The sequence below is a fragment of the Alosa pseudoharengus genome, unplaced genomic scaffold (assembly GCF_046254945.1).
Source record: "Alosa pseudoharengus isolate Yale_2024_CS ecotype anadromous, Long Island Sound unplaced genomic scaffold, YU_APseudo_1.1 YU_APseudo_1.1_scf_12, whole genome shotgun sequence".
NCBI classification, from domain to species: Eukaryota; Metazoa; Chordata; class Actinopteri; order Clupeiformes; family Clupeidae; genus Alosa; species Alosa pseudoharengus.
Genome location: NW_027468587.1, coordinates 18,787,636 through 18,848,336, shown reverse-complemented (window position 1 = coordinate 18,848,336; position 60,701 = coordinate 18,787,636). Strand labels below are relative to the sequence as shown.

Sequence of the window (60,701 nt, the reverse complement as noted above, 5' to 3'; positions counted from 1 at the left end):
TCATTGTTGTGTAAAATGATAACTGAATGTGTTATTTATTTTAAAATAATTCTTTATTTGAGAATTGAGAACTCTTTTCCAACTGAGAAAATTAGAAATATTTTTCTTAACATTCATGTTTGTACACATCTAAACATGCAGCCATGTATGAGTTTTTTTCTATTTATGTGTGTTATTTATTTTCATATGCCCTATGGGCAGCCACTATTTTGTTGACAATAAAATAGTGAACACATTAATATGCTTCTCTCTTGTAAGACCATACACAAACTGTTGTAAATTAAAAGCAGCCAAGAATTTTTCAAGGGAAAACACAAAAACAAGTATAGTTGGTGGAGAAACACTAGAAGTATTGGGACACCTGGCCATTACAACTGCCGGATGTTTTATGACTCTAGGACTAGGACTGTTCTAAAGCTAGGACAGGATGACTATGACTGCTTCCTCTTCTGGAAAGGCTTGCCACAAGATTTTCGTGTGTGTGTGGGATTTTTTTTGCCCAGTCATCCTGAAGATGTGGCTGCTAAGGAGCTGAGCTAGCATGCAGTAAGTAACCTGAAAAGCTGTGGGTTCAATACCTGGCTGACATTGGCCTTGATTGATTTTATTTGACCACTTATATAAGATATGAAACAGTAGTCTGTGTCATACATTAAAATACATAAATAGTCAGGGATGACACAATAAAGCCCAAAGACTTATTTCCTTAACCTTGAGTTGCTCTTTGGACAACATTAATTTAAGAGCATTTGTGAGGTCAGGGTCAGTGATGCTGGTGGCGAAAGCCTAGCTTGCAATGTCAGTTAGTTCATCCCTCAACATGGGGTTGAGTGAGGTCTCCATGCAGGTCAGTCAAGTTTGTCCACACCAAACTCACCCATGATGTTTTATTGACCCTTCTTTGACAGTCAGTGATGGGCAGTAGCTTCACTACTTGTAAACTACATCTCTTAGTAGCTTGGTAGCGTAGCTATTTTCTGAAGCAGATAGCTTTTTAATAGCTTGGCTGTTTTTTTGACCATGTAGTGCAGTAGTAGCTTTTACAGAAGCTACGTTTTCCAGAGCATTTGTGGAGCTTTAAGGACAAACTAATTGTCCATGCCATGAAGATGAAGCAACGAAATTGTGCTTGCAAAGATGTTGGTGGTAAAATAAAACAGGCTGTCAAAATTGTTAAGTTTGCACATAGTAAAGATAAACTGACTGGGTAATTGTACCCACATGTGTAAATCAAAGTAACTGTTATGACAGATACAGTATGTTGGTTAGGTTATTGCAATAGCACTGACTTGGCATGGAGCTGGTTTTATTGGTTTATGTTAATTTTTTTGTAAATGACAAAGTAGCTTCTGATGTAGTAAACTACTAATGTATGTAGCTTAGCTTGCTACATTTTGTCTTGAGGAAGTTTTTGTGTAGTTAAGCTTAATTTAATGTAGAGGTAGCTTAGCTCACTACATTTTCCAAGTAGCTTGCCCATCACTGTTGACAGTACCACGATTGAATTCACTGAGCTCTTCAGAACGACCCATATACGGGCCTTAAGCACATAGGTCATTTCGCGCAAATTCTTCTAAAAGCGCAGATGTAGCTCAGGTCATACTGAAAAGATTTATACTGAAAAGGTCGGCGGGTACGATACACTGAACTTGCAAGCGGGATATTCTTCCTACAGGCAGTAGGGGCGGGCGAGAGAGTCTTCATTCGCCCTGTAATGAGTCATTTAACCATATACCGACTTACGAAGATGAGTAATTAACACAAAAAACGTTGCCTGATGTCCCTTTAAAGGAATAAGGGGTCCAGATGCACCGGGTCATACATATTAACATTCCTATGTGTTTCCCATGATCAATTAAGCTGAAAAAGATATCAAGTTTGTATTCATGTGGTTCAAAAGTTATAGCCGGAACCCTTTTCGGGCAGCGGCCATATTGGATTTGGCCGCCATCTTGGCCCCAAGGGTCATTGACTCCGGCGCTCTAGCTAAATCATTTCAGTATGATCTAAGCTACATCTGTGCCAAATTTGGCGCTTTTAGATGAATTTGCGAGAAAATGTGCGGCCCCCAACTACCATTGGTTCACAAATGTTTTTGAATGCAGACTGCATGACTAGGTGCTTTATACACCTGTGGCAGTGAGTCTGAATGAAACACATGAATTCAGTGAATAAGTGTCCCAATAATTTTGTCCATATAGTGCATGTGTTTGTGTGTACGTATGTGAATGGTCAGCACATAATATTAATAATAATAATAATAATAAGAAGAAGAAGAATAATGATAATAAGTTATATATAGCGCCTCAAACTCAAGGTCGCTTTGCAAAAGTCAAAACAAACGGGTGAAAAAAAGAAAAGGCACATGATAATGCATAATACTGACAGGTGATCTGTTTACAATGTTCCATGGCATAGGAAACAATTTGGCAGCACAGATGAACTTTGTGTAGCAAGATATCAACAGTCCTAGATCTCTTCATGTTCAGCTAATTATTTGTAAACACAGCAGTTCTAAACATTGAGCTGTTGTGGAAAGTAGTGATAATTAAAGTGTCTACGTCAGATTGGGTTATTTCCCTGAATTTTTTACTAACTAAACTGAATCTGTTATTGAGATCACAGATTAGTATTGCTACAGAGCAAATCCCCTATGCCAAACATAGTTCTTCAACAGAAATACATGATTCATATAACTTAAGACCTGAATTACTGAATATATGCTTGTTCTATTACACCTGAAATGGTCATTCTGGACCATTAATTCCTGCATAGAATTAGCTGTAAAACGTTCACCTCTCTCAGTGACAGAAGGGTAACAAAGGACACACATAAATGTGTGACAGCATTATGTAAGGAGCCAACCAATGTTAAACTACAGTTTCATTAAACAAGACCCCAGAAGATCCACATGCTGTAAACCGTGCTACCAGCTTTGGTAGGTGAGTGTACGTGGCAAGGACGTGTCCCACAAGCGAGCAACCACCGAATTAGAAACCTGATGCTGTTGTTTACTGGACTCGCAGCTGTCTCAGAGGGGAGACCTTCTCTCAAAAAGGTAGCGGCATCTGTGCTTCTACCCCCCTGCCTCTGCTCCTCCATTGCTTTCCTTTTCCAGATGGTCTGATAATGTAGCCCGCCGATTGATTCCAACTTTAGATGGACAGGAACTTCCAAGTAGGTCTGAGTCACCTCCTTCATACATTCACCACAGTTCTACCAGAGAGACTCAGTAGGCAAGATAGAGCTAACAACACATTTACCAACCATGCAACCCAGAATACAGAACATAATATGGTTAATGTTTTGATAATAGAAACAGTATTTTGCACAGGCCCCCGTCTTCGATCTCTCTAGTGGCGAGGAGATCTCAATTCCTGCCATCGGTAGAAGGCAGGGGTGTGGAGCCTACCCCCAAAATATCGAGACAGGGATCAGCTGGTGGCGATGGCTGGAAGGAGGAGATATCAAAGTCGCCGTACTCTATAGGCAACAGAGAGGGGTGTTCGACGGAACAATGTAAAAGCACCCATTACTTTCCTGTTGGTTAGTTGAAATAGTGTGATAGGATGACTTAGAACACAAGAGTTCCTAGAAAGACTTGAGTGTAGGCCCATGAATTAATGAATGAATAAATGAATGAATGATGTTGGTTAGACTACACTATGAGTCTTGCTGGTTGAACGTTCGCGAGCTACCATTGGCAATGCATGTCTTGTAATCACAAATGAACAAAACAATTGACAGTCAAAGTGGGCTTGGCTCCCAAGTTTTGAGAGGACCCCCACCCCACTTACAGGGACACAGAGTTACAGCAAAAAGGGTTCAGGTTGTGGTTGAAAAAATGGATCTCAACAATCAATGGTTGTGGTCCAATTAAGTATGATGGTGCTGTTATGGCAGGCTTAGAATTAGCCTATTGAGTGATGAGTTTTAGTCTGCTACTCCTAACATGGTCAGGGCCTACTTTAACCCAGAGGGGACATACCAATCAAAACAATACCAGTATAACAATGCATAACCAATCATAAAAGACTATTTGATATACTGTAGCATTTTTGTTTCTCATCATCATAGGGGAGGGACAACAGTGATTAATGGCAATACTGTCGCCTGCAGAAGTGGATGTCACACTGTAGTGAGATTTATTTATTTATGAATCTTCTGAAAAGGGGACAAATCATGTCATCTTGAATCTTTCAATCCATCCCAATACGGTTCAAGTGTATGTGTCTGGATGGGAGGAGTTGTGGTGCAAACCACTGCATGACTAGGTGTGTGTGATTGCAGGCCAAGACTCTCACTTAATCTTTGAACAAACTGCGGGTTTGCTCTTGAATGAAAGAAATTAGTGAGCACATTTCATGAGACTCTGCTCAAACAGACTGGTGTGGCTTGGCCTTCGCTGACACAGACATCTATAGTTAAGAGAGCGCCATATTTGCTGAGCCATTCCAAATCAAAATGTCAGACTCTCCCATGCCCTGCACGCAAAGACACTGATCAGATCATGATTTCACTTGTGTGGTAGATCATATTCCCGTTTTATTTGATCTTTACCATATCCCAAAATACAATCTGAAATGACACTCAGATTACTAATTTCACAAACGATTTCTGTTATTATCTACAATAATTATGTAACATGCATACTTAATTTATTATGAATGAGTGCTCCTTTAACACATTTATTTTTATTTATTTATTCAAATTTAGTTAATCTGGATAAATCGAACATGTTCCTTCTTTTTGGCCTTTGCAGAGTAATGGCCTGATATCATTTTTCATTGGCATGGACAAGCACTTTTTTCTGATTGGCTGACACAAGCCACAGATTTACCAATCAGAAGTGTCCTGTTTGCACTTGCTGGGAGCGTGATCTGTCCTGAATGACCAAGAGCACATACTCCTAAATGACCAGAAGAGCCAATGAATTTCCTAGGCCAAAGACTTCTACTTTTACTTCTTATATGAACAGCATATTACACAGTATTACATCATGTCATACAAGTGGTTCACTCTATGGTATAGAAATGCATGGTGCAACATGAGAGTAATTTTAAAGAGGTCAAAGATTCACATTACCAAGCTGTCACCAACACTGGCGTGTTGCATTTAACCCAATTCCATATGTAATCAGTGGTAAAACCATCCTTTGCTACCTACCATGACATATCTTGACATTACTGTACATGATCTTGGCAGTTCTGTCAGACTTTGGTGAAGAGTGGAATGGTTTGCCTGGCTGGATGTAACCCGACTCTGTGAATGCCTGGCCATGCTTACTCACTCTGCTTGGGGTTGAGGAGGGCATGAAAAATATGCATCAAAGCAGACAGCTGGTATGTGATATACTCATCTCCTATACATACTGGCACACCACTGCAATACAATCCCATCACCCAGCACATAACATTGTGTGTGTGTGGAGGGTGTGTGTGTATGTGTGTGTGTGGGGGGGGTTACACTTATGCTGACTCACTTCTTATGTCTCATACCTGTGATTCATTGTGGGTCTTAGATACCCACCCATGATACCCACATTGAGTATGTGTTATTTGAGCAGTCTATTTTCCTGATCTTTAGTAGGTCATGGGCAGCCATCCACAGCTTGCATCAATGTCCAGTTCCTTCTTTTGGATGTCTGAAAGTTCCAGATCGATTTACTGAAGTGATGAAACAGGAAGTCTCTCTGAAGGCAAGCATCATAATCACGTGAGGTACAAGAAGCATTACACTGACATGTATTAATAGAGAATAAGCACAAGAGGCTGGGTTTGTTCGCCATGTTCTGGGAATCACAAAACCAGAACATGTGGTTACAAACAAGATGTGCAAAACCACATACATCAGAGGCTTTCAAAGTTTACAAGAATGTTTCTATTGCCTATCTGTTGAGAACATTTAATTTATGGAAGGAATGCCCTTTTCAAAATCAAATTTGATTTGATATCATTAAATCCCAACCCCCAACCAACCCAATTGGGAATGGCTTTCCACAGGAAATTTCCCACCTTGATGTGTTTGACCCATCTCATAAGGCACCACCAGATGCCTTAACCCATTTCTGTTTCTCAAAGTCTGTCTAGACAGCCCTACGGCTTTTTGACCTATGCTTAATCCAAATATGGAGCAGCCTTGTACTGGGTCAGATGCAGAGCAGCTCAGCTGTAGTGCGGCATAACCTTCAGCTGGACCAAAATGGAGCATAAACTGGAGCAGTTAGGTCCAAATCAACCATAATATCAGTTGGTCTATCAGTGTGCTGTAGCTCACAGTCACATGGGCAAAATTAAGTGAAATTGATCACACATTGATACTGGTATTATTAATGGTTGATGAATGATTAATAATTATTATTGTATACATCATAATGTTCTTCTTTAGTGAATTAAAGAAGTGTTTGTGGGAAATATATTGCTTCTGTCTGGCCTTATTCTACCTGTCTGAGCTTGCCTCACCCCTTTCGGTGTCTCCATTTATTTCATTGTGGCTGTCATTGTGCTGTCCTTTCTGCAGATGGTGAATAGTCTGATCTCTGTTGTTGTACATGTTGCCAGGGGGGAAGTCCTGCCCTTTGAGTGTTAAGGTCCAGGATGTCAGGAGAGAGAAATAGCAGGCAGCCCTTGGACATCAGAATCCATTTGTGTGAACTTTGCGATCTGCTTCCTTGCTGCAGGGCTGCTTCAGTCAAAGGCTCTGTGGTTATTGGGGGGCTACGCTCCTGGGGCCTCATTTATAAAAGGGTTGCGTAGAAACCATCCTTCATTTGATCTTAGATAATTTCTGAAATGATCGTACGTGTGATTCAGAGAAAACGAACGTACGCACCAAAAAACGTGCGTACGCCACCCTTCCAGATGTGCCCATTATAAATCACAAATTAACGTAAACTTGTGCGCAGACGGATGGTTTTAGGTCTCCGCCTTGTAACACCCCCTCATCAATATCATTAGCATATGTTTTAATGAAATCAATGGCCTAAAAACTGTAGCTTATGTAAAATTATATATTGAAAACATTGTATAGGCCTAGCCTATGCCATCTGATGTTACCTATATGCGTCAGTTCGAATAGCTTAACTAATTATGTTTTTTCCAGCAAAGCTTTCTGAAAAGAGATCGTATGCATCCATGTCCATTGTCCTCTGCTCGCTTTCATTCCTTTTGCTTGCAGTAATGAATAATCAACATTTCGTATGTTTAGGCCTACTTTGTAGAAAAAAAATGGGTAGGCCTAGAAAGACCTCTAGGCCTATATAATCCTGTACGTTATGGTACAGTAGGCTACTGTACGTTTCCAACATGACCCAGGGTAATATGCTGATATCTTTGCTATATGCATATCTTTGCTATCATTTTCTTTCAATAATGTCCAATGGCTTAAACATTGTCCTTTATTGTTTGCTTTAGGCTTACCTTTATATTTTATCCTACATTATTCAACTCACGTATTGTCATCTGATCTTGGGCACTGCCAGTCAAAAAAAGCAAACAGGTGCGCGCTCTGCACTACGCAACACTAAATTTCTTGCTTTCAGAGGATAACTTCCGTCCCTGGTTGTGTAGGCTATATATGATATAAAATATCTATAGCCTACATTGTATAGCTTACAGTCAAATATTACCTTTCTGTTACGAAGCTGGGAATAGGCCTATGAGCGCAAATAAGGATGTAGTGGAGGCTAAACGAGAATAAACGCAGTTTATCCACCTGAAATTTCAGAAATAGAGTTTAGGCCTACCCACCTCTTATTAGAGTTTATTCACCTCTCAAAAAAGTTTATTCACTTTTAACATTGGACTTTTGAAAATGCATCGCACTTAGACCTCAGATTACTTGCAGTACCCCGGCATTACCACAATCGTGGTCGTACGTCAAGTTTGAACCTGACGTGGAGATAAGCACTTTTCCACGTCAAAGACGGTTTTTATAAATCTGAGCGTTGGCATGGATTTGAGCGTACGCACGATCTAAGATCAAATCTGTGCGTAAGAACGCTTTATAAATGAGGCCCCAGGTAACACGGAGGAAGGAAGGCAAGACAGATTACATCTCTCTCTCTCACACACACACACACACACACACACACACACACACACACACATTCTCTCTCTCTCTCTCTCTCTCTCTCTCTCTGTCTGTCTGTCTAAGAGAGGGCCCTGCACCCTCTCTGACCAGGAGTGCAGAAGTTCAGATAAAGCATGAAGGTGTGCCCTTTATAACAGAAAAAAATAATCAAAAAAAGTTTTAAAGCTCATTTGCAGACAGGGGAAATTTTTTTGAGGATTGTTATAAAAACCAGAATGCATGTGACATAGCACCCGTATGTTTAAGAATGTGGTTCAGCCTGAGTCAATTAAGGGCTTAAGATGAATGGAGGAGATTGCTTTACCAACCTTTTACCCTTATAGGACAGGTTTCATATTTTAGCTTCAATTAGTTCAGTTCAAAGGTAAAGCTGTCAGAATATGGAAGAGAGACCTTACATCACCTTGTAAATGTGTCTTTTTTAGATATCCCTGCAGGAATGAAAAGACACAGAATTGCACTGAAGGGGTTCAGAAAATGTAAAAGCCTTCCCCTATAAGCAGCTGTGATTATTGCCCACAGGCATTGCCATACTCACTGCTCGAAGTCCTACATTACAGTTGCTGCCAAGATGCATTGATGATGAATTAGTCCTGTGGACAGAATGTTCTGTCGCTAAGTGCAGCAGGCTACACCACAACAGCCCCACCCAAGAGCATGGAGAATTGAGGTGACTTAAGGTGTTCTTTAGTGGTTTGTTGTTTTTCCTGTGAACACAGGCACTTTCCGTCACTCGAATGATCAAGTGTGGTAGGCTAATTAAATGGGATGAAAGTTGGAGGCCGGGGATTTATTTGCCTTCTACCATAATTAAAGTGGCCTTTACTTATGTTTGTGTGTGTGTGTGTCTTTTCCCTCAAGTGGATCCATTGGGCTTTGAGGGGTCACTGAAGTTAATTTTTTTCTCTCGCCCACAACCAAATAGTACCCATGGTGCCGGCTGCTCTGCATCTTGTGATCAAAGACAATGGAATACATTTATGCTGTGACCTTGCATTTGAAAGCATCCTCTTTCTGAAAAAGTGTGTCAATGTCTACTTACAATGGTTTAGTCCAGTGTTTTTCAACCACTGTGCCGGGGCACACTAGTGTGCCGTGAGAGATCATCAGGTGTGCCGCAGAAAATTACCCAAATGTCACTCACTGGTCCAGAAAAGCAACTGTTGCATCAAAGAATTTATAACCACATGCTCTCATTGATTGTATGATTGCACTATTTGTGGTATGCAGGCATTGTACAACGGGGCCCCCATATCCAGTATTCACAGAATCATCACATATCAAGTTCATAACAACAATTAAATTAGATATAGTCACCTACAAATGAAACAGACGGTGCTTGTTTTATTGTGCAGGTCTTGCATAAAAGCCATAATACGGCCATATCTGTGTATTGTTTGAAATTTTAGGCTATGGTATGTTTATTTTTTCTTCACACAGGATGTTAGTGTGCCGTGGGACATTTTAAGTGTCAAAAGTGTGCCGTGGCACAAAAAAGGTTGAAAAACACTGGTTTAGTCCATGAGCCTTCAGGCTGCAGTGCATTTGTCTTGTGTTTGAAGGGCAGAAGGGATTTATTTGCATCATCAAACCGGCATACCTGTATTTGTTTAGATCATACCGGAGGCCACATCATGTGCCAATAATTCAGCAAACAGACATCATCACTCTATAATTCAGCACACAGACGTCATCACTCTTAGTTGCTTTGAGAATATTGTTACCCCTATATTGTTAAATCCTTACAGTATAGCATATCTTTCCATAAAGTCACCTATCATAGTAGCCTATCATTTCCATGTTGTCCATCAGCAGATGTGGAGCATTTGTAGCTACATGAGGCTAAAATTAACAAAAATTGCATTAATGCTTGCATTAATGTTGTAATGATGAAGAAATAATAATAATAATAGTAATAACAACAAAAACAACAACAATAATAATAATAATAATAATAATAATAAAATTCTCCCGTTTTTGGAAAGCTAAATGTTGACAGGTATGGCTTAGGCTACTTTTAAGGTCTGCAAGTGATTCACAGTGCCTGATGATGGGGAAGTGAATTCCAGATCTGAGGGGAAGAGTGACAATTTTCCCATATGCTGTTGAGATTCACATTTGGTATTTTGAGTAGACCTGCTGAAGAGGATAGCAGCGGGCAGAAGGTCAGTAAGTTAAGTGGGAGCATGAGAATATGAAGACTGGGCATAGTCTTGCAATGTTCTGTAGGTGGGAAAATACATTGGAAGACAAATTGTTGGTGTGTGCATTGAAGGAGAGCGTACTGTCTAATATTACATCAAGGCTCTTGAGCGGAACAACGTATTTTCTATGGAGATGGTGAAAGTGTTTATCTTTGCTAGAGCGGATTTAGAGCCAACAACTAGTTCCGTCCTAGCCTAGAAATCTAGACGCGGCCCTAGCAGGGCTAGTCTAGCAACTCTTCGTTGGCTTGTGAGCTCCAGAAATCGAAACTCAATCAGGCCAATGAAATTGTGTATAGAGTCGTTAGGTGGGCTTAACATAATGATTGATGGCAGGGTTGCAACGGTTTGGCTTGAATTCCCTGCTACTTGAAAACAAATAAGATGGTGATGTTTGCTGTTGGCGAACACTGTGACACGAGTTAAGCTTTTATTAAGTTGGCAAACGTTTGAACTAGCCAACTAGCTCCGCTGGTGGGAAACGCATGGGACTCATAGCGCTGCCGCTGTCCTATTGCGTGCAGAGGGAATTTGAAAGACAACTGATAATCCCGCCCCTCGGACTGAGCACTGCGAACGGTGAGTGCCCAGACCCTACATTTTAATGTGGGTCTGGCTCGTCAGGCTAGTTCCGTCCTATATTAATTCATTCTATTACAAGTTGCTGTCATGGAGACAGGCTCAGTGTCAGCACCAGGACTTACATACAGTGGGCCTGGCATTTTTTGAGGGGGCCCATTTTCAACACAATTTTGAAAGAAAAAAAAAAACAGGTCCGCAATTGTCTGTGATTTAATGTTAAAAGTGTGCACTACACAGCAAAAGGTTTAGATTTTCCATTAAAGGAGCACACCTTTAACATTTCGGGAAATTATCTTATTAGCTAAGTTAGGTAAGATGATACAGTACATACCCTTCTCATCTATGTGCATGTAGTAACACAGTCGGACGCACCCACCGTTAGCCTAACTTAATTCATCAAGGTGGTCAGAACCAACTAGCCTCCCAAAAATGGCAAAAGAACTCCAACATTTTCATTTGCATGTTGTGACTTGTACATTTTGACAATGTAAAATAAGACAGTGATTTTCTAACTTTTACTTGGAAGTATGTTCTCATTCAGGTGAAGCACTGCCACTTGGGCAGACTGATTTACATACAACACCTGAAACCAGGTGTACATTATCAGTATGACATTAAGAGACATTGCACGCAAAGTAGTAAGAACAATTGAAAGTTCAGAAACAAACACATTTGATGGTTTAGACTACAATGCATTACAATAGTAGGTGTCAGTCCACAGACTTTGACAGCCAGCAATGTAAAGAAGGATTTGATCACCTCCTCTTCCAGAAGAACAGGATTTACAGATGAAAACTGATCCCGGCTGACCCTACATTTTAATGTGGGTTTAATGTAGATCTATCTATCTATCTACAGTATCTAGTTTTTGATTAATCAACTAATTGGTTCATTACTCAGTCTGAATGTCAAAAGAATGCCACTCTTTGACTAAGTTTCCCAAATACAAAGTGCATTATACTTACTGTAAACTGTCATGCTTGTCTGAACTCTCACCCTGAGTATCACCCTAGACTCTAGAGTGCTCTGATCTAGCTCATCAATGAGTACAAAATTGAGATCATGTTGAATAATGTCAGAATTAATGTAATGTGGTGTGTGTTATGTTGTATGTGTGTTATGTTGTATGTGCTTGGTATGTTGTGCATGGTATGTTGCATGTGCATGCTATATGGGAGTTGTATGAGGTGTGTGTGTGCGTGTGTGAGTGTGTATAGGTGAACTTTACATGCACTGATGTGTTTCACATGTCAAGGTGCAAACAAAAAAATAAAGTTCTTTGAAATTGAAATTCACCCAGGCATAGTGCACTAAATTTCACTTTCCATTTGACCTACACTCTTAGATCTGATTTCAGAGCTGTGGGATTGTGGTAATCTTCCACTGCTTAAAGGACCACACTTCCCTGAATAACGACCCAACGCTATTCCTAGCAGACTTATTGGAGTGAGCCCTGCTCCTGAAGCTGCTGAGTGAGGCTTCTAGAAGGCCAGAGCAATGAATGACGGATGCATCCCATTTTCCCCTGTTTCTTCATCTCCAGATCAGCTGACCTACATGTTTCAATGTGTAATGTTAAAATTATTTTTAACTTTAGTGCACAAAAACAACTCAGGTACCTGCCTAACAAGAATTCGAACAATAACCCATGCGTTCTATTTTCTTTCTCATTGGAAATCATTGAAACTGTCAATGTGCAGGCTTTTTTTTCGGGGTTTTGAAGCACATTAAAGGCAGACATTGAAAACCATACATTTGAATAGATTATCCTACCAAAACACCACTCCTACATAAGTGTGCAGTGCACATTTCATCAGGAATCAGATAGTTGAGAAGCATCTTCTTTGTACACTGTAATAGCAGTAAGAACCTTGCCATCAACACTTCACAAAAACATCACACATCCCAACCTCTGCACCTTTAATTTGCCTGACATTATCAGAAACTGTCTGCTCTGCTAGCAGACGGGAATTGTTTTCCTAAAACTGCCTTGAGCTGTTTTCTCCGTCTTACCCTGCTTTTACTTCTGAAGACTTCCTACTTCTGCATTTTCCCTTTCCCAGTAGGCTATGAGGTTCAGAGAAGTACACACTGAGGATTTATTTTAAGACACAGCGAGCACAGACAAAGTGACGTCAATCTTCCAGGAACATTCCTATGGCACGATTAACACTGCTGTATAGTTGGCAGAGTTTCACCTTGCTCTTCCGGATCTTCAGTGAGGCCTTTGTCAGTGTGGCCTTTGTCAGAGTGGGCTGGGGCAGAGTGGGCAGTGACAGACTGCGAGAATGAACTCATGGTCCCGGCATTGGCTGAGGAGAAATATCAAAGGTGGACAGCTGGGCACCGGCAGCGTGCTTGGGGACATCCGAGAGAGGGCTACCAACTTCCTGACACCACTAATTCCAAGAACATGGCTAAACAACTGGAGGAACCTTAACTGAAAAGTGAATTTATGTTGTTTTTTAATTTCTCATTATGATGATTACCTTCAATGAATTGGCACACGTTAGCTCCATTTCTGACAGGCAATGATAACATTTAGATAGATAGATAGATAGATAGATAGATAGACACTTTATTGATCCCCAGGGGAAATTCAAGGTCTCAGTAGCATACAGACAACACACACACATTCACTAACAGCAGAAAAAGTAATTAAAAGTATATAATATAAGAACACAACTAAGCAGTAAGGATAGTAGTAGAATATACTAAATATACTAAATATACTAAAATACAAATTATACTAACTAACACTTAATCTAAATCAATTCTAAAAGCAGTATCCACATTGTGGTGATTAATCAATCAAGAGGCGCTTGCAATGACTGAGGCAGGGACTGAGCCTGTGATTCTCTGTGCATAGTACTGTAAGGTAAGGTAAGGTGCTCTGTGTGAGTGAGTGAGTGTCACGATTGAGTGTGAGTGAGTGTCACGATAGTGCAATGGTGATAGTGGTCATGATAGTGCAAATGAGTAAGTCCAACAGTGCAACAGTGCAAGAATAAGTCTATATATCTATATATCTATATATCTAACTATTTTAAGAAAAGGTATAAGTGTGGCCACACTTTTCAATGCATTTAACCAGAGGGACTTTTCTCTCCAAGATGATGATGACCTTCAATAAATCAGCAATGAATACAAAAATCACCTCAATTTCTACCAATGAATGAAGAATTCCCATTGCATTTTGTCAGACATGGTTTTCCTTGACAGGCACTCTGAAACAGGCCTACTGTATACTTTCTGGTCTGCACAGCACAGCATGGTAGACCTAAGACCTACCACACAGAGCTAAATGCAACCTTAGCAACAGCTATGTAAGCACAAGCCATAGCAACAGTGGAATAGAACTCCCCATACCTACCTCTCACCCACTCAGTCACACACAAACATCCCCCACCCTCAAAACCCACACAAGAAGCATCAACACACACATACACAACATACTTCAGCACCGCCTCATGGACTATTGTGCAGTGACACAACCCAAGCACTTGAGTTTAATTTAGTCCAATCACAATTCATGGCACATTTCCCATATTTGTTTTCAGTATGAAACTGGATATTCAGCACATGGCTCTCTTCTGCAGTTACAGAAACGGACTGAACCTTGCTTGACTGAACATCAAGCAAACATTATCTTACTACACTGTTGCACGTCTTTTTTCTGCAAGTTCCATATTTTACATATTCACCAAGTGTGCCGTACAAAAAATAACTGCAAGTGTCAAAACTGCAGTTTTCTGAGTATAAAAACTGCAGTTTCTGAGGAATTATTTGCTGGAAATGCAATATTTTGGGCATGAAAAAACTGCATTGCACTGCATATAGTACTGTACTTTACTGCAGAAATGCAATATTTTGGACATGAAAATATTATTGTACTGCACTGTACTTCAAAAAACTACAGTATAACTGTAGTATAACAGTATAACTGTAAGTTATTTTTTGTAAGGGATGGATCTGGCCATGAGTAGGATACCTGGTTATGACAAAATTACATACAAATGACTACATACTACATAGATAGATAGATAGATAGATAGATAGATAGATACTTTATTGATCCCCAAGGGGAAATTCAAATTCACTATTACAATAAGATACTATTACTATTACATGTCAATGATATTCCCAAATAAATTCAGCCTAAACAGACAAAATCTATTAAATAAGCTCAGATCTGTAACATTTCATATGCTTCTCATGTGATAAGAACATTCGTGATAAGACACTCCATTGTGTAAGCCCAATAGCAAGTAAGATAACGGTACTTCCCAATCTGGGGACACAATTAACAAAATTACACCTCTTATTTAGAGTGTTCAATTGCCGAGCATTACCCTGTGGTGTAAAGGCACTGTTTTACTGTAAAAGAGGTCGACAACCATGTGGTTTTCCCCTATTGGTAACACGCCCCCTACCTTTGGTTTGAAAAATTACACTTCCAAAGGAAGCATGCCCAATAGCTTTTCTCCCGGATAATGCCATCGTTCAGGAAGGTTTATCACAGCAGGGCCTTTGCATGGCCTCTAACATTTACTCCTTAAAAAAATATATATATGGAATTATAATTTAATTAAAGTACAAATTATGTTTAGAGGGAGGGAGGGCTGCATGTCTTATTGTGATGGTACAAAGTATTCCAGTGCTTATTAAATCTTGTCCTATTGCGATGGTACAGAGTATTACAGTGCATATTAAATCATAATATAATCATAAATAATAATTGCCATTATCATGCCATACAAAAGGACAGACATCATATATACATGGTAAAAAGGGATCTATATTCTTATTTCATATACATATATCTTCCTAAAATTATAACATTCTCTGAGCCATTACACAAAAAAAACATTCAGAGTAATTGGTAAAAAGGTCAAAGACATTTAAAATCTTAAAACTCTGAACTATTTGTGTATAAAAAATAGCTTACAACACCATAAAACTATTAACTTTATAAAACACAGAATATACTGGGAAAAAAACAGGTCACATCAATTACCATCAGTAACATTTGAAAAGCAAGTCTACCAAGATGTTCACGAAGAGCACTAATGCACACGGAGAGTGCAGTAATTTAGTCCAAAATACAAAAAAAGCTCTTAAGGAGCTGAAAAAAAGTTTCCGATAAAAGCTGGCGTGCTACAGAGTGATGGCTAAGAGAGGTGTGCTGTCCTGCTCCAACTGGATGTTCAACGCATACAAAGAAATAAGAACTCATGTGCTTCTTCATGTGCTTGTTGCACCTGTTGTATTTCAACAGACACTCCATTGTGTAAGCCCAATAGCAAGTAAGATCACGGTACTTCCCAATCTGGGGACACAATTAACAAAATCACACCTGACATTTAGTGCATGAAAATGCTTAATTGCCGAGCACTACCCTGTGGTGTAAAGGCACTGTTTGTTTTCCCCTATTGGTAACACGCCCCCTACCTTTGGTTTGAAAAATTACACTTGCAAAGGAAGCATGTCCAAATAATGCCATCATTCAAAGGTTTAACACATCAAAGCCTTTGAATGGCTTCTAACATCATTAACTCCTTAAAAAAATATGGAATTCATTCATTTTCTAAGGTACAAAATATGTTGAGAGGGAGGGAGGGCTGCATTTGTATGGTGATGGTACAAAATACCAATGATTATTTCAGTGATATTAAATCTTTTAATATCCTTATTATTGCCATTGTTATCATTCCATACCAAGGACAGGCATCATATATACACCGGTGGGACATCTAAATTCTTATTTCACATACATATATTTTCCTAAAATTCTAACATTTTCTGAGCCATTACATAAACAAAACATTCAGAGAAATTGGTAAAAAAGTCAAACACATTAAAACTCTAAAAAGTCTCAACTATTTGTGTATACAAAAAATTGCTTACAAAACCATAAAACTATTCAATTTATAAAACACAGAATATTGAGGAAAAAACAGGTCACATCAATTACCATCAGTAACATTTGAAACATCTAACAAGATGTTCACGAAGAGCACTAATGCACACTGGCAGTGCGGTAATTTAGTCGAAAAAATACAAAAACAGCTCTTAAGAAGGAGCAGAAAAAAAAGAGTTTCCGATAAAAGCTGGAGTGCTGCAGAGTGATGGCTAAGAAGAGTGTGCAGTCTCAGCCTTTCCTCCAACTCATCTTCATGTGCTTGTTACACCTGTTGTCCGACTGGAATGACACTTCCACCAAATACAGTAAAATTCTGCACGATGACCATTACATAGCCAGGCAGTCTATGAGGAGGACATAGTGATCTGTCCATTCTCATGTGATCTCCATCTCTTGTCCTCCATCAGTCATGTCAATCAGTAAATGGCCTCGTCCATGTTGTCATCGCTGTCTCCTCCAAACTCTTCTCCATTGCTGAAGTAGGACATGATGTAGTCTGTCTCCTGTTGGTGTGAGACAAAGAAATGTGTAGACATCCACAGGCAGTTTAGTCAAGAGGGATAAAACATAAGGCAAGAGGTGAGAGGAGTGTATAGGAGAAAATGACTTGCCTCTTCGAATTCTTCCTCGTCGTACTCCTCTTCACCCTCCTGTTCCTCTTCCTCTTGTTTCTTCTTCTCTCCCTCTTCCTCGTCTGAGCTGTGCACCTCCTCTTTCTTTTCCAGAGTCTGTGTGGATCACCCCCCCCCCAAAAAAGCAAAAGCAAGCAAAGTTAAGAGCGTAAAATCCAAAGAGCTTAACTCAGATCATCTGAGTTTCTGATGCGCAAGCCAGCTGTTACATCACTCCAGTGAAATCAAAACTTCTGTACGCAGAAATGAGTACAGCAAACAAAAACAGAAGCAACCCGAATTTTTAAAAATATGAAATGAACATAAGCAGCATAGGTCATATTCTGGCATTCTTGTCACAATCTATAATTGGCATGGAACCTTGTGACGAAAACCCTTCTGAAATAAGAGAAGCTTGTGTAATATATGGAATGGAAAACAGGCGAACATATGACACAGTCCTACCTCTAATTTCCGGATAATCTCCTCTTTGTTTATTCGAGGTTGGACTGTTTGTTTGGATGGGACATTATTTTCTGGAATGAAGCAGATTCATGAGTTAAGGAATGATGGGGGAGGACATCCATTTCAGGCACTACCCACATGACTACACAGAAAAAGTCTTCCTTTAATGAACTGCCAAATCAATCACAGGGGGAATAAAGTACCAGAAGAACATCAGATGTAAATGCTTCACTTCTCATATGGGTTTCTCTCCAGCATTTTGATAAAACACCCTCAGATTTATCACAAATACACAAATATATAGAAATGAAGGAAGACAGGCATAAGAGACAGAAGAAAGCATGTCATAACATAAAAAGAAGTGATAAGTGAGCAATAAAGTGTGAGCAAGAGAGAGACAGAAAGAGAAAGAGAGAGAATGAGAGAGAGAGAAAGAGAGAGATGAGAGACAGAACAGAAAGGCTAGAGAGTCAGATAACCAGCAAAGTGCTTTCTTATTGATTTCCCAAGGGAGGAGGATGAGTCAGAGAGACTGTGCATCAGCTATAGCTCAGAATGCTACCTAACCCTGCTACTGAGCACTGTTCAGCCACCACAGGGGGGGTTGCAATCTCTACGAGACACTCCATCTGTCACCTGAAGTACTAGAGATTGATGTTTGTTTCACATTCCTAATCAAGGGATTCTTGCATGACATCAAACGTGTAAAATGCTACTGTGCTCTGGTGAGAGCTTTAGCAAAACATAAAAAGGTTAAACGATTTACTCTCTTTCTGGAGTCTTTTTGTTCGGGTGCGTAGCTCTTTCGGCAGTCGCCTCCAGTCTGTAAGAGAGAGAGAGGAAACAAAAATAAGACAAACAAAAACATCTCCCAGGAAACAGCTGCCTCTTAATACACCTCCTCAGCCTGCCGCTGCTGCATCGCTGCGGCTGATTTCATAGCACAAAGCCGGGGGAAGTTCAGTCTTGAGCTGCTCCAGAACCCCGCTCTTTCTCAGCCCACAGTCATCTGGCATAAGCAGACACGACAGGCAGGGTAATTGTGAGCATTTGACACGGTTTAAGACACATGACATTTTTAATTAGTTTCCCCGAAACTTTTTTTTGGAGGTGCTTATTACCATATCAATAACCACTTCACAGTGATTTGTTATTTAATTAATGCAGTCATTTCATGCTTGCCGCGCAATCTCGACAGTCTTTTGAAATTGATTCCGCTCAGGCTTCCTGTGTGGAATGTGTAATTATGCACTTCGTTTTTATTTACTGCACCGATTGTTTCCCAAATGACTCTGGGGAGATATGGGTGAATAAGTGTCCCACCTGGATCCCATTCGGAGGGGTTATCGTTCGCCTCACTGCACTGGTACTTGTCAGAGTAGCGCTCCACGTCTACGGGTCAGAGAAGAAATATACATCAGCAGGCATCAGCGCCCAAAAGAAGATTTTAAACCATCGATCAAGTGCCTCTCCTAATAAGTTGGGTCATTACACTACTACATGCACTTTAGCCAACATATTCACATTTGAAATATGTAAATATAAGACCTCAAAAAGGCCTCAATAATCTGCATTGATTTTGAGTCAGCAGGGTCTTATCTCCTTCTTCACAGATTTACTTTTGTTTAGCTTAGGCTCCACTGTTGCAGTGTTTTTAAGAAAACAATGTTTAGGTGGCAATGTTAGTGTTGGTAGTGATATTTTTAGTGATTTTAGACAAAACATCGCTGTTGCAGGTTCTTTGACACATTGAGGTTAAAGGAGAATTCTGGCGAGTTTTCACATAGATCTCTGTTTCTCGAGGTCACTGAGTACTGTCGGTAAGTCCAGAGTGTAGCACTGTACCTGCCCTGTAGTTCTAGCTGTTGGCTGCAGCAACTCGAGCTAGGTAGAACCGATCGTCAGAATTCTTCTTTAATAATGTTTCAGAGGCACATAGGCCTACTGTATATGTCAATCTATCCTTACTATAAAGCAGAGTCGTGGGTTGTTGTTGCATTTGCCTATGGCTATTACAGCCTCAACGTCTCACATAACGGTGTTATCTACAGTTAATAAAATGTAAGACAACAATGTTGTAATCCAAAGTAGTCAGAATACATTACTCAGTTTAATTTATGTAACAGAATATGTACAACATACATTTTAGGGCATGTATTCTGCCATCTGTATTGGAAGATGTAGAAGTAACCGTTCCAACACAGACACAGCTACGATTTCTTCATTTCTATAAAAAGTAGATTTTTTCGGCTTGACTTGTGAACAACTTTCCTCTCTGTCCTCAGAACAATTATTTTGCAACATTATATTCAGCTTAGGCCAAAGTATTTAACATTTCTACATCAAAGTGAGGAAGAGTTTAGAGTGCAGACAGCTAATTAACCAGAGAAAAAGCATAACAAAAGTCTTCAAAAACTTGCTTGGCACGCTTTAGGCACCAAAAGAATTGGGCTGGGCTTCCCAATACCTCTCATTTTACAAAGACTTGTAAGAAGGTATGTCTTACTAAAATTGTTTACTTTTCTACATGAGTTTCCCAAAACATCCCTTAAGAGTTCCTCAAAGAGAAATATCTTCCCATGTACTCTATATCTTAACAGCCTGGATCCAATAATGATCCAAAATAATGAAAAGATTTTTTTTTTTAATGAAACACAAAATAATTGTAAACCATTTTGGTTTTTGGACTGCATACATCATCCAAATGCCGCATTGGGTTTCCGAAACAGAGTGCCTAAATTGACTGATTTGATGATCAGTTGATTTAAGTCAAGTCAAATCTTCCTCTGTAGGATCAGTATAGTATAGAAAACATTGTGACTATAGTTTGAGTCAATAAAAGAATTTGCTTATATCAGTGTGGCTATTTTTCCTTATTCAAACATTTTGAGGGTGAAATTAATATCCCCTGACCAGCTATGTCATAATTAAAGGTCCTAGCCCATAGTACTATGCCTGGCATACACTTGAGATCAGACATATAGTTAATTAACAGGAATTCAAAGACTGCTTTGAAAAAAATCTTTTTGCCAATATATTTTATAAAGGGAAGAAAAATGTGAAACCAGTATGGAATGGGTTAGAAGGCAGTGGAGGCCGTGCTTACATTTAATATAGTGGTATAAATCTGTCGAGGGGATATGGCATAGGCTACTCGTCTGTGCACATTTACACACTGTCACATATGGGAGGCACATGACACCCCGCACATGCCACATTGATAAGGCAATTCTTGTCACACAGAGGCAGCACTATTCGGGCTATGCCAACAGTTTTGAAGAAAAGGACTTACAGTAAACTGAATGAAGAAACGAGCAGATATGTGCCAAGGTGTGAGACTAGGGAAGTTATGGTCTGTGGCACAGGTGTGCATGTCAAATTGTTCTTACAGCAAACTCACCTTTCTTTGGTGCGGCTGGTTTGATGTAGAAGGGCAAGGTCTTCATGGCCCCCCTAAACTCCTGTTTCAGGGCTAGCATGTACTCTGCCTCCTCACTCACCACTAAGGGAACAGGCTTGTGCTCCATGGGCTGCAAGAGGTGTGGAGAGTAGACAAACCATAATTTCTGTTCAGTGAAACATGCTAAAGTATAATTTGTGTACAGTGACATTTCAAAGATTTCAGCGAAAAATGCAGCACTGGTTCTGTGAGGACAGGTGAAATGTAGATTGTACACTTCCATATCTCATCTTTCAGAGGGACAGTGACGATTTAGAGGTTAGGTCACCAAAACCATAACCTGACTCTCGCCAGATGAATTTCGTTCCGCCTAGCTCCACTCATCCATCTGGGATCAATACATTGAAGTGTCGCTGATAATAGTCTCACAGTCGCTTCTACGCTATGTCACAATTATGAAACTCCCGCCCTGCATCCTGATTGGCTCTACCATAAAGAAGAGGTCCCAGATGGATGTGAGTGAAGCTAGGCAGAGCTAAGCAGAACGAAATTCATCTGGCGAGAGCCAGGTTACCAAAACCAAGCTATTTTGTGTCATGTTAATGTATATAAAGATACCACAAGAATTGTACTATGCAATGACCACAGATTAGAGACATAAACCCACAGGAAACAGTGGAGTCGGCTGGAGGGTGGACGGGGGTAGATTCTCTCCTTTTCCGATTCCGACCACTTCCATGTTGAAACTCAGTTGACCCCGCCCTCTGCCACGCCCTCGTCCCGTCATGGTGACGCCTGGCAGCAACAAAACAATAGTCAGACACCCACAGTTCTGTCTCCGTCCGGACTCCCTGGGAAACGTGATGCTTAACGATAAAAGTTAACGCATCAGTTTCTTTCTGACTAATGATTCTATCAATTCAGTATACCAGGCAATGTGATAATGTGCCCAAACATATTATTGGCATTGCTTGCACGATTAACGTTAACTTTAGCTAGAGAGCTCTCGATACTACCACAGAAACTGAAGTAATGATATCGAGTGAATAATAGCAGTCGATGACATGCACGGGACAGTCGAAGCATTTTCTATGCAGGTTGTAAGGCTGCAAGCAAGCAATTTATGGCCAGAACGAGACAAGTAGCGCTACATTGACTGAGCAGCAGCGGAAACGTCTGCTATAAACATGAAGTACCTTGCACTGCATTACTTGCTGCTTGACCATATTTCGTCCAACCGTTATTTAAAGACACTTGACTGTAAGTTGCAAATTAAGCTTATGCATTTTGATAACTAGATAGGTTAATATAGGTTAAAATGTTACGCTACGTTAAGCCAGAGAACGTCTGGTTAAGCTAACTTATCTCTGCTATGCTAGCTAACGATATCTAGCATAACAATAGCTTACTTGTAGTTCCTGGATCGCTAACGAGGTATGAATAAACGTGTCGAATGTGTCACCACGCCATGATTAAATGATATATTGTCACACTTTATTTTAGAATCTTGCCAGAGGTTTTGATAAACAGTCCCGAAATCCATCCCTTATTAACATGTAGGTACGTGGGATATCCATAGACAGTTTCACTAGCTGCCTTCGTTCGTTCGGAGGGAAAAGTTTCTGTTCCTTTAAAAAAATAATTCCCCCTTGCTACAAAGGTGCTGACACATTAGTTCCAATAGCAGTAGTTGGTGGAGTTGGGTTGCTCCTTGCTTCAGCTGCAGCTGCAACTGCAACAGATCACAAGATTTCACATAGGAATAGGCTATAATTTAGTGTACTAGCCAGAACACCAACCATTTTCTGACTACTAGTCTAGTTTTCTAGGCCTTCTAGGGTTGCAATTGTGAATTTTTGGCTGTGTAAAATAAACATGCAATATTGAAAGCCTAAATGTAGCCTTTTCTTTTAACCCTTATTAAACAACATACTGTAGAAAGCCCCCTAAATTACCTGTTTTCAACTTGGAATTTGATTAGTCATATTTCCATGAAAGCTGTACACCTGTAAGGTTGTCTCAGTTATACAAAAAAACAAGTTATGCTGCTACACACTCACCCCCCCTCTCTGTTTCTCTCTGTCACACACTCTCTCTCTCTCTCTCTCTCACACACACACACACACACACACACATGATTCATGCTGCAGTTACTCAATTTGAGCAAGTAATTCCAATGAAATTGTTTATGTTAAGTTTACATGAATATTCAGGTAATTTCAACATTGTTTCAATTGGAATTTCAACATCATTGTGTTACACAGGTACTGAGAGTAGGCATTCAGATGTACTTAGTGGAACCACTGATACTGTGTGCATGCTCAATACCTAACACACTCATGGTGGGAACAAAGCATAGTTGATACATGATTCTGTTGGATAAATTCATTGCTGTGGCAAAATATGTCAGTTCACCGTAATAACAATGTGTTTGAAAGACAAACATGAGTTTGTTTAATTTCATGATTTGTGGTTTAGTTACTGACACACCCTCTTTTCCATTTCCCCCCAGTATACACGCTTACCTTACGTGATCCAATTACTATCCACTATTTGAGCACAATAAGGTTTCGTTTCATACTAACGTAAAATGGTTTGATAAATTGGACAGCTGACTTTTCCTTTTTTACAGTGCATGTGTGCTCTTCCTTTGATCAAGTGCCCTCTATGCATCCCCTATATGGCAGTGTTCCAGTGTGTCCTTTCCTGTACAGTATCAGTTGAATGCATGCAGCGTTGTAGTGTACTACATGCGAGAAAGCAGTGAAATGAAGGGTGTCTCTGCTTGCATCAATTTAAGGAGGTTTCTTGATGGATGCCCCTCTGGTGGAAAAAAAAGTGATAGGTGTCCTTACTGTCAGATAAACTTGGGGTTCCTTAGGTGTCTGATGAAAACAATAAACCATGAAGTTTGATGTTAGAAAACACCATGAAGTGCCCTTGCAATAGGAAGGGGAAAAAACCCCAGTGAAAATGAGATGTAGTGCCCTACAGTTTTCCTTGCCATGGAATGTTTCCTTGTAAGGAAGTTTCTCCCAAAGTCTGTTCCATGACGCCACCAAATATTTGTCTACATATTTTTGCAAGAGGCATATACGTTAGGCTAATATCTAGTTGGTATTTTGACGTAATCTCATCTGCATCTCATCGTCCTTTTTTTTTCAATGGGTGCATTAGGCCCGGGCATTTGGGGCTACAGCTATGAAATATGAATAGTCTTCTATCTCAATTTTTTTTTATGATTTTAACAATAACAGTCGGGTGACCTAGGTGCAGATCCTTGCCCCTCATAAGAAAGTGAAACCAAATTCCAGTTTGCCTCTACTGTATCTTGTCTAAAAGCCAGAAATAAGTTGGACCAGTACTGTAAGTCATGCAAGCAGACACACACACACACACACACACACACACACACACACACACACATAGACTGACAGACACAGACTGACAGATAGATGGATGGAACAAATGACAATACCCTCGCTTTTCATGGATGAGTGTACTGATAATAGAGTTATTAGAGTTATCTTAACTGAGATTGAGAGTGGGTATGGAAAGGCTCCATTGACTTGCAGGGGCGTAACCAGCAGTGAAAGTAAACTTAAATTGGTGCATTAAACTTTTACCAAACATATCTTTCTTGTAAAGAAAGGTTTTAAATGCAGGTTTTAAATTAAACTGTTTACTCTAAAATACTCGTCCCTATCTGTTTTACCCTGTGACCATCAGTGCAGCCATTGGTTGTGTTGAAAGCACTGTTCTGTCTGTCATCACATAAAGCCCGCCCCATGTGGATCCTGGGTTTTTTGCTGATTTGGAATGGGCTCTTTTCCAGACAGACCTGTTCGTCTGGGTTCACCCAGGCTAGACAAATAACATTTTTGTAGAAGAATGGACATGTTTGATGATTAAATATGGTATTTTTACACAGAAGAGAGGGGAAACACAGATTTAGCTTAACTTTAGGATTTCTGATGATAGGTTGTTTCTTTATGCAAAATGGATTTGGAGATGTAAATTCAATTAAACTGCTTTATTTCAGAGGTTTAGGGTGAGGGTAGTATTGCATGTTAAGTCAACTGTGGCCTATAGCTTAGGCCTGTTGTGATTCATTGTTTAAGACACTTTTATAGGCCAGCTTAGGCTACATGTTACAGGGCCAAATAATATCAAAGCCTGAAAAGAGCTACCATCCTATGTCTACAGCTTCCAAAATACCCTACATATAAGCCTATGCTGATAAATTATGGCAACCATCATAGAATAACATCCTAATTTCAAATACTGTTATTTAGAATAATTCATCATCCTCATATCAAACCATATCTTAAATCACTTTGCACATATTTTATGAAACGCTTGACTAATTTAGATCGGTTTAAAAGTTCACAGAATAGTGTGCATAGTGATTTGAGATGTGTTGACCTACCTCATTTAAGTTAGACAAGGTATTATCATAAAGGTCCTCATTAGGCTCAGACGAACACCTGCACAGAGTTGCTTATTCTAATGTTACTCTAAAAGAGCAGTATCCATCTCACTCTGCCCTCAAAGACACCATGCTATGATTTGGATCCCTCCACGGGAAATCAGACGCATAGCATGTCACCGTGGGAACGCTTCTGCAGGAATCTAGTGAATCAGTTGCCATAGAAACTGTGCTCCATAATAGCAACAGTCACCAAATTAGTATTTATGGACTGCCCCCCACCTGCCCACACTCTTTAGCGTCTGATATGAGCTTACCTACAATCTTTAATGTAGCCATAGGCTACTTTTTATTCGTTTTGAAGAATTTCCCAAAGATTGTGATGTTTCACTACTTCATTGCCATATTTACTCAGTTTCTTTTTATTTTTTTTATCAGGCCTAGGCTATTATTATTTTATGAGTGTTCTAAAGATGGTCAACACTATAGACAAAAGGAAAATGGATGTGCATTGTACTTTTTTTGAGTAAGTAAGCCTTACATGTGATGGTCTTGACCTTTACAATCCCATCATTGCACTCAAGAATGGCTAAGAATAGGCAGAGCCTACTCATAATGGCCCTTCAACGTTTTATCATCTTTAAGACAAACATAGTCAACTTCAGTCAGCTTGCATTTCAAATTCTATTTTACAATAATCCTTGCTGAAGATTTTGACAGAACTAAATTGCATGATGAAGGTACCCTAGCCCTCACCCTTACAAAGTAACATCTTGTTGCTAACCCTCAAAATTATGAGTTGTGAGGAGACCTTCTTGTAGCCACTCCAGCTTTTAAGTTGGACACAATGCCAAGTGGACTTAACTTAAGTAGGCTACCAACTATGCAAATATAGGCCTATTATTGGTGACAATGAACCTTGGAATCAGTATGTTTACACTGGTATGAACCACATTTTATGAATTTGTTATCACATATGAGCAGCGTTAGGCCTACTAACTGGATTGGTAGTCTAATATTCTTCCGATTATATGGGCTTCCTCAGTGGAAGACGAACCAGGCATGTCTCTTAAAACCTGTTTGGCAGTTGCTTTTCCGTCACTGAGCTCGAACGCATGCGATATCAATGCGCCACCGGACAGTGTCCATCTCCATGATTATTCTTGGAGCAGAGAAGGGAGCGCATCACCTCTCACTCCCACGATGCTGATGCCCACTCCCCACCCCCGCCAAGACGCCCGTCTCCTAAACTCGTAGTCGCGATAGACTTGGGGGGAGGGGATTCAAGATTAATAGAGCAGCTCCAGCTAGGAATACCTGCGTGGTATTTAAACGAAATAAATCTGTACAGACATAGATTAAAAACTGTTGGCCAATGGAATATAGAAAAGCGCACAACAGGCACGGTAAGAACATTTTAATCGCTTGCAACTGGAACACTGAACAGAGAAGCCTACATTGCTTCAACTGAATTGCACCAGTTGTGCATTTTTTTGGACTATCCTTCTTACATAGCTTAATGTAATATTGACCATGTCGGACGAAAGCCTGCTGTAACAATGGGAATTGGCTCTTAGTGAAGCAAGTTGTAGCCTATCTCTGTTTATTCGGTTTACGAATAGGCTACAAGTAGGCTATTTATTGTAGGTGAACTTTGCTTTCGCTCTGCTATTTATGGTCACAACTAATATGTTGTTAGCATATCCATTCACTTTGCCTTTCTGCCTCGATCAACATGTAAGTCAGTGCAAAATAATGGTGAAATATGTGTACTTTGAAATGGATGTTTATACAGTCTTGCGAAGGCAGATTCTGAAACAATTGCAGTCTGAATGCGACTCGTTTCTGCTGTTAATTCAGAGTAGCACTGTTATGGTATGCCGACATTCTTTAGAGTTTTTTTTTTAAATACTGCAGTCTATTCCCCTCGTTTTCAGAGACTATATTTAGACACCACTCAAAATGTTTAATTCTGTGGTCAAATCCGTCACAGGAGCTGAGAAAGTGAAAGGGGCACAAAAAAAACCTCGCTCGTTCATTGCGGAATTGAGGTCTAGGGAATCATTGCAGTCTCGAGGATGCGTGGATAGCAAAGGAATGTTTCGTGGACGTGGATTGTTTTCTTAAAAAGAGAATGAGATAGCTGAGATGTTGTTAACCACACAGGAAAAGTAACCGTGTATAACCTAATATAACAACGGATGCGGCACATTTTACATCATGAATAAACTAATGTGAAAAAATAAGCAGTAGGCTTATGGTCATATCGATACATCTGGCCATTGACTTATGGTTTATTGTTAGAAAAAAACTAGAAAATCTCACGTCAGGGATTTACTGACACATTTTAGTCACTTCTGCTATGGCATGCAACCTTTCAGTTGTATCTTTCAGCCAAACACTCTAGGTGCGTATAGAAACAATATCAGCACCACGGACAGCAACCGGCGAAACTACACTCGGCACTAACCGTGGACATCACAGCACCACATTCTGTGTATGATTCCGCTGCGGTCATTCAGCACATCTGTAGCCTTGTATAAAAGGATGATTTACGTCTTACACAAACAGTCTACTAAATATCTACAGGTCCATGGCAATGCCAGTGCCCTACCGTCCATAATGTCGTTTGGCAATATCAGTCAGGATTTATACAACCATGTTGTGACTTGGTTGTAAGTAGAAGATATATAGTAACTGTTATATGTCAATAATAAAACGTCACATAAGAGAAATAAACACACAGAGAGGTAAATAAGTAAACACACTTTAATACCAGTAGACCATACAATACCATTCTTTTATATTATTGCATTGAGGGAGACAGGAAAACATTTAGTATTTTGATAGCAGCAGATCATGATATTTTTGCGACAAGCTTAATGATGTGTGAGAGTGCATGGGTACCTCCAAATTAGAATTGTATGACATATCCACATGACAATAGATTGCTTTGAACAGTGACAAGTGTTTGACAGAGACAAGAAAGCAAATACTTATGAAGTCTCAGCCCTCTCTGCAGGCCAACCGCTGAAAAGGCTAATGTAATTATGGAAACAGCCACCATGCCACCCCCCCCCCCCCCTCTCTCTGCGACAAGGGGAGCCAAAACCCCAGTTGGTATAATATAATGTGTCACCATCCATTCAACCACAGCCGTAAGAAGGGATTGCAAGTCAGTGATAAAATGGTGGTTGTTATAAGACTTTGACGTGGGTCACTTTTGTCCAGAGTGAAGCAACACATGCAGCTCACCACTGACACTTCCAGCACCCCATCGAGGCTCCATCCACCAATGTCACAATTGGTGGACTCCGGAGTGGCAGCTAGCCTGGAGGCCGCAGCTCCAGCAGCTCCTCCAGCCTCTCCGGGGCAACTGCTAATTTCTAACATGTGCATCTGTCCGCTCACCTTAACCTCCCACCCCCTCCGGCAGCATTGACAAATTACATCGGTTTCGGGAGTCACACGTGTCCCCTGTTGTGTAACAGCTGAAAGCACTGGAGATAGACAGGCAAAGCAGGCAAGGCAGAGATGGCAGAGACTGAGATATTTACAGGTGATGGTGATGATGATGTGGCTGGGGCTGTGTGCAAATGCCAAATCATTGGCTTCAGGGTTCGCAGTAATGACCGGGATTGAGGCCCATTGATTTGACTTCTTCAGCCTGATGGAATATTGGATGAAAGGGGTTGCGGGAGGAGAAATGAGACAATCTATAGTTGCCATAAAATCAATCACATTCTTGAGCAAAACACCCTCTTCAGAGGCTGCATGCTTACAATGCTATCAGAGACAATGTGAAATTGTAAACATAGTGGAGGGTTTTCCTCATTTCCTACCATATAGGCTACACAAATCCCTCAGGAAAGATCTGACCACTCTGGCTATACTCCCCTGATTGCTGTCAAATGGCCTGCTGTCCTCGCCTGATGTGCCGAGCAGGAAAGGTCAAGCAGGGTGAACAGACACCACACCACAGAAGACTGCCATCATCAGAGAAATCCTCAGTGAAATCCACAGACACAGCCATTAGTTCAGCATCACAGAGCCACTGAGGTTAAACAGGACTGTGTCACTAGACATTACACATTATATATATATATATAGTATAATAGTAGAATATTGTTTATGCATAATTTCTCTGCATGCATTTTACTGTAATTGACAAAAATGCAACCATACATTGTAATGGAATTGACAAAAATGCAACCCTGTGGATCATGCCATGTTCTCATCTAAGCGCTTTGCTTTCACAGTTATCTTCTGCTTTTTCCGGTGATGACTCATGCTCTTGAGCAGATGTCTCCATTCACAGACTTAGAGGAAGTTATGGTGCAGAGCGAGCGAGAGGGGGGGGGGGGGGGGCGATGCATACTGACTGCCACCTTCTGATGGGGTGTGCAGTCAACCACCCACCGCCATACTAAACTTCCATCAAGCTTTATTTCTTTAGCATTTGCAGACATCAGTATGCACAAAATGTGAAGAGCTCTATTCCAAAACGCTGTATCCTCCATTTTAATGCATTTTCATACAGTAAATATTTTTTTAAATGTTGTTTTCCAAGTAATTGTGGAGCTGTAATTGGTTTACTGTTATTTGATGTATCTCTTTACTCAATCAAAACAACACAACTGCACTTTTATTGATATTACCTGAAATACACAATTAAATAACATGACTTATTAATATTGTCACAAATAGATTTACAGCGTTTTGAAAAAGAGCTCTTCATGTGTACCCAGCACACACTGGGGTTGGGATTGAGCATGCCAAAATGCAGAATCACAGTGAATTGTTAATGAGGCAGCCCTGTGAAGAGACAGCCCCCAAATCTTGTTCCGCGTTACTCAGTGGGTGGAAAGTGCCAGGCATACAATCTATTGTGCAGGGGGATAGATCATACAAAAGCCACATGGCTAACAAAAATACTACTACTATCTATGACACCTCTCAGCAGAAGATGCTAAATTTAGAATTAAAGTATCAGCAATCTGTTATGTATGCCTTATCCCCATGAACATTTGTGGGAAAGACATTTTTTCAAGAGATGTAGATAGATCATGGCAACATTTTGAAAAGCCTAACATGGACATCATGGCATATTACAGTACATGCCATCAGCCCTGTTTGGGTTTGGGAACAAACAAACCTTCCACACACTGACTCATGCTTTGCTTCATTGCGAGGTCGTGTTTGTGTGGGGAAAGCTGCAGATGTCTTGTCACTGACGGGCAGGTTTCAAACCACAGGGCTCTGTGTGATAGGATTTTGGAGACGAGATGTGGGTGATTGGCGGATGCCTTCAGTGGACGTGCACCAGTCTACATTTGCCCTGTTGAGAACTTAGATAAATAATACATGTCATGTATAAATGATATCACAGAGTTCTTGGCAGTCTGAGTCAGTCGACATGCAAAAGAAGCATTAAATATTAAAACTGTGCTCAGCTACCTGGAATAAACACCATGTTCATTCTCCTTTTATATGCTTAAGGAGGCTGTGACTGACTGCTCCTTTTATGTGTGGCTATCAGTGTTTATTCCAGCAGACTCCATGCCCAAATATTAACATCTCAGCAGGGATTTCTTGTTAAATATGATTGTTCTTCACATTGCAATTAATAGCATGAGTACAAAAACAAGCTACAGTATGTCTGAAATTAATGTTGTTGAATACTAAAATATCCTCTGGGACTTTAATAATATGCATTACATAATGTTGCTTTGTTCTCATTCGTACTGCGGTCCCATTGCCACAAGGTGAAATATATTGCACATAATATTACAATGGTGAGCATCACATAAACTTTCTGTGTGGAAGTGCATGATTTTGCTAGAAGCTTTAATGGCCTCCCATCAGTCTTAGTTTACCGAAGAGGAAGCAATAACAAGAGGGTCATCCTGACAGGTCTGAAAGCATAATTAGAGAAGAATTATCACAGCTGTCCTGTTGATCCCACACACAGTAGCTAACAAGTGAGGTTGCCCTGCCTTAGCAGACTGCAAAGGCCTTCACACTGACAAACAACATAATCAGCATTCTGCTGAGGACAGTGCCAGACTGTTTGGTGGTCAGAGCAGATTTGAGACGCCCAAAGTCAACAGCATACTTATGCAGGTGAAACAAGTCCACTGTGTGAAGTATTGCCATGTATGCCTATTAGACAAGAGGCAAGGACTTCTGGACAGGTCTATTCCAAAACGCGGGTGAGGGAGGTGCTGTCTGTGTTCTTGGAGTGCACATACAGTATGTCATGATTTCACAATTTAAATTGATGAGCCCTTTTGATCTGACTCATTATATACAGTATTTGAGGCCATTTGGAAAATGTTATGTTCTCATCACTGCTCTATCCCTCCATCCATCCATTATTCACACTGATATATTGGAGACAAGAGTCCTTTGTTGGACTCCAAAGCCAACCGAAACAACCCAGAAGTTTTGCTAGACACAATAGTGATGCCTGCCAAGTACATAAATGTTCATTGAATAGCTTAAAGGCTATTTCATGCGCACTGTTAGAATAAGAGACGGCAGGAATAGCCATTTGCAGCTGTTAGAGTTGTGCATGCATCAATATTTGCAAAGAAGGTTTATTATGACATTGGTCTTTTCTACACTTTCTGCACTGGACTGCAAATCATATGCCCCATTTCACAGGTCACCATAAACCAGTCTCACTATGTATAAACAGTCTTCCGTTATAGATCAGTGGTAGATATATGCAGTACATCATAACACATCTGATATGATACATTATGCACAACAGTATGCATTATTATTTATTTTGTTGTGATCATTGTTTTTATCTGTGCCATTGTTATTAAATAAGCCCCTACTGCGTGTTACCTTCCTGTCCTTCCATACAATGGTGTCAACATATCACTATCACTACATGCGCGGGTCTCCCCCACCCAAACACTGTCAACTCCCACCCTGTTCTTTACGACACAAGAGTCTTATTGTTATTCAGGAAGGCGTCTCAGGGACTTCTGATCCTCTCCTCGGTTCGGCAGAGGCAACACATAACAAGACCGCAAGAGGCGCAAAGTGGATTGATAACATAGACTTCCTTTATGATTATTCCTTGTAGCACACAAAACAATGTCCATATAAACATGAGGTTGTATGGCTGTATTGTCAGCAGTGTCATTTTATCTCCCCTGTTCAGGTCATCTGGTATCTCGCTCAGAATGCCAAATGAGTGTTGAAGACCCTTCCAGGTTATAAGGAGTCGCAAAGGACAACGAGAGAGACAGAAGAGGCATCATGGGGGACGGAGGACCTCTGCATATAGAGGGTAATGCCTTGCTCAAGGCCGTGTTCCAAGGCAAGATGCGGCTGACTCGTTTATTGCTGGAGGGCGGAGCCTATATCAACGAGGGTAATGAGCGAGGAGAGACGCCGATCGCCGCCGCCTGCTTGGCCAGCTACGAAGATGATCAGACTCGGCAAAAGATGATCCGCTACCTCCTGGAAAAGGGGGCTGACCCGAACATCCCCGACAAATCGGGCCGAACTGCTCTTATGCACGCGTGCGCAGGACAGGCGGGGAAGGAGGTGGTTGCCTTGCTCTTGGAAAACGGGGCTGATCCGAGCCTGAAGGACTACTCGGGTTCGTCTGCTTTGGTGCACGCCATCAACAAGGGTGACCGGGACACCCTGCAGATCCTGCTGGACGTCTGCAAGGCCAAGGGCAAAGAGGTCATTATCATCACCACTGATACGTCCCCCTCAGGCACCAAGAAAACGAAACAGTACCTCAACTCGCCACCCTCGCCGGGGGTCGTGGACAAGCTCTCGCCCGTCTCCTGCATGTCCCCGTCAGAGGTGGAGATCCGCACGGTGAACTCGCCCTCAGCGGCAGAGGAGGAGGACGGCATCTTCAGCTTCGCACTGACTGCCGCTCTACCGCTACCTTCCAACCGACTGCCGGGCGAGAAGAGACCCCCTCCGCGCAAACTCCTGAAGAGGCTCAACTCAGAGCCCTGGGGGCTAGTGGCGCCCTCGGTGCTCAGCGGCGCCCCGCAGGAGAAAGTCGAGGGTGAAGAAGAGAAGGTGATCGCAGCGATGAACGGCATGTCCATCTCGGGTCCAGGACGACCCCTGCTGTCTCGAAGACACAGCATTGAGACGCACGATCCGTGCTTGACGAAGCTCATCGATCGCTCATGCTCGGAGGACTGCGCCAGCCTCTGCGGCTCGTCCTGGGCGGATAAGGTCCAGCAGCACCAGATACTGTACCGGAGGAACACTGCCCCTGAGTCGCAGGAGGCCGCACCTCCGCTCCCAGTAGCCCTCCGTGGGCTGGCCCATCCCAAACTCATGCGCATGGAACACTACGAATCGGACACACATTTGTGTCCGGAGTCCATCCCGGGTTCGCCAGACTCCGGGCGGATGTCCGTGGAACGGCGCAAGTATAACGCCTCGCCGCTCTCCCTGTTGGTCAGCTCGTCCAGGGAGTCTCTGGAAAGCATTCCCAACTCCGTGTCCCCGATCACCATGAGGCGTCGGCAGCCAGGGCTCCTGGAGCGCAGAGGGTCCGGCACGCTCCTCTTGGACCACATCTCCCAGACCCGGCCTGGCTTCCTGCCCCCTCTCAACGTGAACCCCCAGCGCCCCATTCCCGACATCCGCACAAATGGCAAAGCCACTTCCCCCGTCCACTCAGGGAGCAAGATCCTGCTGCCCGTGGCGCCGGCCTCGCCCAAACGAGGCCATGAATTTAAGGTGAAGAAAAAGCTGATGAGAAGGCACTCCATGCAGACTGAGCAAATGAAACAGCTCTCAACTTTCCAAGAAATTCTGGCAGAGAAGGTGATTGAGTTTAGTGGGGACTAACACATGTACCATGGGCACTTTGTTCGGGAAGTACAGTGAAGATAAGATCCTGTTGCCTATTATTTAGTACTTTAAAACAAACGCGCTGTGTAAGCATTTTAAAGAGTTGAATGTTTACAAAAGATGTTTTGTGCAATCCAAAGTAGAAACTGTCTTTGAAGCTTAGTCAAGGAAAAGCATGTTTACTGAGAGTCTCCAGCTCTCTTCAACCCCAGATTTCCTCTCCCCTCACTGGTACCAGAGAGGGAGACTAGGGATGCGTTTATTCTGTTCACTTGATGTTACAATATTAATAACTAAATGTGGTCAATATGAGCGAATCAATCTTAAAAAATAATTGTCAGTTGTAGTACTAGTCAGTTTATAATCTGCTAACCATACAAACCAGAGCAGTTAGATCCATAAATTGAATCTATGGAAAATGGTTTGTGTGGATTTATAGTGTCAAATAGAAAATTGAAGTGCAACTTTAAAAGTAAAACTATGAAAAATAAAATTCCAAAGAAAGCCTGTCATCTCTGTTTACAAGAAAGGACAAAATCTCGGAGAGTACATCTGCCCAATAAATGTACAATGATGCAGTACCTTTCAACAAAAGAGCATAGCACAGAAATACTGTAAATATTGTACAGAATAACACATTGTTTTGTGTTTTAAAAATTAACATGTTTGTGCAATATGCTGTACTGCGGAGTCAATGATTTCTTAACTAGTTGATGTGCAGTGGTCATTTCAAACTTGCAGTGAAAAATGCAATCTGAGGTTTTGATATAGCCAAACAAATTTCCTACTTGTAATAGTAGGCAAGAAATAGAAATGATAGAAGTCTCAAAACCCCAGGTTTTATTAACACTGAATGTGAACTATTCAGTAATAATCAAGAGAGTGACTGATAATAAATTGTACACTGTGTGTATGTCTGCACAGATGGGTGGATGGATGACTGTATTTATGTATGAATGTCTGTCTGTGCATGCATGTATGTGTGTGCATATGTGCACAGTATGTGTGGATTACGTGAGCTAAGAAATCTGCCTTAGTGTCCTCATCAAAGAAAAGCTATTATACCTGAGCTATACTTTCATTTAAGTCAGTCAGTTCATGATAAGTCAAAAGAAATCTTAAGCAATGGGGTTACCTTTATTTGGATCGTCATTTTAGAGAATTTACAAATCATCTGAATATTGTTTATCAAATTACATTTTGGGCCATAATTAATTTCAATTATACAAAGTGCAAAGTCTTAAAGCTAATCTACTAACTAAGCAAAATCAGTTTGATAATTTAACATGATGGACTTTAAATGCAAACATTGATGAGTTAGCTCAATACTCCCACATGCCACACGATAGCCATAATTCATAAACAAGAATGTTGTTTTGTGGGAAATGAAGTGGAACCAAGTTTGATTGAAGACCATCTTTCACTTAGTATTCATTTGATGACTTTTTTTGAATCTTGGAACAATCATGATGAAATGTGACCAGAAGGCTTTAAATATTTTTCCTACACAGAAACATTTGGAGCCAATTTACAAAAAAATGTCTTTCTGAGCTTACAGTGTGGTTGATCATATTGCTGTTGTTAAAACATGTCTACCTATGAGTAATTAAAGAATATTAATATTTTCAACATAATCTCTGTCTGCTGTATTTAGTGAGCTATTAATTACTCAATGCCCTAAAATGGGTTGTGTTTTTCTGTACTTAGAACTAGAAAACTGACTCTAAAGTAAACAATCAAGTGCAACTTAACTGTCATTTGTAAGTATAAACATTGAAGAATGAAATTAAAATGTCTTTACACATACTTTTTTTCTCATAAAGTTCACAGAGACCTGTAGTTCCTGTAGTCCATTCTTTATTCTAATACAAACTTTAGTTTGTACTACTAGGCTTGACATTCATACAGAATTTGGTGTGAAATCAGTGTCAGATAAAACTCTTTTGTCTTAAGATGACCTTGTAGCCAGCAAAAGCTAGACAGGGGTTCATGATTAGTGAAGATTTTATGTATTTGTATTTATCCTTATTTTAACCAGGATAGTCACATTGAGACAGAAGTCTTTTTTCCAAGTGAGCCATGAAAAGATCTTGCATTATTCAATGATCACCCATGCAGGTAAACAAGAATGTAGAAAAGGATGACTATGATGTGGCAGTATTCCTTTTACGTTGTCAGTATGTCATGTGAAAGGGTGATTTATGTGGGATTTGACCAAACACAATCTACTCCTGCACATGACACTGATAGGAGACTGCCCCCTGGTGGATTGCAAAGAAAAGATGTAGGGGAAAAAACGTGTCTTCAAAAAACTTTTCTTCTAAATGAATCATAAACCATAGCTTTAAATCACAAACTTTTTAGAACAGAGTGAATGTGTCATATAAAAATGTATAAAAATATATAAAAAATTTTACCCTTCAGAATTTAACATTTGCTGGTATGCTATGTGCATGTACGTATTGCTGATATGATTTTCTTGTAAGTCTGTGGAGATAACAGACAACAGATTTTCTGTTATGTTGCTGATGTAAGGAGACACACATAAGTGATAGTAATGCATGGACGATAGAGAGGTAAGGTTGAAAAATACCTACAGTGTCCAATTGAGTATCAACGGTAATCATCAACAGTAAAGAATCTAATTGTGCTTGTACACAATGGAATAATATTTTTGTACATCTGTATTAATAACAACTCTCATTTGCATACATCAGCTATTTTTGTAATCTTAAATATTTCCCTCTTATGAGAAGAAGGCCTAACTGCTGGTTCATTTTGTATGTCCTATATGTGTCCTAGGCTAATAGAAAATATGTAAGGTGAACTTTTCAGTATCAACTCTATCTAATGATTATAAAATCACCTAGTTCATCCTGCTTGAAAGACGGTAAAGGTTGTAATCTCTGTTGGTACAAAATACCTGTCTAGAAACATACTGTAAACAGAGTCAACTGTTCAGCTCCACTGCAACAGAGCAGCATGGTGACCAGATTTTAATAGGCCCACTTCAGGCAAGTGTCCATGGTAGTGATTACTTCTAACTACAGCTGATAAACTCAAGCTCCCATTCACCTTACCCTGTAACAATTAAACAGATTATGTACACAATTATGCAATAATAGATTTTGCACTGTAGTTTGGAAAACACTGTGCAATTATAAGTCGTTATTATTATTTTTTTATTATTAAAAACATTTCAGTTCTGATTAGGACTTGTGTGTTCATGATGACTTTCCCATTTCTAGTTAAGGGCAACTTTGGCTCTGAATTACAAAGATAATCTTCAGATCTCCAGAATGCAGTTAGGATATTGAACATAGTGAAAAAAACACCTTTATGCTGGATATTTGTTTGATTTAGTTTTAATAGACTTGTTACTTGGCTATTTATTGTGATTTGTATTTTTGATGTACTGACATAGATCATTAGAAAGTCTAACCCATTTGTTTTCAGAGTTACGCTATGTAAATATTGGACCAGTTTAACCACGCCACAAAAAAACCTAATAAAGACCTGGTCTATTAAAATGTGGTGCAAAGGTTTGCTTTATTTAGATCTATGCTTTTGAGCCTATTAGGTTATATCCTATTATCTCTCCCACTCATCTGAAATGAACTCTTTTTCAGGCATCTTTCATATCTAATGACACAATGACTACCATTTTTCTTGAGACCACTAGAAATTTTCTGGGGAAACAGCCACCGGTAATCAAGGCAAAATTTTGCGGGGTTCATGTCAAAAGGCATGACTGTCCTCAATGCTGAAACATCAGTTGCTCAATTCCACCTATCTCCAAACTTCTTTGAGATAGGTGTATCTGTGTATAATGATAGAAAACCCCCCGCTTCTACCTCCACCTAGAGCCTGTTATTTGTTTTGCAAAAATATACAGCTCCCGGTTCTTCTGGTCCAATCAGTGCAGGGATGTGTGAGATCTGACTGGTAATCACAGTTCGTGCACACACCACAGATCCCCCCATCCCCCCTCGCGCATGTTATAATATCGCACAAACTCGGTGGGTGCTTGGTGGTAGTGGGGGAGGGGCGTGAGAGTTGAAAACATTCAACATTTTGGCCCCTCAATCTGCCAGACTTGCCGACGTCAGCTTTAATTACTTTCACTATTGACTGACAAGGGGTTATCATCGAAAACATGAAAAAAGCAACACTTACCCCAATAATGTTGGAATAAACTGAATAAAAATCTTAAGGCTTATCCCACAGTTAAGTTATTTGGGACTGCTTGCTAAGAGCTGCTTACATCTTGTGACAGTGTGTCTTCAGCTGTGCTTTACATGTGCCTTTCTCTATAGACCAGGTTTTTCTTGGTCAGTGGCATAATGATTTTTAGAGGGTGTAAGATAGTGATCATGCGCCAGACCACACCTTCTGCCACACCCCTGGGCGCAAGGCTTAATAAAAGTGAGGTGCATGGCGCAAAATTCGTCACTGCTAAGTGTAAGATAGGAATAAGCTTTGCGCCTCGTTTCTGATCGTCAAAATAGAGCCCAAAGCCTTCATGAATGGCATTTGAAGTCAATAAAAGCTGCTTTGAGACCTATTCTCAGTTGCTGTTATTTCCTGTCCAGTTCCCCAATGCCTCAAACACAGAAATTGTCCTTGTGCCTGTTTGGGGCTTTCATGTTTTGGTTCAAACCTTATCCTTCAACCTAATGGATGGAGTGGATTTGTGCTGTCCACAACTTTTATAAGCAACCACACTTATATCGGAAATGTCCTTATCAAAAAAGCCATGGTTTAGGCCTCACTCCCCCAGCAGCTGCAGTCCATTGATAACAGGGAGCCAGAAAGTAAGGCCTGACTGGGTCAATTTGTGTTCCTAACCATCTTTGCACATTAGATAACAGCCTATTTCTCTCAAAGTCTCTCAACTTTAATGAAAAAAGCAAAAAAAAATGCAAAGGAAAGAAACGTCTCAGAGAGACCACATTTTAAATTTCTGTATTAGATTTTGAGGAAGATGGAATTTCATCAGAACTATGACATTCCATTGCAAATTACTGTTTATTGTCGTATTTCCTAATGCTGACATTTTCAAGTCATGTACCTCAGATGTTTTCAGGTAAAACTACACTATTGAAACATACACAGGTAGTCTGTGTCATCAGTCTTATAAATAGAAATGATATTATCCATAATATTATCCTGAGAAGAGACATGGAAATTACTATTTGTATGACATGTAATGATCATGCAACAGGTGTTATACTGCAGTATTTGTACCAAAATATTTCAGCGATATAAAGTTTTGCAAAAATATATACTAATTTTACATACATCCACTCGTCTGGTAGAGCAACTGGTGAAGGTGAGTGTGCTAACAACAGCAGCAAGATAATTGAATAGAAGGGCAAACAGGCTACAGATGAAAATGCATGCCTATATGTTCTGTAGATTGCTTTGAATAAAAGAGTCTGCTATATCAATAAATGTAAATAGAATTGAATTTGAAGCTCAAAACAAGAATCAGCAACTCCAAGAGAAGGTGGTAGATTCTATGAAGATATAAAATGAGCTTTTCATGCTTTAAAAAGGAGAAAAATACATCTTGGGATTTACCAGTGCTGTGTTGCCTTATTTATATTGATGTCAATTGCTAATACAATTCTGATATAATAATACATCTTATATTGTCATGCTTTTCTTCAATGCCATCTACTTGCATTAATTTCAGGGAGCACGCTAGTTAGCATAGTTAGCTACAGCTTCAGTTTAGATACACTTAACCCTTAAAGGAGTACCGTCACACTGGTGTGACGGGAATGTTGGGAAATTAACATTCTAAAGAATATCTGGGTTCATTGAATTCAACATAGAATTTTAGAACCTTCAATTGTTGCGGAACTTAGAACGTTCAAAAACCTACACCTTTAAGGGCGCAGTCAGCAATTGCATAGGAAGTTGTGTTTGTTTATGTTTTTGTTTATTTAAATCTATTAGCAGATGATTTTGTCTAAAATAACATACATTATATTTTAAACAAGGACCAAAGGAAACACACCAGAGAGGTAGCTCACCCCTCCCTTCAGTATTCCCAGAGAAACTCCACTCTGAGGAGATGGTTGCTGAATCTTGTGACAAAAAAATGTATATGGGCTTGAAATCTCGTACGATCGATGACTGCGCCTTTAAGGGTAGACTATCAGTATGAAAACTCACATTCATGCACAGCATACATACATACTAATTCATTGATAGATTTAGTTGAAAGGTTAATATTTGCATGATAAACACATTCTTTCCTGTTACATGCTGTCTGACTCAGTCTTGAGTAGCTGTGTATTCTGGGGGAGGATCTTCAGGTTTGCCATTCCTCCAGTCGTCAGCTCTGCTGAGGTGAGCAGGAAGCCCCACACTGGCTGGACAGATAGGTGTCTAGAAAAGCAACACACGACACAGGTAGCTGAGGGATCCACAACCAATTTTGTGAGTTAAAACATTTTTTCTTTCTCTTTTTTTCATTTAACTTAATATTTAACAGGATTCCGTACCTCAGAGGTGTTTACTGGAGGTGTTGGCAGGTGGGAAGTGGGAATAGAGGGTGGCACTTGGCTTGAAATATATATCACCTGCTACAGAATCAAACACACACAAAAATAGCCATGTTTAATGTGTAGGCTCGGTTTATATCTGACTGAGCAGGGCAATTAAATGTCTGCAGTTATACTCACTCCAGTGTTAGAAGAACAGGTAGCTTCGCAAGCAAATGCTGATACAGATAAGGAGACTATAAACTCCAGAACAGACAACACTAGCAACACACCAGTCATCCCCCATACCCTGCTCTGATGTGGGGAAAACAATACAGTCAGAACTGAAACAACACATAATGATCCTTAAACTGTTCAGTGTTATCATCATAATGTATAAACAGTCAAGTTTCAAGTAAACAGTATAGTGTACATAGTATGCATTGTATTATTGTATACTGACCAAGAACATTTTTTTGTTCCTTAGACAACTATAATCATCATAATGATTACTGCAGCTGTAATTCGGGTACATTGGGACAATGAAATCAAAGCTGTGTAGAATTATGGCCAGTCCTGCAGTTATTGTGCTGGCAATATTCATCCCCAGTGATGCGTTGACCTGCACAAAACAACAAAACTGGATCAGGCCACTCTAAACCATCATAGGCTTTGCATTTCAGATTTGAGCCATAGATAGAAACCTAGATACCGCATTGGGCTCCCGCCTTTTTGGTGGGGGCAACAATCGGGCAGTAATGGAGGCCAATGGACAAACTGGTGTCTCTGATCGGAAATCAAACAGGTGATTTCCGGCAAGTGTTGCCCATAGACAGTAAGGTGTTGCCCCCATCAATATGGCGGCCGCGTTGACGTATGCCACCCAATAGAACTGAACAGACAATACGGTATCTATAATATCTATGATTTCAGCCACCAAATTTGTAACCTTCTTTGTGATTTATTTGCATTAAATTAGCCTAAATTAAATTACTCAAGTCACAAATCTACACCTAATAGCTTGTGGCAGATTCGAATGTCTCATAAGTCAAATATTTAAATATACACTATGCAAGTTTAGGTATTTTTGGCGACTGTAGAGCACCTTCTAGAGTTGCGATATATTTATATTTTATGGTAATATTTCCGATTCTCGCGATATTTGTCGGCTGCCGTTCTTGAAGTTGCATGGCTGGTTTTCTCGGTAGCAACTCGTTACGTTTATGCTGTATAGCTATGCTAGGTGAACAATTTGCCTATTACAAGTTTGTTTACCATCAAAGTCAAATTAAAACAAATGCTCTTGCACAACACATTAATTTAAGTTTTACAAAACATTTAACATGTATTGACAAGTTATCGGGGGCTTCTCATGATAACATACATACAATTACAGCATTTTAGAATGTGTCATAATATTACCATAGCTGAATGCAGTCAGTTCAGAGGGATTCATAATTAAATACTTACCAAACACTGATTAAGCTCTTTAGAAGCTCTCACAGTGAGTGAACCAGCTGTGATGTACTGAAAGAAAGGATGTTCTGTTTACTGCAGTGCATATCCTTTTAGAGGCGGCTATGACAAAATGCTAAAAAAAGTGTTTTACATCAGATGTTTCAGAGTCTATTAAGAAATAGCATAATAAGTAGAAATATTACAGATGTCAATCACTAAAACAAGTTAAATTGCATTAAAGAACACACTTTTAAATTAAGAAAATAACACAATGACTGAATCTCACAATAATGGCTCCCCAGAACATGATACCAAAGTAAGTGGATAATGTCCCAACAAATGCAGATACAATGCCGAGCAAGAATATGACCATGCCTGTCATTATTTGAACTGTCTGTGTGGGAGAAAAAAAACAAAAAACATTATATTACATTTTGCTGAGGCTTTTTAACCAAAGTAACTTACAAAAAGGGAAACAATCAAGTATGACAAGGACAAGTTAATGCAGGAATAAGTAATACACTCAGAGTTCCCACTCTAAAACAAATGTAAAATTCCATGACTTTTTCCTGACAAAAATCTGAATTTCCATGACCTTCTATATAATAAATTGTACAATATACAGACCAAAGATTTTAGAACAGTCGCATAGCGTTCAAGAATCTTTTACTTTTTTAGAGTGGGAGATAAATGGGCATTGAATAAACAAAGTTGGACTAACCACAACTACTCAAGCAAGCTTTAAGCTAATAATCAGATATACACCAATTCTGAGTTGAAATGTATTTGCATTAATGTATTTTGGCAAGTAAGTTTTGAACTGCTACAAAATTCCATGATATTCCATGACTTTGCCCCCGAAATGATAAAATTCCCTGACTTTCCATGTCTGGAATAGACTTTCCAAAATTCCATGATATTCCAGAAATTCCATGACCCGTGGGAACCCTGTTCTAAAGAGTCAAGTGTCAGGCCCTGTTTAGACGACAACGAAAACGATGCAACCGGTGATGTTTTTCTGCGTTTGACCCTGTCATTTAGTAACCTGACTCTCGCCAGATGAATTTCGTTCCGCCTAGCTCCACTCATCCATCTGGGATCGATCCATTGGAGTGGTGCTTCAGAAGGCTGGGCCTTATCAAAAAATCCTTGCATATGATTGGATAAGCCACTTGTCCGTCATCTATTGACGTGCTACTTCAACCACTCACATCGAAGCCAACCTGTGACGTTGAGAGCAGTCTCACAGTCGCTTCTACGCTACGTCACATCTATGAAACTCCCGCCCTGCGTCCTGATTGGCTCTACCATACAATCTGTTGCTGAAATCACTCTCAACGGAACCGATCCCAGATGGATGTGAGTGGAACTAGGCGGAGCTAGACGGAATGAAATTCATCTGGCGAGAGTCAGGTTAGTCATTTAGACGCAAACGGAGGTTTTATCAACCCGTTTTATGTGACGAGGCGGAGATTTTTAGTCAGTTCAAAAGAGAAAGAGGAAGTGATTCGTTGCTGTTGTTGATATTTTCGGGATTCTGATTGGCTAACATGGGCTTTAGCTTCTCGTTACACTGCCATATACAGGTTTGGCATGCTCTTAAAGGCATATAGGCCTACCCGGGTTAGTGCAAAGGAAAACTTTTCTGAAAACTGACAGGTGTGCTTGATGTTATTTTTGAAAACGGAGAGGGTGAAATGTCCGTTTATGAAATAGCCGGCCATGTGTAAACGTAGCCTAGGCCACGTCTACATGAAACCAACAGGTGTCTTTTTTCTTACCCCTTTCACACCTTTAACTATACCGGTAAAAAAAAATCGTGTCCACACACAGAGGTGAAATAAAGTTCATTATTAAGGTATGTGACTGCTATGTAGAATTTGAAATGCTTTTACATTTTGCATTAGGTCTGGTATGGAGGACCTTACACTGGAGAGAACATTAACATGCGTTAGTCATAGGTTGCAGTAAGCTAACTAAGTTAAACTAACGGTGTTCTTCTAACTTAGCCACAAAAGGCTGATACCGCGTGCACATAAATCATGACAGGGAAAAACATTTTAATATGACAAACAAATGGTTTGGTTTGTTCTGACAAGCAGAGTGTCAGGTCGATTGCGGTGGCTGAGTTGAGGGGTGGGGCTATGCCGTCATTAAAATTGCCTGCTTTGCAGTCGGTTTCAAAAAATCCCACTTCGGAACCCGGTTTCAAAAAAATATCGGTTACAGCCTCCTAAAACGCCAGGGTTGAGTAGCCTATGTATTCAGGAGTTTTTTGAAGGTAGGAACTGGTAGCGCGTTCCACGGGAACGACAGATGAGAAAAGTTTGGATTACCCTTAGTGTAAGGGTGCATGGCAGAGCCAGATATCATTCATCGGAGAAGCGCAACGGTCGGGAGGAGATAACATATGCCTGTATAAGGGCATTCAAGTATGTGGGTGCAGAACCGAAGACTACTGTATGCAAGTATTAGCATTAGCATTAGTGATATGAATTTGATGCAGGTGGCTAGCCAGTGTAGCTCGATGAGCAGCACGGTAACGTGTATGGCAAGCCCTTTTAACATTTAAATGTTAGGCAAAACTGAAACTGAACAAAATATCTGCAATCACATAATTGAAAACGACATTCAACTCATCACACATCTTAAATGACAATTGTAGATATCTGTAATTCAGTTTAGGCAGAATAAAAGTTAAATAAGCCTAGTCAAACTTAATTTAAGATATCTGAAAAGGAACATGTAGATATCTTGAATTGAGGTGAATTAAAGATATCTTCAACTGGAGTTATGACTATCAACTGGAGTTATGACTATAGTCAGAATCAAATTGAAGATATCTCTAACTGGAATTACAGATATCTACAATTCAGTCGCAGATATCCGCAATTCACATAGTGTAATGATAAACACCATACAAATGAATGGCAAAAGTGACGTAATTTGTCCTATAGGAAGAATGTCTTTTTGGATATCTGAAATGTTCGTTTTTGACTAGGAATAACTGAAGTACAGATATCTGTAACACATATCCAGTCTAGCTGTTAAATGTTAAAATGACTTGCCATACAGGCACACCGTCACATTCTGGATCATCTGAAGGGGTTTCACTGTGCAGGCTGGGAGACCTGTCAGGAGGGCATTACAGTAGTCAAGTCGCTAGATGACTATTGCCTGTACTAGGAGTTGGGTAGCATGTCATGTCAGGTAAAGCCTGAAAGTGCAAAACAGCAAAACATGTTAAGGTCTTGTTACTTCTTGAACACTGAGATCACAGACTTACTCCTAGGACAGCTGGCTCTCTCTTTAGGAACCCTCTGAGCAGAGAGGAAGCTGGTTGAATAACTCCAGTGTGGTGTGAAAGGTCATTTTCAATACCTTGTTGTGGGTACAGATGGGTGAGCACTACCATACCATTGGTAGGAGAGTTGGCCATTGTTGATGATGGATGCTGCATGAGCCTAAATCAACCAACTGTGAGCACATTTCATTTTTAAATTTTTCAGAGTATGTTTTGAAGCTTAACCATATGCCACACTATGCATTGCACAGCTGTACAGTATTTCTGGGTTTTTCTTCAGAAAGAAAAAAAACATACTGTGGATATTTAAATAGAGCTTTGTCCTAAATGCTGAAAGAATTTAAACCCTTTCCTATTTACCTATCAACCACAACCAGAGACTGTTCACCCCACTCCCCTCCTGGAGGCGTTACAGGTCTCTCCGCACCTGAACCAGCAGTTTCAGAGGAAACTTCTTTCCTACGTCTGTCACTCTACTCTGTATCCCGGTGACAACCAACCAACTAAGCCCCCTGCCCAATGCCTCCTTGCCTGTGCCTGTTGAGGTGTCCACGACCATGGCAACCTTGGGAGACGGACATCCCCATCCCCATCTACTGCTCTTCATACTATTCATTATGCATATACACTTACTACTCTTATAATGTTATTGTTTCTGCACTACAATGGTACTGTTACCACACTGCACATAGCTTTACATACTGTACATATCTGTCTATATGGTTCATACTGAATATCCATATTTATTCTGTTTTTCTTATAATATATTATTTTAATACATTACATATACCTATATTATTCTTACTACTATTATGCTGCTACTACATTGCACATATCTGTAGATGTTGTTCATACATTGTTCATATTACATAGACATATTTATTCTGCTCTTATAAGGTAACTGCTAATACACTGCACATATTTATATTTAATTTATATTAGGCCTACTCTAAACCAACTTCTGTAAACCAACTGCACTATATTTCTTGTTCTGTCTGTGCATCACCTGTCTAAACTTTGTATATTACATTTGCACTTTTCTGCTTTTTTGCACTTCTGGTTAGACGCAAACTGCATTTCGTTGTCTTTATACAGTACTTGTACTCTGCACAATGACAATAAAGTTGAATCTAACTCTTTCCTATTCTTCTGCCTTCCTAGAAGTGATCTTATAAACACCACCAACTAAAGGTTTTTGTAGCAATGTGTAACACAAATCTGCTCTGATAATACCAGTGACACAGCCTGATAAATGATCATCATTGACAGAGAGAGAGAGAACAGGCCAGTTTTCTATGCTCAACCAGTCTAAATACCCCTCCTCTCACACTACGCCAGTTTCATTCTTACAACTATGTTGTAACATACAGTATAATGCACACTCATTGCTTTAATGACCCTATTAAGTGGTTATTAATTATTGACTTCTAAATCAATGTTATCCAGCTACTGTACTGTAATTATTGAGTCCTAAATTATTAATGTTATCTATTAATGTCATCCAGCATTTATAGGCCTAACCCTTTCAAGTTAAGACAACAAATCCTCACAAACTTACATTTGAGGATCTCACGTTGAATGGACATAGAATGGATAGCTTTCAGAACAACAGTGTTAGGCCTGCTTTCTTCAGTGGTATGCTCCTCACAAGTTCACTCAACCAAATAATCTTCTTGCACCACTGTTGGTTGTTGTGGGGCTTATCAGGTTCCCCTGCGGACTGGTTGTGTGATGTTGCAAAATATTGATTAAACATTGCCCTCTACTGGTGAAGAGATATACTTTGCAACTTGCATGTTTCTCGGGTGCAGATCATGGGCTGTATTTTGCACACTGGCGCATGGCGTAAAACTCGTTTTCCACCTGTGCAAACTTTAATTCGGTATTTTGCACGTTTATTTTTTAAACAATGCGCCCAGGGGTGTGGCAATTAACAACCTTGGGAGGGGCCTGGCGCATTGTCTAAAAATCGCTATTTTACACCTGGTCAGAAGTCTATGGCGAGTTGTTTATATGTTATTTTTAGAGGGCATTGTCAACAGTCATATTGGCAGGTGCACGCACCATCCTTCTATCATTCATGAACGCACACCAGCGCACGTCCATGCAAAACATTACAAATTGCACGATTACAATTGGAAACATAATTAGAATAAAGATATTACGAAATACTGTACAGTACATCTCATGATGAGTAGTTATTCACCATCATTTGCAAATTGGTAATGACGGTTAAAAGTGATTAGGGGAGAGGCGAGAGACATGTATGGAGCACAGCTGAAGACGCACTGTCACAAGATTTAAGCAACTCCTCTGCAGGATAAATGTTGTTTTGTTCAGTCATTTGAGCAATATTTGGGTAAGTGTTGCTTTTTTCAGCCTATGTTTTCGACCCATTGTCAGTCAATAGTGAAAGTTACTGCATATAACTGTCTTGTCATTGACTGACATCTTGGTGAAGTTAGTTTCACTTTGCCAATGAGTTTAAATAATAGACGAGTGCAAATGCGTGAAGGCTATGCTAGGTTTTAGTAAAGCATGGTTTAGTGGAATGACTATTCCATACGGTCTCGCAAGCAGCCTCCTTCAAATACGCTGTTGAATGCCAAAATACTGATGCATTTATTTGACATATCGCGCTTTGCGCCGTTAAAAGGAATGACAGATGTCATTCTCATTGGTTTAAATGATGTTACGCCCCAAACACTTCCATATGACTGATTAAAAAACCTAGGAACACGTTGTTGCGCCATGCGCTCGACGTTTGATAACGAAAACCCTCCCAATGTGGACTGGACATCCTACTAAATTTGAATAAGCTTTTGACGAGTGCCGATGGGCTTTAGAATGTCATCATAGGGCCCCATCTATTTGTCCATCCTCCCCCCCTTCCTTTTTTCCTCTGTCCCCTAACCGCTCCTTCTAATTAATTTTGCGAAGTAACAATAGGATGGATGAACGAAGGAGAGGCAGATATGAGAAATGAGATGTCATGCTCACTCACACATCACTATTAAAAGACATCCATTAGGCCTGATGATGTGGCGCATCACCTCTTCAGCTAGAATTCGCCTAATTCTGGCAGCGGCCTTTTTTGTAAACCAAAGCGAGACTACAGGGCACACTGAATATATCATTAATGTATTTTCGCCACCTACTGGCGATTGCATAGAACACAATACTCCTATGGTTTGTGAACCCTTTAACCTTGTTTTTGGTTTACAATGGCCGCTGCATGAATAAGCCAAATAAACAGGTTACACGCAAATTCCAGAAAATATGAACTTATACCAAAGCCTAAAAATATCACATGAACATGAACTATCCCCACTTAATGAGTCTGATAATGTGGTAATGTTTGATAGTTCATGAATAGATAGACATGAATGAATACTTATATAACACATGAACAAAACAGGCATCAACTTTTTTCAGGCATCAAAGTTTGCATGGTAGTTTTTTTATTATCATTTATATGATAATTCCAGCATATAAAGGAATTTTCTTGGTCTATCTACTCATTTATTGTCGCTAATAAATCTCTACGAACTTGCTTGAAAGCAAAATGTGACAGACGTCGGAGGGAACTTTTCACCTTGGCAGCTTGGACCAATGATCGCACAATTCCGACTGGAAACACTTCCACATAGGATGCTCTTATTTCTCCTTGCGTATCGACCCTTCCACCTCTCTTCTCATTCTAACCTCCTCTGGTTGCAATTAGACAAATGAGATATGGTGCGTTCATGCGCATGGGAAAAACATTTTTCCCAGTAAAAACATCATCATTCACGTGATGAGCGCTCAGATGAGTTTAGGGGGGCGTGCCGTTGCATCATTTTGCGTAACTTTTTTTTGGACAACTCATAAGAGGAGCACATTGGACACTTGGTGCATTCATGGCTAATGACAAGGACCGCTCCGTGGCTACTTTGTTTTTCCCACAGCAAGTGTTCATGCGCTTTGCCGTCGGAATGACAAACACGGATGCCACAACAAAGGTTTAAACATACACTCACTAATCCTAAATAAACAACTTTATTTGCTTAAAATATAGTGTAAGACCCTTGTGAAAGAAAGATGTGCAGCTTTCAAGTGACAAAAACGGCAAATTCCCAAGTTCACATTAAAACTGTTGGACATGAAAGGCCACATGGACTACAAACGAACTACAAAGTGACGACAAAAGTGATGACAAGCCCCTAACTGGGCAACTCTGTTAGCTAAATCTAGCCCCAGTTTCCGACCTCTGACTCACACATTACCTGACTTGAATGATGCGGAATGATGATGTTTTCACTGGGAAAAAGGTTTTTCCGATTTCCATGAATGCTAGGAAATAACAGGGTTGCCCAGTTGTGAGCTAGTCGTCACTTTTGTTGTCACGTAGTTCATTTGTAGTCCATGTGGAATTTCTGAATGAAAGATCGGCACCTTCAGCTTAATCTCAAAGACAGCTTTTGGTGGATCCAGCTAAAACAGCTATTCCCCAACAGATTAACATTCAGCTTGACTCATCTTCACGGACCACCAACTAGATCGGCACATAACTTGGGCATCGTAATTGATGACCGACCTTCTCTGAGCATGAAGCATCAATTGCAAAATCATGTCGGTTTATCCTTTACAACATTAGGAAGATCAGACCTTATCTGACACAAGATTTCACACAACTTCTTGAACAGGCCATGGCTATCTCCAAGCTGTTGTAATTCACTGTTAACTGGCTATCTGCTTGTGTAGTAAGATCGTTACGACTGATGCTGCAGCACGCCTGGTCTTCAATCAGCCAAAGAGGACACATGTAACTCCTCTCCTAGTTACTCCCCACTAGCTCCCTATAGTGGCCAGAATTTAAATCTATCAGATTTAAATCTATCACTTTGGCCTATAGGACACTGACTGGATCTGCTCCCTGCTATCTTAATTTAATTATCAAGATGTACAGTACATCCCCAACTGCCCACTGCGATCTTCTGATGAGTGTCTGTTGTGTCGACCAGCCATAAATGAGTTGCCAAGTGCTCTCCGTTTCTGTGATAGTTTTGGGTCTTTCAAGAGGGGTCTAAAGGCATATCTGTTCAACATGCACTTAATTTATTAAGCATTTTTGATGTGTTGTGTTTGTATTATAGTATTTGTTTATTTTCATTAGGCTATTGATTGAATTGACATTGTTTTGCTATTCTCCTTAATGTAGTCTTACCAACTTTTTAAATGGTTTAGGCCTACTATTAAATTTAACTATTGTATTGTTGTTATTTGTATGTCGCTTTGGACAAAAATGTCTGCCAAATCCCTAAATCAATGTGGTCAGGATACATATTAGAGCCTGAACTATATCGGATTTAAAAGACGGATTCCGACTTCGATATTTTAGGATTTCATAAACCGATAAACGATAAATCAGCCAATATTCATTTTTCCGCTAATAAAAAACATATGGTACACTCTAAAAAGTGATGTGTTAAAATGATACATTTATGTGTGTGGTCAGGGACAACACATTTTGTGTCAATTTCAACACAGCAACTATGTGGCTGGGTGAAAGACAAATTTCAGCTATCTAACAAATTTTTTTTTTAAATGTATTTTAAACTGTCTTTCACCGAGCCAGCCACACAATTCAGCTATCTCCACATAATTGCAATGGAAACGGACAACGAGATGAACACCAGAACTTCAGGAAATGAAGAGAATGTCCTTAAGAAGTGTGGATGCGGATGGCCCTTACGGAAATTCTATGACAAAATAACCATGGTTTTACTATGACAAAATAACCAGCATGGTTTTTTGGGTAACCATGACCATGTTTTTTTGTTTTCATGGGTAACCATGATAACCATGTTTTATCACTATAGTTGATAAATGAGCACCATGCGCTGCTAGAAAATGTGGGCCCTATGACAGACACCATTCTGGGTCCCCAGTCAGTGCTGGGCCCTCGTCCTAACTCCTTCTCCCCACCAGCAGCTCCATTGATGCCCCTTGTGAGGATCGAACTCAAGACCTTCAGATTTATGAGACTGATGTGCTACCTACTGCGCTATCGAGGCTCCAGCTCCAGATGTTAGTACGGAGACCTCAATGTTCGCAAAAGAAAAATTATGCTATTTAATATTTCTCAATAACTCATTGGCCTTGGCTCATTTTCTGTGAAGAATATACAAAATAACTTATTTTCAATGACTGCACATAGTACACTCCCCCTACGCATAACTATTACTATGTGGTGTTCGTGTCTACTGTACCAGAGTGTAATAATAAAATAATAATACATTTTATTTAAAAACGCTCAGGACACCCAAGGTCGCTTCACAGATAAAACAAATAGAAGAAAAAAAATATCAAAAAAGGAGAAAAATTATAAAAAATATATAGTCCATTTAGCCATATTATTGTCTAGGCTAGTCTGAAGAGATAGGTTTTCAGTTCCTTTTTAAACTGGGCAGTGGATTCACACTGCCTTATGAGTTCCATAGCTTTGGGGCTGTGTGGGAGAACGCTCTCTCTCCCATGGTGCTGAGGTTAATCTTGGGCACCTTGAGCAGTCCAGCTGATGAGGATCGCAGCGAGCGGGAAGGGGTGTAGCTCCCCAAGAGGTCGGTGATATAATTGGGAGCAAGGTTATGCAGGGCCTTATATAACAGTATAATAGTATCGGAACTCCCCCTATTACCGTTGGTCCCGTATTTCCGCCGTCTTGCGTGTATGTGTCACTTAATATCCATTTCTATACAAACCAAGACGGCGGATTCCTAAAGAAACGCAAGCACCCACACCATAGGTGTATCTAAATTAGCTATGTACCAAAAATGACATTTTACCTTGACTCGAAGAGCTGTAAACAGTGTTGTAAGGCTGCGTGTACACATCCGCTTGGAGCTCCAGTGGAATTTTAATTTCATGACGAGAATTTTCAGTCTAACCGTTCATGTGCCGTTGAAACGGCGTAAATAGGCGACCCATCAGGCCAGCACTATAACTCTGAGCGTGGTAAACAAAATCGAATATTTCAGGCAGTAAATGCTCCCGTTAAGAACCAAACCAGATTTTGTTCAAATCTACACACCTATGGCTACTGAAAAATGTAAGGTTCATTTAGCAAATGTTATTTTGAAGTGTTAAAAAACATCGTTGTTTTAGAATTTCCGAACAAAAGTGGTGATAATTGGGGGTGTTACGATAGCTTTGTGGGTGTCTGTGTGCGGGAATGTTGTCTTCCTGTATTTCCACACAAAGTTACAAAATTGTTACATTCCATGCACTTTCACATGTTCTGATTAAGTTTTAAGAAATAAGCACATATAATGTTCAAAAATCTTCTTTCTATTTTTAACCTTTTTTATAATTCAGTTTTCCTGTTTTTTCACAAAAATGTGAAATGTGAATGTGATCTCACTGGGGTAAATGGCAAATATGAACCATAAATTATGTCTATATAATTGGTAATTGAGCTAAAGTAAACATCTACATTAACAAGTATTTTTAACATAAATTATTATGGCCAGAGGCAGACATCCCGGGTTCAGGAAGTAAAAGTCCTGCCATATATTATTTCTACCTGGCCACTAATCAGAGATGTAAAAGTCTGGCTTCAGGAAGTTAAAGTCCTGCCATATATTATTTCTACCTGGCCACTAATCAGAGATGTAAAAGTCTGGCTTCAGGAAGTAAAAGTCCTGCCATATATTATTTCTACCTGGCCACTAATCAGAGATGTAAAAGTCCTTAGTCCTGCCATATATTATTTCTACCTGGCCACTAATCAGAGATGTAAAAGTCCTGCCATATATTATTTCTACCTGGCCACTAATCAGAGATGTAAAAGTCTGGCTTCAGAAAGTAAAAGTCCTGCCATGTATTGGTTCTACCTGTGCGCTTAATACAGGTGATTTCACTAATTAGCTGATCTACCTTCTTAAGAGTTGTGCTAACTAGAATGAGTTGCTCAAGTGAATGAAACCTCATGCATTAAAATGTTTGTGTTTTCCCAACAAAGTTTTATGCGTTTTCCAAATTACAAAAATGCTGTTTGTAATTGATGTTTGTAATTGTTCATTCTACCAGTGGGCACAATTTAAAATTCATCAATCTGCCAACGTAAGATTTTTTGTTGAGTTAACAGTGATGTGATTGCCCCAATTACAAAATTACTGTTGTTTTTACTAACAGTTTTTAGCTCAACTTAGTACAAAATGTTGACATTTGTTAACCTTACCTAACCTGTTAGTTAACCTTACTTTAAAAAAGCATGCAAACCGATTGCCCTTGAAATTACAAACTAATCTGGAATAGGAATTGCTGCAAGGAGTTGGGCAAACAAATGCTTATTTAGTGTAGTGCACCTTCTGTGGCACACTAGTGATAATTCCTATTTAACCTAACTTGATCATTACAAGTAAAGTATATTGTGTGTTTAACTTGCATTGAAGGTGTGTTAACTAATGTCACATTTCCCACAATGCATTTCCAGAATGCCACAGTCCCGGCCCACTTATTTGTAAAGATATCACATATTAATCCTTACTAATATTTAATCTTAAGTGAATTAAGTGAAATGGCAGTGACACTTAAGGTTATGTTGTTGTAATTAATGTTGATGCATTACACCATCAATTGCCTTCCTACGTACTTCCGCTCGATTTTCATCTCCCTCCACGACTCCGTCTGGGATTCCGGCCATTGGCCTCGTTCGCAGCGGTAGATTCGACTCCGAATCAGCGAGCAGGAGGCGGGAGTTGTGAGAGACGACGTCGATTCTGCACTGTGTTTGAATTGTAGTCCTCAAGGAGTTTGGCAATGGCATAAGTTAATGAAGCAATTCAGTCCGTGCTGGCTACGCTTCCAAATATTCAGGAACTGAACTCCGAGCAAAAGGAGTGTTTAACACATTTTATTTCGGGCAAAGATGTCGTGGCCCTACTCCCTATGGGATTTGGGAAACGTTTGATTTGTATCGCGCAGTAGCCTCGATATTAAATTAGGCCTACAGCATGTGCGGCAGACCCAGTATGAATGAAGCGGCGTGTTTTCAATGATGATCACATCTAGCTTTGACAATTGTGATGATATTGTATCGCCGAGGCTATTTGTTTTCTTGAATTTCCCCTGGGGATCAATAAAGTATCTATCTATATATCTATCTATCTATCTTTGCCCCCGTGTTGGGCTTTCCCCTGTGTTCCCTGCGTGCGTGTGCGTGTGTGCGCGCGCGAGTGTTTGTGTCTCCCTCTCCCTCCTGTGTCATGGAATGTGTCAATGAGTTCTGATGTGTTTTGATTGGGGGGAGGTGTCCGGGAGGGAATATTTAGGTGTATGGATAGGTTAGCGATTGCTAAGGGGAGGGAATAGAATAGGGGGTTCTAAGACGTCTAAGTTTAGTCAGAGTAGAAGTGGATTACGTGCGACTGAGTTGTGTTGCGTTGTGTTGTTGGCCGATGAGTGTGAATGACGAGTGATTGAGACCGTGATTTATCAGCGATCATTTTGTTGTTTTGTAGTGGACACCTGCTGTTGCCCGTGCACTAGCCTGTACATCTATAGGGAATAAACTACCAGAGTTTTGGAACGATATATCAGCCTCCCCGTCTCCTAACTTCTCATCGGCGTTACAATATGTTATCTTCAACCTTACTGAATAGTTATTTGCTATTCTTCCACTAACTTACATTTGTATCGCAAAGCTGGCATGGTCATTTACATCCATCTTGTTCGCTTTGGTGGGGAATGATTTGTTGTAGGGGTGGGCATATCGATCCAAATATCGATAGTATCGATACCAACATTGGTATTGGTATCGGATAGATACCAGTGTGATGGGATCGATACTTTAATTTTAACTCACTTCCAAGATCTCTTAGTTTGTTCAAAATGCATTGTTCCTGTTTCACCAAGGGCTAGCCTACAGTCATGCAAACACCATTCCTTTCACATTTTGCATGCCCGCTTTGCAATGTTTCGTTGCTGAAATGTTTGTAAACTATTAACAGGGGAAATCATAAAATTATTAGTGGTCATGGAAATGTATTCAAATTTAGCATAATTATGTTTTATTCACGTCATAAATCAACAGACACACTGTTCTCCCCTACATAAAAGTATATAAACTGCTTTTAGCTACAAGTATCAGTATTGGTATCGGTATCGGCAATACTGGGCCTATAATTAATTGGTATCGGATCGAAACCAAATTTTACAGTATCGCACACCACTAATTTGTTGTGGGCAATTTCTGAGTGTTGTAGTGTAGCTTACTTCACGATTGAGCTGGCGCATAACATATGTCACGGCCAAACGTTAGCGATCGGGTGAAATCAGATCCAATCGTTTCAAACTTCTACAGAGTCCACGCCTCCAGCTTGCAAATGTTCGTCAATAGCCGAGATCGCAGACCCTTGTAGAAGCGAAGCGTACCAAGTAGGGCTGTAACGATATACGATTCGAAACCGAAATCGCGACATTCATATCCACGATACTGTGTCGCGGTGTGAAAAGGCAGAATCGCGACACACCCTTTCTAGTTTTTCAGGCAGTGCTTTGCAGCTTACGCGGCCGCAAAAGCAACCCACATCTCCCGCTTTACTTATCGGTAGCCTACGTTGTCCAAAAACAAATAAATAAATAATAATTTCATACCTTTTCTTGCTTTCATTGTAGACTATGTGTGCAACTTTACCAAACAGTATAGAAGTAAACCCCCTCTCCTTGCCCCGCTCTCTCTCGCGCTCCCTCCCTCTCACTCTCCCTCCCTCTCCTGCTCAATGAACACGCGCAACTTAAATCAAACATTTACAATCGTGAAAGCAATGACGCATAGAAGACGACTAGCTAAATTACTATTAAAATCCGCTTAGCATCATTAGCATGCTGCACATATTTGTTTAAAACTCATGCATTGAAGTTGACTGATCATCTCAATACCAACGTTTCCCAAAAGGGCCTGTCCCAAGGAGAACAAGTATTAGGCTACCTTGAAACTTAAACACACATGGGGAAACTGAACAGTCCAATCAGTAGACTATGATAGGCTAAGCTAGCCAACTATGCTACTTTGTTTACAATATTTCCAGGCTTCAACCAGACAACTGAATTAAAGAGGTAGAGTTGTAATAAAAAATAGTAGGCCTAGGCTATAGGCTAATCTGCATAAAGTGTGCTGTCATAAATATCAGTCATTCAGAAAAATATTTTTATATCAGGATGTAAAATAATAGATATATTATATTGTAATCCTCTGGTGTTCTAAGGGAGGCTATTGAAATGTTATTTAATAAAATGTCTACCCCCCCCCCAAAAAAAAAAAATTATAATAAAAAAATCGAGATTCGTATCGAACCGTGGGTTAAAAATTGTGATACAAACCGAATCGTGAGGTTGGTGTATCGTTACAGCCCTAGTACCAAGGGGATGGCAAATTGCCAGGCTAGTAGACCAATATCATGTTATATGAAGTGCTCTAAGCATCACCAACGTGGGTAATTCATGACTGCCATTATGTGCTACAAGGCACACCATCTTGTGGTGGAATTGAGGTTGTTAATGTGCTTGTTACATTGGGAAATGATTAGGGAATTTAGTTTTAGAGTTTCAATTCTTCGCAGTGACTTTTTGTTTAACGTTGCAGTCAAAGGATTGCAGTGTCCCCATAACTTCATGGATGCATTAGAATTTAATTTTTGACCGGAGAAAAAAATACTATTTACTGACCTGCCACTATCAGTACTTCCAGCAGCAACTTAATGTTCCAAGAAGGTTTCCTTAACCAAGCCCGCACCTACATAGCCTCAGTAATTTAGCAGAGACCGCCTGCATGTTTTGGTATAGCTACTAACAGATTGTAACTGTTAAAATTTGTTTTACTCACAGGATTAGGGTGTTTTGGATAGTCCTCTACTTTATGGTGTGATGTATCAACATAAATTATAACACATAAATTACATAACAACAGTATATTTAGCCTTTAGTGTCACTGTCACTTTGTTGAATATTGAATTTTAAGATTGAATTTCAGTAAGGATTAATAGGTGATCCCTTTAGATATATGTAGGCCGGGGCTGTGGCATTCTGGAAATGAACTGTGGGAAATGGTATATTAGTTAGCTGAATTGTAATATTAGTTCGGACAACTTCAATACACATGTTGTGTTTAATAAACATACAGTATACTTTACTTATAATGATTGAAAGGCAAGAAATAGCCTCGGAAACATGGAGACACGTCGGGTTATCCTCACTTGAAAGAGAGAGCAGGCCCACAATGCTTCTCACGTGGATGAGAAGTATGTTGGGCCATTCTCTTGTTGATCGCATGATCACAATAGAGTGAAGAGTTAAATGGCAATGATATTATTACAAACTCGATTAATCTGACTCAATTTAATTAATAATTTGTATAACCATTCAATTACCAAGTAACTAGTTTATCAGCAATGGAAGAGCATGGCATATGGCATACTACGAGAATTGAAGTATACGATTGGTAGGCAAATTAACAATTTATTAGGCATTAAAGGAATTATCCGGAGTAAAATGCACTTTAGATCGATTTCCGGATGATTGGGGGTACACACGTTGAGTTGACATCAAAATTATGTCATTCGGATGTGTTTTGAGAAAGTTTGATTGTACCGTTTTCAGTCACAACTCGTAGCCTGGAAGTGAGCGGGGCATTTCAATTGTGCCGCTACAAAACGCTATTTCTATACCTCTTCTACAGTTCCAAACAACATAACACTTACGTGGTAGTGAGTAGAGGGTCCCTAAAGCCAAACCGAAGTATCCCGAGGTCTTTATGTGGTCGAATAGAGAGTCCAGAATGAATTTCATCAAGCCAGTACCTTTCCGGGAATGTTGCCATCTTTGACGCCACCTTGAGGGGAAAGTCCGTAGGAGTCTTATTGCTGTGTAACACGCTCTGGAAATTCACAATTTCGTCGCCGTTTAAAAAAAAAAAAACATAGTCCAGTCCATACAACTTCATTTCAATTTCGAAAGAAATACTGGACTATGTTTTTTTTTTTTAAAAACGGCGACGAAATTGTGAATTTCCAGAGCATGTTACAACACACTCAGCAATAAGACTCCTACGGACTTTCCCCTCAAAGTGGCGGCAAAGATGGCAACATTTCTGTAAAGGTACTGGCTTGATGAAATTCATTCTGGACTCTCTATTCGATCACATAAAGACCTCGGGATACTTCGGTTTGGCTTTAGGGACCCTCTGCTCACTACCACGTAAGTGTTATGTTGTTTGGAACTGTAGAAGAGGTATAGAAATAGCGTTTTGTAGCGGCACAATTGAAATGCCCCGCTCACTTCCAGGCTACGAGTTGTGACTGAAAACGGTACAATCGAACTTTCTCAAAACACATCCGAATGACATAATTTTGATGTCAACTCAACGTATGTACCCCCAATCATCCGGATGAAAGTGCATTTTATTCCGGATAATTCCTTTAAGCCTTAAATGTAAATGTAACCAATATCACTTCAGTTAAATGTAAAAGTAAACTCACATAGTCTACTGTAACAAAGTAAAGTAACAAAGTCACAAACAAAGGAACAAATGAAGCTTATCAAAACACAAACTTAAGCTTAACAAAATAATAAGCTGAGAATAGCCGATACACCAGAAACAGTATACCAAATTCATGAGACTACAAACCTATATTAGAGGATAGAAAGATAAAGGGAAAGACAAGAGGGACCAAAAGCCAGGTCCAAAATCACAGAGCCAATGGACCCAACGTTGCAGAAGGCATAGATGTCAGTGGAAGAAGGCCCACTGGAGTCCCCACGTGAGTACCAAGACCCAGTCACCACCAACTCACACATGACAGAGCAAAAAGCAGAGACCAAGAAACCAACTATAGACGAGGCAAGCTCAAATGGCCAAAGGCAAACGAGACAGAGGCATGGCGAACACTGGATACCGACCTAGGGTGCGTTTCCCGTACAACTACGGAGGTTAGCTTTTTACTAACGTGGTACGATGCATCGTTCAACTAACCAACATGTAAGTTACGACTGTTTCCCAAAACCGTCGTACTTACATAGTACTTTGTTAGTTTGAACCATGTTGGTTTCAACCAACATAGTTCAGACTACAATGGTTGCAGATGTGTTCGGAGAATGTCGGGCTCTGTCGGTTAGAGCCGAACGCATGAAGTCACGTAAAAGTAATGAAATTTGACATTGCATGACGTTTCCTGGGCCCAGCAGTTATAATATCAATAATAATAATAATAATAATAATAATGATAATACTTATTACAACAATAGGCAGTAATTTCAATAGGCCCTAGGTATGCCTTTAAAAATATATATATATTAGGCTATTAATAATAATAATAGGCATATAATTGATAATTTTAATAATAACGTCACAGTCTATTGAACGTAGCCTACTAATTAGCCTAATCAGTGAAGCATAAATCGCCAACCGAGCAAATGTGAACAAATAAGTTACACATTTAATGAAATACACCGAATAGCCTATAGGCTAAATACTGGCCAATATTTTCATTTGTTGTAGCGTGACAAGGTGGCGTGGAAGGATAGACCTCTGCATTTCGGATCTTGTAGTCATAGGTTCGAGCCTCAATAATGATCAATTAACAATGGTGTTGGAATCTTGGATAGGCTCAATCACTAAATATTCCTATGATCATTTAGAACCTGTAGTCCTAGTTTTAACTACTGATTGGTGACCATGCTTACTAGCCTAGGCTTAGGATAAATGTATATTATGTTCTATGAAAATTGTCATGGTTAGATTAGATTCAACTTTATTGTCATTGTGCAGAGCACAAGTACAAATACAACCAAATACAGTTTGCATCTAACCAGAAGTGCCAAAAAGGCAGAAAAGGGCAATGATATATAA

General features: G+C 40.0%; 4 protein-coding genes across 8 annotated transcripts in view; 2 read left to right on the top strand and 2 right to left on the bottom strand.

Annotated features, from left to right (window-relative positions):
- txnipb (thioredoxin interacting protein b) overlaps window positions 1-212 on the top strand; it is a 2,719-nt gene extending 2,507 nt beyond the window's left edge. For both annotated transcript variants that reach the window (XM_076279457.1, XM_076279456.1), the window contains exon 6: window positions 1-212. This exon is cut by the window's left edge and continues 570 nt beyond it. The gene's annotated coding sequence lies outside the window, so the exon portion shown is untranslated.
- A 16,322-nt stretch (window positions 213-16,534) lies between these two features.
- Window positions 16,535-22,905, bottom strand: polr3glb (RNA polymerase III subunit GL b). 3 transcript variants are annotated; one of them, XM_076280346.1, is made up of 8 exons: window positions 22,686-22,905; window positions 21,944-22,071; window positions 21,277-21,406; window positions 19,200-19,268; window positions 18,643-18,699; window positions 17,877-17,947; window positions 17,412-17,528; window positions 16,535-17,303 (listed from the first exon to the last, which is right to left on the bottom strand). In XM_076280346.1, exons 2-8 carry the CDS (start codon window positions 22,061-22,063, stop codon window positions 17,217-17,219), a joined length of 651 nt encoding a protein of 216 aa, XP_076136461.1. In that variant the 5' UTR covers window positions 22,064-22,071; window positions 22,686-22,905; the 3' UTR covers window positions 16,535-17,216. The 3 variants fall into 3 exon arrangements, with proteins under 3 accessions (XP_076136461.1, XP_076136462.1, XP_076136463.1); XM_076280347.1 differs by lacking the exon at window positions 22,686-22,905 and adding an exon at window positions 22,473-22,629; XM_076280348.1 differs by lacking the exon at window positions 19,200-19,268.
- Window positions 22,906-32,980: 10,075 nt separating this feature from the next.
- ankrd34a (ankyrin repeat domain 34A) lies at window positions 32,981-34,602 on the top strand. The gene has a single exon (XM_076280343.1). The coding sequence runs from the start codon at window positions 32,981-32,983 to the stop codon at window positions 34,553-34,555; it is 1,575 nt and encodes a 524-aa protein (XP_076136458.1). The 3' UTR covers window positions 34,556-34,602.
- Window positions 34,603-35,676: 1,074 nt separating this feature from the next.
- LOC143119089 (membrane-spanning 4-domains subfamily A member 4A) lies at window positions 35,677-47,462 on the bottom strand. 2 transcript variants are annotated; one of them, XM_076280344.1, is made up of 8 exons: window positions 47,373-47,462; window positions 45,797-45,987; window positions 42,797-42,904; window positions 42,523-42,579; window positions 41,516-41,674; window positions 41,254-41,367; window positions 41,074-41,154; window positions 35,677-40,957 (listed from the first exon to the last, which is right to left on the bottom strand). In XM_076280344.1, the coding sequence occupies exons 2-8, from the start codon at window positions 45,968-45,970 to the stop codon at window positions 40,844-40,846; spliced, it is 807 nt and encodes a 268-aa protein (XP_076136459.1). In that variant the 5' UTR covers window positions 45,971-45,987; window positions 47,373-47,462; the 3' UTR covers window positions 35,677-40,843. The 2 variants fall into 2 exon arrangements, with proteins under 2 accessions (XP_076136459.1, XP_076136460.1); XM_076280345.1 differs by lacking the exon at window positions 42,797-42,904.
- Window positions 47,463-60,701: the final 13,239 nt, after the last annotated feature.

What these genes read in the sequence shown, in the direction of transcription:
- polr3glb (XM_076280346.1), bottom strand. Translation starts at nt 22,063, where the DNA reads ATGACGGGACGAGGGCGTGGCAGAGGGCGGGGTCAACTGAGTTTCAAC. An exon ending in ACCAGCCGCACCAAAGAAAG is followed by an intron (nt 19,269 to 21,276) that starts GTGAGTTTGCTG and finishes TCTGACCCGTAG; the next exon opens with ACGTGGAGCGCTACTCTGAC. An exon ending in AAAAAGACTCCAGAAAGAGA is followed by an intron (nt 17,948 to 18,642) that starts GTAAATCGTTTA and finishes GCTTCATTCCAG; the next exon opens with AAAATAATGTCCCATCCAAA.
- ankrd34a (XM_076280343.1), top strand. Translation starts at nt 32,981, where the DNA reads ATGGGGGACGGAGGACCTCTGCATATAGAGGGTAATGCCTTGCTCAAG.
- LOC143119089 (XM_076280344.1), bottom strand. Translation starts at nt 45,970, where the DNA reads ATGCAGCATCCATCATCAACAATGGCCAACTCTCCTACCAATGGTATG. An exon ending in TGTTCTGGGGAGCCATTATT is followed by an intron (nt 42,580 to 42,796) that starts GTGAGATTCAGT and finishes CCTTTCTTTCAG; the next exon opens with TACATCACAGCTGGTTCACT. An exon ending in CTCCAGTAAACACCTCTGAG is followed by an intron (nt 40,958 to 41,073) that starts GTACGGAATCCT and finishes TTGCTTTTCTAG; the next exon opens with ACACCTATCTGTCCAGCCAG.